This window comes from Chiloscyllium plagiosum, chromosome 37, assembly GCF_004010195.1.
Source record: "Chiloscyllium plagiosum isolate BGI_BamShark_2017 chromosome 37, ASM401019v2, whole genome shotgun sequence".
NCBI classification, from domain to species: Eukaryota; Metazoa; Chordata; class Chondrichthyes; order Orectolobiformes; family Hemiscylliidae; genus Chiloscyllium; species Chiloscyllium plagiosum.
The window spans coordinates 15332913-15405001 of NC_057746.1; the positions used below are offsets into that span (position 1 = coordinate 15332913).

General features: G+C 41.1%; 1 protein-coding gene across 1 annotated transcript; it reads left to right on the top strand.

The window, feature by feature from the left end:
• Positions 1-5823: 5823 nt before the first annotated feature.
• LOC122541229 (muscarinic acetylcholine receptor M2-like) lies at positions 5824-44234 on the top strand. Its single transcript, XM_043677848.1, has 3 exons — positions 5824-5910; positions 6069-6162; positions 42823-44234. The coding sequence occupies exons 1-3, from the start codon at positions 5824-5826 to the stop codon at positions 44232-44234; spliced, it is 1593 nt and encodes a 530-aa protein (XP_043533783.1).
• Positions 44235-72089: the final 27855 nt, after the last annotated feature.

Genomic DNA, 72089 nt, shown 5'->3' on the forward strand with positions numbered 1-72089 from the left:
AATGATGAGGCTCTGAATTATACAGCCACAAGGTTTTCTGTCCAGTTCACCATCACTTTCATAACTATCGCCCAGAGAAAATATTCAAGAATATACAACATCGAAAAGCAGAGCACAAGGCAGGCCTATATGCTTTGCCAAACTTTCAGCTAAGTGGAAAGTCAAACCAACATACATACCAAATATTTTAAGATCATCCATGTGCCTTCAAAAATTCTAATATGTCTGTCTCTACTACCCCTGCTTGTAGTCCATTCCACGCATCCAACACTCTCTGCATAATGAATCTACGGGTTACATGTCTGCTAAATCTTCCCTCAATCACTTTAAATCATTCCCCATATAATAGCCATTTCCATGCTGGGTAATGTTTTCTGGCTATCCACTCTATCCATGCCTCTCACCATCTCGAACATGTCCATGAAATCAGCTCTAATCCTTTTTTACTCCGATAAGAAAAGCTCCTGTTTGCTAACATTTCTTCATAAGACATGGGCTTCAAATCAGGCAGCAGCCTGGTAAATCTCCTGTGTACCCTCCTTAAATCTTCCACATCCTCCTTATAATAAGTGACCAGAACTGAACAAAATTTTCCAAAAATAATCCAACCTCCATTCCTAATGAAGGGCTTTTGCCCGAAACGTCGATTTTCCTTCTCCTCGGGTGCTGCCTAAGCTGCTGTGCTTTTCCAGCACCACTCTAATCAAATGTTTATAAGGTTGCAGCATAACCTCGCTGCTCTGAAACCCAAGCGCCTGCTAATGAAAGCAAACACACCACGCACCTTCTTAACAACCCCGTCAACATGGGTGGCAACTTTGAGTGTTTTGTGGACGTGCACCCCAAGATCATTCTGTTCCTCCACACTGCCAAGAATCCTGTCTTTAACCGTGCAATCTGCATTCAAATGCGAACTTCCAAAATGAATCACTTCATTCTTTTCAGTGTTTGAACTCCATCTGCCACATCTCAACCCAGGGCTGCATCCTGTCAATGTCTCGTTTCAACATGAAAAAGCCATCCAGACTATCCACAACTCCAAAATTCTTCGTGTCATTGGCAAACTTACAAAACCACTCTCCAACTTCCTCATTCATGTCATTTGCAAAAATAAAAAAAAATCCAAGATCCCAGAACAGATCTCGACAGGCAACAATAGTCACGGAAATCCAGGCTGAATGCTTTCCATTTACTGATAAATGCTGTTTCCCTTGGGCAAACGGATTCTGCATTCAGACAGCCAAATTTCCCAGTATCCCATGTCTCCTCCCTTTCTGAATGAGTCTACCATGAGGAACCTTATCAACAATCTTGCTAAAATCCATATACATCACATCCAGTCCTCTATGTTCATCAATGCGTTTTGTCACATCTTCAAAGAACTCAGTAAGACTTTTGAAGCATGAAATGACCCTCACAAAGCCAAGCTAACTTTCTCTAATCAACCAATGTTCTTCCAAATAATCATAATGCCTCTCTCTCAGAATTCTTCCAATAATTTGTCCACCACCGACATAAGACTGACTCACCTGTCATTTCCAATGCTTATTCCCTTGGCTGAACAAGTCAATAAGATTTGCCATGCTCCAATCACCTGGAACTAATCCAGTGGACAGTGAGAAAGCAAAGATTATCACCAAAGGCGTAGTAACGCATTTCCTCGCTTCCCATTGTAAATGTGTGTACGTCTCTTCTGTCGCCGGGGTTTTATCTGTACTCAGGCTTTTCAAAATTGGCACCACATCTTCTTTCTTAAAATCAATGGTTTTGAGTGTATCAGTCTCTTTCACCTTGTTCTCACAAACGACAAGGTCACTCTCACCAGTGAATACTGAAACAAATATTCATTAAGGACGTCCCCGAAGTCCTCAGACTCCAGGCACAGTATCCTCCATTATTCATGAAGCACTCTCCTCGCTCTCTGGTCATACTCATTTTCCTCACGTAAGTGTAGACCGCCTCCGGGATTTTCTTAATCCTACAAGCTAAGCCTTTTTTTACATACCCCCTTCTAACTCCACTTAGCACATTCTTCAGTCCTTTCCTAGCTGCGTTGTAAACTTCTAGAGCCCTAACTCATCCCTGCCCCCAATCTGTGCTGCACAGTTCCTGCCTAATAATATGGTAATTCACGCTCCATTAACTAAATATTCTCCCACTTCATCTGCTGCTGTCCCTCTCTAATAGGATACATGGCCAATGGGTTGTGATCACTATCACCAAAATGCTCGCTTACAGAGAGATCTGACACCTGACAAGTTTTGTTGCAAAGCACCAAACCCAATATGGACTGCCCTCTTGTCGACCTGTCTTCAAATTTTCTCCATTCAAATTACTTGCAGTAAGGATGTTCCGGTCAATATTCGGGAAGTTGAACTCACCCATGACAACGACAATGTATTTTTTCTGCCCCTTTCTGAAATCTGTCTCCCAGTCTGCTCCTCCGTGTCTCTGTTGCTTTTGGGCTGTCTGTAGCAAACTCCCAATAAATTAGCTTACCTTTTCCTGTTTCTGACTTCCAAACATAATTACCGAGTTAAGGAGGAATCAAGATTAGAATTAAAATTATGATGGAGTAGGACTCTTGAGCGAAGCTCGTTTCTTTTCTTTTTCTCTGTCTGTACAATTTCTTTCTTCTTACTTGTGGTCATCAGCTGATATTGGCGATATCCAGTGTAAAGCCTACATCGTCTCTGGGCCTCGTCAAGGGCAGGGAAGATCAGCAGACTCGCTTGCTCTGTCTTCGCTGATGGGACAGATATTATTTCTGAAATTTGCATTTCTTTGTTCTTCTAATCTATTCCTTTTTATTGTACCAAGATGCCCTTCATACCGACGATGGCTCGAACGTCTTTAATGTTGGATCTTTTTTTAATTTCTAATCCTGATTCCTCCTTAAATGTCACGAAATTTCTCCTGTTCGGTTGCAGCAGCTGTGAACCATCCTTTGGTTCCAACAATCTCTCGCATCCTGGAAACTGAACTGGGGCATTCCTGGCATAATGTGGTACCTCTGAGCTAAGTTTCCTGTATTTTGCGCCACTGCTATACAGAAACGCCTATGAACAGTTTGATGAGAAAATATCAGAATCAAAAACAGAAACTGCATGAAAAGCTCAGCCAGTCAGGCAGCATACGTTGGGAACAACGGTGATATTAGCTCTACTTTCTGTACCTGCTGTTTCGGCCAGACCTGCTGAGTTTTTTCAGCATTTTCTGCTCTTGTTTCTGATTTCCAGCATCCGCAGTTTTATTCTGTTTTGTTGAGAAATTATCTCCAGAAGGCTGAAGTCTGGAAGCAGTTCAATTTGTTGTTAACTGTTAATTTACCATAGACATATGAGGCAGAGAACATTGCTTGACCATATTTACTGTGGCAGTTTATACAATTTATTTCCCTTGGAATTGACTTCGGTACTTCTAGACCTAAAATGGTTCTGCAAGAGAAGACTATGTAATATTTTAACTGCACCGATATGAGTACATGTGACAATGAACTTAATTCTAGTATAAAATTAGAATTCTAGTTGAAGGTAAATGAGGGTTGTCAGAGAACGGAACATATGCGACACCAGAGGGAAGTTAAAAGTTAGGACAGTTTAGAAGACGAATCGCAGAGATGTGTAGCATGGAAACAGACCATTCGGTCCAACTAGTCCATGCTGAACAGATATCCCAACCCAATCACCGACCTGCCAGCACCCAGCCACATATTCCTCCAAACCGTTCATATTCATACACCTCTCCAGAAGGCTTTTAAATGTTGCAAACGTACTAGCCTCCACCACTCTTCTGGCAGGTCCTTCCATGCACGTACCACGCTCTGCGTGAAAAAGTTGCACCTTTATAGATCTCTTTATATCTTTCCCCTCAGACCCATAACCCAATCCCTCCAGTTCTGGATGCCCCCACCTCAGGGAAGAGACTTTTACTATTTATCCTATCTATGCCTCTCATGATTGTATAAACTTCTAGAAGGTTTCAATCAAATTTGTCAAATTGGGTAATAGGTATAAAATTAACTATTAGAAATATGAATCTCCGTAATGAGGCATATAGGTTTCATTTTGAAGCATGAACTTCAGTGTAATTTTAAATCTTGCAATATATTTTCAACTTGAGTTTCATGGTAAGCAAAACGGTTCCTGTATTAGCGTTTTGCACAGAATTCATAGATCATACAAGCTACTCAATGACATAACGTGCGTTGAATGTGACTGAATGCCCCTATTCGTATCAGCCCACCCATCCCGGGGGATTTGATTTTAAAATACTATCAACAACGTTAAATGATGCCAGCTCTGATTATATTGTCTCTTTCAAGGATAAAACTGCATCCTGCGTCACAAATGTTACTGGCTAATGGATTGATTTTCTTTTCAAAGGAGGGCTAACTCTGGTGTCTTGCAGCACTTCGCTCGGTGTTTTTGATTTTCAGGAGTTGCATGAGTTTCTCATCTCAGTACATGAACTGAAAGGAAAAAAAAGAGAATCAAAAACGTTTCTTTCTTTTAACAGTTAATTATTTGAAAAACATAAAAGTTAACTACATTCCAAGAATAAGAGCAAAAGCCTCCATGACTTATTTGCAAGGCAACTCGTTAAAATATTTATTCACATCAACAACAAAAAATCAACTATTGTCTTCCACTTAAATGTACCATAGTAACCTTTAAGATCTTTCAAAAATTACTGAACCCGTAAAACGTTGGCTAGACCACAGCTAGATTATTGTGTGCAGTTCTGGAATCCATATTATAAGAGGTGTGTAATACCACTGAAAATGGTCTAGACGAGATTTACCAGGAAGTTGCCTGAGCTAGAAAGTCTTAGTTTTGAAGAACGATTTGATAGGTTGGAGTTGTTTTCCTTGCAGCCGATGAGACTGAGTGGTACATGATTCTGTTAAGACATGATTACCTTGTGCAAAATTATAAGGATCATTGATAAAGTCATAGATTTATAGACCATAGAAGCAGACCATTCGGACCAAATTGCACATACTGACTAAATTACCGATTTGGCTGCATTTTGTCCATACCCTTCTAAACGTTTCCTATTCAGATGTGTTTCCACATGTCTCTTACATTGTTGTAATTTTATCTCCAACGGCTGCTACCACTGGCAATTCATTCCAGCTGCCGACCCCATCAGTGTGAAACAGTTGCCATTCTCTTCTCAACTTTAAATTATGTCCTCTAGTTTTGAGATCTTAGAAATTCGAGAACAGACCTTTGTTATTCAAAGAATCACTGCCTCTCATGATTTTATACACTTCAACCTTCTATGCTCCAGTCAAAAAATGTTCCACCATATTCAACCTCTCACTTCAACTTCTTCCCCTCAGCAGAGAGGAAGAAAAAGTCCAGAACGTTGATGGCAAGCAGCAGGAGGCTTAGAAGGAAGTTGTGGAACATTGACTTTCAGCAAGAGAATGGTATGAGTCTGCAACTCACTGGCTGTATGGCGGTAAATGCTGAAGTGTTCCTGTATTAAAATGTTTAAAACTGTACTTACGATACCAAGACGTAAAAGGCTCTGCATCAGTACTGGAAAATTTGATTAGAATAGTGAGGTGCTAGGTTTTGAATAGCACAGACACAATGGACTGAAGTGCTGTTCTTTTCTCTGCTGTAGACTTCTATGACTGTGATTTTAAGATCTCTCTCAAACGTTTTGATGTTTGTGCAGTGCCTTCTTTCCTTTAAGTATTGGTTGGCAACATCTCAGTGAGTCACGAGCTGCCTTTGACTCTAGCACATCTAGAGTTTTACTCCTCAACAAAATTCATTAGGAACTGAAAATTTCCCAGAAAAGCGCATAATGTTGGTGATATTCGACAATTCAGACAGAATCTGTGGCTATGATTTCAATAAGGACCTACTTTGGATACTGATAGCAAATGTGATAGTAAATAGCATTCAATTAAATTTAGTAAATTTGATACACAGTTGACTAAGAGACAGAAAGCATACTTTTCCAAGATGGTGTTGAAGTAGGTCTCTGCAGTCGGAGCTCGTCTGCTCCATTTGTTTATTTTTATTTTCCTTTTCAGTTTCATTTTCTAGTCTTATGAAGAATTGACAAACAAGATTCATGAAGGCCGAGTAGTGGATGCTGTCTCTATCAACTTCAGCAAGCCACGGAAGACCAATCAGCAAGGTTAGATCACATAGAATCCAGAGACAACGAGAATTTGTATACAAAAATGGTTTGATGATAGGAGACAATGAGGAGAAATGTAACATTTGGGTTGGACTGAAGCCATGTAACCAGCTGTGTGATGCTAGGTTTGATGTTGGGTTAACTGTTACTTGTCATTTATATAAATTATTTGGTTGTGAATGTAGGACCCTGTCCAGTTAAATAACATCGTTGCGAAAGCAGGATAATCAGAATTTCAAATGTGACCTCACCAATGTTCTGTTCAGCTGCAACATGCTGTCCCAACTCCTGTAGTCAATACGCTGACCAGTGAAGGCAAGCATGCCAAATGCCTACTTCACCACGCTATTTATCAGCGATGATACATTCAAGGAACGGTGTCCCATCGGTTTCTCTGTTAGAATATGGAGATCGCACCTCATCAAGTCTCACAACGGAATGCCTGCCACTGGAATTACTGTTCTTTCAAATTCTGCATTCTTTCGGACTGAATCGTTCCCCACTGGAATCTCCTTTGTGGATACCCGCCGTTGAACATCTTGTTCCAGCCTTCTTCACGCTTGAAATGTGCACTTCAGAGTGTTTACCCTCAGCTTATGTCCACTGGCATGTCAGCGCTTGCACTGCTGTCTCTCAGCGTCTCTTCATATATCTGCCCTCAAAAAGAGTCGCCTCAAACCTTTTCCCATTTGATTCACTATACAAGCAGCATCTTACATATGTGTGTGGAGTAAAACACCCAGGCTGACAACAAATCGAGTAATTCACGTTGGAGTGTCACGACTTGGAGTGATTCACGGCAGAGTGATTCACCTCGGAATGTCCCAACATAAATGATTTCAGTCGTCATGTTTGCACATGGAGCGACTTCCTCAGATTGTCTCCATTGAATGATTCACCTCAAAGTAATTGTGCATGGAGTGATTCACCTCAGGCAACTCCTGACATAAATATATTCAAATCCGTGTGGATTGGTTCACTTCAGTGTATCTCGAAATTGAATGATTTACCTCAGAGTAACTCCACATAGCATGATTCACGTCAGAGTATTGATTTATTTCAGAGTATCTCCAAAGTTGAGTGATTCATATCAGGAAGTCGACAAATGAAGTGTCACAGCTTAGAATGTCTGCACATAAAGTGATTCAGAATACAATATCATCACAGGAAGAATACTTGGAGTGCTTCACCTTAGAGTGTCTCAACATGGAATGACTCACCTCAGCGTTTCTTACTTTGGAACTACTTACCTCCGTATTTCTCTACATACTCCTTTTAGAATGTCGCCACGTGTAGTGATGCATCTCAGAGTGTCTTGACATGGAGATGTTCACCTCAGAGACCAGGTCAGCGAGCAAACCTACATCAAGTGTCCCTTCACATTTCGTATTTCATCTTGGAACGAATTACTAAATAACCTCTGAGTGATTGCAGGTGCCTTGACTTAAGGCAGTGTCTGCACGTTGAATGTTTCATCTCAGAGGAAGTCCACATGAAGTGAATCAATTCAGAGTGTCTCCGCATGGAGTCGTTCACATCAGAGTGTCTCCAGATGCAGTGAGACATCTGAAAGCAGCTCCAGATCACTGATTTATGTCAGAATATCTGCATAAAAGTGATTCACCTCAGACGATCTCCACATGGCTGAGTCACCTAAGAATGACTCAACCTGGATTGATTTGTGTCGACTTCACATGGAGTGATTCAGTTCAGTCGATATTGGATTGTCTTCACATGTAGTGGTTCACATCTGATTACCTGCATGTGGAAAGATTCACATCAGAGTAACTCCACATAGACGATTCACCCCAGAGTGTCTCCAACATAGACTTACTCACATCAGATAGACACCGGATGGAGTGACCCAACTCATAGCTAATTGACATGTACTGGTTCACCTCACATTCAATTCACATTGAGAGATTCTCTGCAGAGTGACTTCACATGGAGTATTTACCACGAACTGTCTCCACATGGAATGATTCTGAACAGGTTTCTCAACAGATTCAGTCTGGGTGGATGTCAGAAGCAGGAAAGGTTCTGTTTCTTTACTGGGAGTTTTCTACAGGCCCCCCAATTACAACAGAGACAGGGAGGAGCAGATTGGGAAGCAGATTTTGGAAAGGAGCAGAAGTAACAGGGTTGTTGTCATGGGTGGTATTGATTGGAACCTCCAAAGATTAAATAGTTTGCATGGAGCAGTTGTTGTCAGGCGTGTACTGGAATGGTTCCTGATGTAATATGTAGATAGGCCGAGTAGTTAGGAGGCCATTTTGAATTTGGTGCTTGTCAACAAACCATGCCAAGTGTCAGATATCTCGGTGGGAGAACATTTCCCTGATAGTGATTGCAATTCCATAACCTTTACTACACTCATTGAGAGCGAAAGGATCAGATTGTTTGGGAAGGTATTTAATTGGGGGAGGAGAATTGCAATACTCTTCGGCATGAACTGGGGCACCGAAATTGGAAACAGATATTTTCAGGGAAATGTACGATGGAAATATGGAGGTTATTCAGGAAAAAACTTGCTGACAGTGGTAGACAGGTTTGCCTCACACAGACAAATAATGGATGGTATTTAGAAACAGCGTTGTGTGACAAGCGATGTGGAACAACTCGTCACTAGGAAGAAGGAAGTTTTCTTCTGGCTGAGGAGGCAAACACAGACAGGGATTTAGAAGGTTTCAAGTTAGCCAAGAAGGAACAGAAGAATTGAATTAGTGGAGCTAGAAGGAGGCATGAAATAGTTTAACGGGTTGTATTAAGGAAAATCTAAGAACGTTGACACTTATGTGAGGAACATGAGTATGGCCAAAGTGAGGAAAGGACCGATAAACAAAATGGAGAGAACATGTGCCTGGACTCGGAGGTAGTAGAGGAAACCCTTAATGAATTATTTTGCTGCAGAATTCACTGCAGGAAGGGTGCTTAATGTTTTTGTGGACAGCCTAAAACTGGTTGATATGGGAGAACACATTGATTTTAGGAAGAAGAATATGCTGAAAATTTCGAAAAAGGGAAAAAATAGATAAATATCTTGGGCCAGATGGTTACTGCACAAAGCGATAGAAGAGACTGCTAAGCCTTTGGTGATGATCTTCGTGTCCTCAATGGAGTAGTGCCAGATGACTGGAGAGTGGTAAATCTTATTCTCTTGTTCAAGAAGTGAATCAGGATAATCAGAGGTATTTCAGATCCGTAAGTCTTACTTCAGTGTTGAGAAAAATATTGGAGAGGATTCTGAGAGACAATATTTGTAATGACTTGGGAAATCATTGTTTGATTAAACATATTCAGCATAGCTTCGTGAGGGGCAGGTCATGCCTCAGATACCCTATTCAGTTATTTGCGGTTGCAACAAAACATGTTGATTAAAGTAGAACAGTGGTGTGGTGCACATGGACTTTTGCAAAGTTTTTGATAAGATTTCCCATGGTAGCTAAATCAGAAAGTATGGAGAAATGGGATACAAGGAACTCTCGCTGTTTGGATACGGAATTGACTGGCCAATAGATGATAGAGGGAAATGGGAGATGTAAAGCATTCAGCCTGGATCACGGTGACCAGTGGTGTTCTGCAAAGATCGTATTTGGAACCTCTGCACTTTGTAATTTTCATAAATGACATGGGTGGCTTGGAAGGGTGGATCAGTACGTTTGCAAATGTCAAGGAAGTTGCTGGATAGTGGCAAGGGCTGTTGTAGGTTGCAATGGGACATTGACAGGATGTAGAACTCGTTAGATGCAACAGTTGGAGTTCAACCTCGATAAGTGTGAAGTGAGTCACTTTGTAAGGTCGAATTTGAATGCAGAATAAAGAGTTAAAAGCAGGAGTCTTGGCAGTGTGGAGCAACGGGGCATGTTCAGATCCATGTCCATTGATTACTCAAATTTGCCATCCAAGTTGATAAGGTTGTTTAGAAGGTATATGGTCTGTTGACTTTCTTTAACAGTGGATTGGGTTTAAGAAAAGCAAAGTCATGCTAGAGGTCAATCGAACTATGGTTAGACTACACTTGGAATATTGTATTCAGTTCCTGTCATCACATTAAATAATGATGTGGAAGATTTAAAGACAGTACAGAGGAGATGTAACAGAATGTTACCTGGACTGGAGGGTATGCCTTATCAAGAAAGTTTCAGTGAGCTCGGGATTTTTTTTTATTGGTGTGAAGAAGGATGAGAGTATATTTAGTAGAGGTGCACAAGATGCTGAGACGCAGAACTTGTAGGATTGGGGTGGACAAAGGTTACACAGCATCTTGTTATAGTCCTATAGGTCTATTTGGAAGCACGAGCTTTCAGAGTGCTGCCTGGTAACAGATGGAGTGGATAGACAGAAAATTTCCCATGGCGGAAATATCTATCACAATTTCAACTTATTTGGAAGAATATTTGAGGCGATCTGAGAGGTTGTTTCTTCACAAAAAGACTGCGTGGAATGCACTATCTGTAGGAATAGTAGAGTCATATACATTAGGAATATTTAAGCAACTCTTGCATAGGCAGGTGGAAGATAGTGCAGTGAAGGATATATGGGTTGGTCTGATCTTGGAGTATCTACTGTGCTGTACTGCTCTCTATTCTGTGGGGGTTTTTTAGATTACTTACAGTCTGGAAACAGGCCTTCTGGCCCAAGTCCACACTGACCCTCCGAAGAGCAACCCACTCAGACCCATTCTCCTACATTTATCTCAGAGACGGGGAGAATGTGCAACCTCCACACGTACAATTGTCTGAGGCGGGAATTGAGCCCTGGTCTACGGCGCTGTGAGATAGCAGTGCTAATAACTGTGCCACTGTGCCACGCATATGATCTGAGTTCTATATTCTATATTATTTGATTCAACTCCACATAGAGTGTTTCACAAGCAACACCCAGCTTTAAAGAGACTGAAATCTAGTATATAGCTTGATCTGAGCTTGGTAAAATTAAGGGTAATGGCTGTTAATGATAGAAGTTTGTGAGTCAATTATTGCGAGTGAATGATTTCTGACACACTCCAACATCGATAGTGTTATCCAGTGATTAACCAAGACCAATGGAAGGAATTGGTGGGGGTGTTTTGGGGGCGACTACATGAGAGACATCTGATCCCATTGATGCCATGGAAGTGGGGGCAGTATTGGAGTGTTGGGTTGGTTGTGTACTACTTACCTGAGCATCCAATACACTCCACAATAAACCAAGCTCCTAAAAACGTTTGGATAATGCCACAATGCCTGTGAAATAATGTTGAATGAGGTCACAACTTTTGTATAAAACAGTAGCAATGGAAGGTTTACAATTACTGTGAGCTCCTACTTTGTACCTGTCCTGGCGGTCACGGCTACGGAACACAGGCAGTTTCATTCTAAAAGTCACACTGGGGTTCCCTTTATCAGCTCCAAAACCTGAATTGCTCGGATCTCTGGCTCTGGAATTGATCACTTCCATCTGCTGCACGAACTTTGTGTCGTCCTGAGGAAGCACATCACAGACATTTTTCTAGACAGTGCAAGATGGCGAATCCAGTTGTCCCATTCCACTGTCTTAATGTTTTGAAGCCCCAATGTGCGATTGACCAGTGACTGTATTCCTTTCAGAATGTGAATTTCGAGGCTTTGAGAGATGCATTGGTGAGCCGTGCAGTGATGGATCCTCTCCACAAATAGGCTTTGGCATTCACATTAGAGCTTTTCGTTGTTAATATCGAACTCATCAGAGTCAATGAAAGTCTGAATCTTGCATCTCCTCACATGGCCTGGTAATTACAGCTTGTCAATGAGCATCTTATTGTTTCATTTTTTAAAAATTATGTAAACACTCAATCATGCGTGTCCTCTTCCCAATGTAACTAATTGAGTATGGAAATAATTGTCTCCTCCCAACCATCAATTTTCTTCTCCAAATTCAGTACCAATTTCCTTAAATCTGTGTGTTTAAAACGTGGAAATCTAGAAGGCTGCAATTCTCTGTACACCATACAGCAACAATGGTGGCCATTTGTGTGTGGTGTTGTTGAACAGAGGGACGAATGGGGTGAGGAACCTAACTCTTTGAAGATTTCATCACATCCAGGCGAGCTGGTTCAAAAGACGTTTTGTCGCCTGTCTTTGTCTCTGTCTTTTCAGTATAAGTATTGGGAAGTAAAGTACAGGCTGCACGAAACATAGTTGAGGTCTCTTCGGGAATATTGTGTCCAGTTCTGGTCGCCCAGTTTTTGGAGGGATATTATTAAGTTGCAGAGGGTTCAAATGAGAGTTGCCAGGATGTAGCCAGGGATGGACGTTTGAGTTATATAAACGGTTGGATAGGCTTGTACTTGAATCACCGAAATTTAGGAGTATGTGACACGATCTTATAGAAGTTTATAAAATAATGAGGGTTGTAGATTGATTTAATCATAGTTGTCTTTTTCTTAACATGGGAGATTTCAAGACCGGGCCATGTTTTCTTTAGTAAGTGGGGACAGATTAAAAATAAAAGGGGCCCTTTGTACACAAAGGGTGGTTCACGTGTGGAATGAACTTACAGAGGAAGTGGTGGATGTGGGTACAATTACAACACTTAAATATATGGATCGGAAAGGTTAGGAGGGATATGAGCCAGGAAGAGACTGTTGAGATACATTTAGTTCTGAATCATGTTCGGCATGCTCTGTTTGGAACAAAATCTTGTTTCCGTGCTGTATGACTCCATGACTCTGTTTTAATCTATTCATTCAAAACATTTGGGAAACCTATAAAAAATGCATTCCTCACAGCTGTCATCAACATGGGTTTGATTCCAGCCTTAAGTCACTGTGTGCGATTACGCACATACTCCCCGTGATTGCATGGTCTTCCTCCGCCTACCCTAGTGTCCTTTTACAGTACAAAAATGTGCAGTTTGCGTGGATTGGTTGTGCAATATATTTCCTGCCATGCCCAGGGATCTGCAGGTAAGCTGTGCTCGCTACATTAAAACAATAGAATCCATAAGGGTTTGCACAAATTGGGAGGGTGCATTGGTCCAGTTGAGATGCTTTGTTGAAGGTCAGTGCAAGCTCTAAGTTTCTAATGCCCTCTACACTGTAGGAATTATGTGATGCTATGATTCGTGAATAAACTCCTTCTTACTCCATCTTTGTCTCAATGATGTCAGCACCACCATGCACTTATATTTTCTTATGCAGATTAATCATTCCCTTGTGTGCTTCATTTACATTCTGACTTCTAATTTCAGATTATTAGTATTCTTCTTACGTTTAATTGCAGACTGTCATGTCCCAAAGTTTCAACCCTCTGCTGTTTCTGGAGATTACGGAGAGAATAGAACACATATCAAGCTTTTACAGACTCAAACGCCGATTTATTGATTTTATTTTCGTTTGCATAAAAATTTAACGGCTATTACTACTCAAGTAACTGACTGATATAGTGTGATCAGTCAAAGAAAGAAAATGCAATTAGATTTTTTTTCCATGTTGTTTTATTCAAGCAGTGCATGATTCAAAATAAACCTCACAAAGCTGGAAAGAAAACACCCGACAACTGCACAATTCCTATGATTAACTGAGATCTCCCATCCATGGCAGCACTCCAGTCAATATCTTCTGCCTAGAATTGGATGCCATATTTCATCTTGGGCCCAAACGACAATTCACAGGTTGGTTTTGTTGTTACAAAATCGTTTCTCTTTATGAAGCCAGAGGCTCTATTCAATTATTTAACAAATTACCAACCTACATTTCCTCCTTCAAAGAATTTTGAACTCAGACCCTTATGCCTTGGCATTCTCACATTTCATTTTTTCATTGTACCAATGCATCGTTCTATTACGTTATTACTGTTTAATCTAACTTTCCACACGTTTTCATTCAGTGTGCTACTATTTTTGTACAATTATTTTATCTTGTGATTTCATCTATCTAACATCTTTATGTCGAGGATTTGAATTTGCAAAACGGAAGACATGAAATTTCAATCGCACAGAGGTTCAGGCAAACCCCATCTGGTGTGATTGTGCAACTCTGTGGAAATTACCTCACAGGAAGGGTAGATTGGCCTTGACTCAGGCACAGCACAATTAAGCAGACAGAGGATGGAGGTTGCATAAACTTAAAGTTTAATTCCCTGATGTCTTTGTTGGAGATTGAAGGATGATATGATTGAGCTGCTTGTAATGCCAGATACTCTTTTCAATGCAAATGCAGAGATTATTAGCACTCTAGTGGTGAAAATAAAAGCAACAGACAAAGAAAATTAATATTCGATGTAAAGTACTTGGCTGTTAAACACTAAAATGCATTTTTATACATTTGGATGTCAGCGCCAACACCGCCAATACTGCTTTGCTGCCACCTCGCACCCCCCTCCTCCAAACACCGTAAAGCAATCTGTCAATGTTGAGAAAATCGAACTTTTTAATACGATCACCAACTGTTATTGGCTTCTAACAAATAGATAGAGCATAATATGGAAAATAGACTTCAGCTCCATTTCAGTGATGATCGTATTAAATGTTGCAGTGAACTTGGGAGGATAAGTCAATTCTTCTTGTTCCTAATTTTCTTCATTCAGTCACACTCTATATCAAATTCTTTCTCAGCTCAACTCATTCCCCAGCAGCTGATGATATGACGTGTGGTATGTACCTGAGATGACAGTTCACAAGATGATTGTCGCTGAACCTGACCTCACTTACGACAGTCCTGTTAATTTAGCTCAACAAGTACAAGTGGTGCATGCAGATCCCATTATTTCACTCTTGTTTGTACCAGGATTGACTTTCCTAACAATAGTGGTTGTGACCAATATTGTGTCCTCTCAATAGCAGTCACTTCATGAAACATCTGAAATTAACAAAGCCTCAAGCATCGGAATGTTTATGTCATTTGTTCTTTATTGGTTCATTTACAATGCCTAATACAGGTAATTATGACAGATGTCATTTGTCCAGAACAGTAATGAACCAGATGTAATTTTTGACCAATTTTTGATGGTTATCCTGCTGAGTTTCTACAGCAACTTTTGATTGCAGTCCTGATTTCTAGCATCCATAGATTATTCTTTTATTTTTTGTTCAGTATTAGAATTTGAATGGAAAGTCTATCAGGTGCTTTGGTGAGATTTTGAAACATCCCATCAGTGTTAAAATATACGCATGGAAAATAGGAACAGGAGGAAGCCATTTAGATCTTCGAGCCTGGTAAGCCATTCAATATGATCTTGGCAGATGATCCTACTCAGTAACCTCGTCCGGTTTCAAAGATTTCTCACTTTGATACATTTAGCTTTTGAATGAGAGAATTATCGAATCGAATCCCTACAGTGTAAAAAAAAATCATTCTGGCCCATAAGGTCCGCACCGACCTCCAGTAAGCATCCCAACCTATCCATGCACATTCCTGGATAATTGTGCAATTTAGCACAGCAAATCTCACCTAACCTGCACATCCTTTTAGGAAAACCATAGCACCCAAAATAAATTTATGCACGCACAGAAGACTATGCAAGTTCCACACAAATAGTCTCCTATAGCTATCAGGAAAAATATTATATTTCACCAGAAGTGATGTGACACTGGGATACTTCGAAAATTAAGGACAAATTTGACAGAATCAATGGGGACTTTTGAAAGGGAAATTATATTTGACACACCTGTGATACTTTGACCGAATGTAGTTGGCAGAATCTTTAAAGGGCGTTGAATTGACGTGTTGCATTTGAATATTCAACAGGTTTTTGATATGCTTGCACATAAGAGCTGCAAGAAAAATTAAGGTAAATGAAACAGTAATCCATATACTATTTTGGATTGAGAACATATTCACAGAAAGTAGAATACAAAAAAAGTGTCTTTCTTAAATTGTATCTAGTAATGTGTCATAAAGAGCTATAGCTACATAGTAACTGCATGAATGATTTTGATGTCGGATCGCAACGTGATATTTGAAATTTGAAAATCATGGAAACACCATGAAATTATGCTTTCTTAACGATGACAATTATACTTCTTAGGAACTGATAGACATTGTACAAATCCACCTCAGCATAATAACTGTATTCAAACTCTCTATGGGATATACATGTGCAATCACAGGATATGTCACAGCCACGTGTCATGTTACTCTATCGAAATGCCAAACTGGAAGATAACAAAGGTGTATCCCTGCCCTTTATCTGTGGTAGTGTTTAAGCAGGGCAGGCGAATGACTTTCGACGTAACATTGAATAACTAGCTGATCTGACGCTGTGATATCACAGTTGATAACCATCTTGTCATCATACATACCTGTCCTGTAAACAGAGAGATGGGTGCTCAGAAAAGGATGATTATCAACGTGCATATCATTAAAACTGAGAAATAAAGTGTGTTAACAAGTATTCGGATTTCAATGAGATAAATGTCTCAGTTGAGATCCTTGTCGGGCAGCTGCCTTCTTCCAATCGAAGATACGATAAGGAAGAATGGCTTATTGCGTAACATTGAGAGCAAGATGGTGTCATTTGTCATTGGGATCAACATACAGCTTCAATTATCTTGCTTCTACACATTTCCTGTCTTTTTACTTAGTGTATTTTACCTAAATGCTGCTTTTTATAAATGTTAATTGTGTTGAAATTCACGATAAATAATTGACTACCTAACTTTGGTATCTATGACCTTGTGGCACCCACATGCAAACGTTTGCCAATTGGTTTCAGTGTTGGAATCCAGGAAAATAAATATGTTGTGGTTTGTGGCGGTGGCCCGGTAGCTCGATGGTTAGTAGTTATGACTCACAGTGCCAGAGACCTGGGTTGGACTCCAGCCCTGAACAAATGCCTGTCTCGAATTTGCATTTTCTGCCTGTTTCTGTGCGGGTTTCTCCCAGGTGAGTGAGTTTCCTCAAAGAAAAGATTAGGTTGATTCTCAATGTTAAAACGAATCGTATTGTCCAGGTATGTGCAGGCGTGTGAGCTAGCCATAGTAAAAGCAGAATTGCGTTGTGCGGTGCTCTTTTTAGAATTAATGCATACTGATGGTTAATATAGCCTCGATCTGCACTGTATGCTTTCTATGAATCAAAGCAGCCGCATTCTTAGACTGCAGTTAAACACGTGGAGTAGCTTTAATGCGAAGTTAGGATACATAATGTCTCTGGGAAAATTTGGATCAATGTGTCAAATCAGTTTCAATGAGATAAATGAAATGATCAAAGCTTTGAAAGGGCGTGATGAGTCAATAGCCCAAAACAGACCCATAGTGGTCAACACTGTGCGTGCCCTTTAGGCACTTATTTGTTTTTTCTTGTTTCTGTGTTCCCAACAATTCTCAGACAATCAGGATGCGATGCATTCCAGTTCACTTTGTAGGACATCTTCAACAATATTATATGCACTGAGTTCCAATCAGTTGGATCCGAAATTTTCCTTCTCAAAGGTATTTCAGGATGTTTCGATATCCTGGCCATGCTGAAAAATTTTAAATACCACAAAAGTATTTTATTTTAAAAGCATCCTGCAGTTCGTTTGAGGGATTGTGTTGCTTTACAATAATGCATTATATACTCAATGGAAAGCTGTGTGAATTTGATCAACCGGGGACTGAAGATCCACAATCACAAATAAACTGCTTGTGTCATTCAACTAAGAACCACAGCTCAGAAAGTGGTATAACATCAAGATGAATTTCAGATTGAATTGCCAAATGAACACAGCAGAATTAAATTATCGCTGGCATACTATGGTATCATGCCCTATTCTCAGTACATATCTAGTGAGCACGAAGTTGTTTCATCCTTAAAGTTGCCTAATTCTCTCAGAGGACTAAATATATTTACACTATAAAATTAACACTATTGGCCTGCAACGATAACTTTCTCCTTTTCAAAAAACAATCTATGTCTAAGCATGCTGACATGACTGTCCCTGTGGAGATCACACACATATAAATTTAAGGCTGCAAATCAGTCTCTCTTCAGAGTTTCATTCAAGAAGTGAATCTGTAGCTTAATGGGTCAGCTTAATTAGCACAGCGTAATATGGAATCATTTCTCAGTATCAGGAAAATATATTGCATGACTCTTGCTATCGTTGGTATCCCTGGTAAGTGACAAAGACTTGAAAGCCTTAGAAATCCGTATATGAGCTGCTGTCTGTTTTGACTTTGTTACTATCCCAGTTACTTATTGCTCTAGAGAAAAGATCAGTGATATATACTGTACAGTCCAATGTCCAGAATTACCACTGCCGTTTTAATTTCATTACAGCAATTCAAACTGATTTTTTTTGTTAATCAGAGGTTTTTTAGTGTATTAAGTCACTGCTGTTAGTATAATATATTGTGAATCTTTCATCAGAATATTGAGGGCATCAACCATGAGGGCTTTCTGTGGTGCAGAATGACTGATGTTGTGTTTATACATATGTTCCCGCTTTTGAGCCATGAGACCTGAGTTCAAGTTCCATTCATTCCAGATTTCCTTTATTGCATCCATGAACAGATAACTTAAAAACAAATATATTTATTGAGGAACGTTTATACTTAGTGAATGTTACTGTGGAGTTGTACTGAATGTGAATCACTAATTGTTTAGTGAATCAACCACAGCGATTATGTCCGACTGGCTATATCGACCAATGTAAGACTGCATTAAATCTGGCTCACTAACTGAAATAATATTCATTAGATTTTTTTTTGCCTTAATGCTCAAGGAAACTGATTTATCCATTCACAGTTTTATCACTGTCTGAACGTAATTCATAAGGAAGGGAGAATTTTTTTTGCTGTTTGAATAAATTTGTTACTTCATTGTAAGTATAAAACTTAACAACCTTGCTATCCTTCGCCAGTAAAATGGACTAACAGAAGCAAATTTCAATTAGTTACGGACAGCTGAATAGGAGGCCAACAATTTCGAACATTTTCAAATCCGTTGGATAATGAATCTTATTTACACAAAGCAGGTGGTTAGTGTGGATAAGATTAGTTTCAACAATAATCACATGCAGTGGCATCGTAGTGATTTTGCTGGACAACCTTTGATTCACAGTTTCAGGCAGCTTTCTCGAAATGCTGGTTCAATTTTGAACAAAATGCCTGGTGTTACTCCAGAATAAAAATATCGTTGTGTGAACGGTGATTATGAAACTAGAATTGATTGTAGGTAAAGTAACATCTAATTAAATGCTTTTCTCGAATTGGGGAGATCTGCTACCCTAAACTCCTCTTCGCTAAGTGTAATTGCCAACCAACACTGATGTAGTTGACTCTGAAGTGGCCCCATAGATCACTGCGAGGGTAATCAGAAGCAGGTTAAAAAAATACTGATCTTGCCGCACGATCCCAAAAATCAACTCCACCAACATTATTCTCGCAACCTAAAGCTTAGAATGTTGCATTATTATATTACGGCAGATTTTGTGGTTGCATGCTTGTTCGAAGAAATTGTTTTTGATCTTGTTACAAACTTTGTTACAGCGTTTAGAACAAAGGAATTAAGTGACTGCCAGCAGGATGATTCACAGGTAGAATGTGAGGTACTGATTTTTATGAACGAAATGGCTGCAAAGCTGCAGGAAATATTGGCTTTAAGCATCTGTGCCTGCTTTCGAATGTGAAATCATCTATTTTGTTAGGTGTATGGGTGAAAAGGATTATTACTTGAATGGTAAAAAGTTGCAGCATGCTGCGACAGACAGGGACCTGGGTGTCCTTATGCATGAATCACAGAGAATTGGTCTACAAGTATAACAAGTAATTCGGACGGCAAATGCAATTTTGTCCTTTATTGCTGAAGGGATTGACCTTAAAAGCAGGGATGTTACATTGCAAATGAACAATTAGCTGTTGAGGCTGTGGAGTTTTTGTCTCCTTCCTTGAGAAAGGATATACTGGCTCTCGAGGACATGTGCAGGAGGTGTATTGAGTTGATTCTGGAGATGAAGGTTTGGATTTATGAGGATAGACTAAGTCGACTGGAATTATATTAATTGGAATTCAGAAGAATGAGGGGGGGATCTAATGGAAAATTTAATTTTATGAAGCGAATAGATATGATAGAAATAGAGAGGATTTTTCCATTGACAGATGAAACGAGAACAACACAAGTTAGCCTCAAGGTTAAAGGAGCAGATTTATGACCGGATTGAGAAGAAACTGCTTCACTCAGAGGGTTGCAAATCTATAGAATTCCTTACCTAGGGAATTGCTTAACGCTAATTCAGTAAATTTAAACCTAAGATAGATATTCTTTGAAGAACAAAGAAATTAAGGGATACTGTAGGGCGCTGGTAAATGGAACTGAGTCCACGAAAAGATCCACATGATCTTGTTGAATGGCTTTGCAGGCTCGAAGGTTCAGATGGCCTACTCCTACTTCTTATGTTTTATTGTTATGTTCACTACCCACGCACAACTCAAAACGTCTTTGTCAGGTTGACGAATATGATCAGAATCTCAGTGGCGATAATGCAGACATTCAAATTAGCTGTAGGTTTTCCAACTGCCTCGATTGGTTAACTATACTCGTCCATATTTATAAGTTAAGCAGATTATTTTCTGGGCTCCTGTTGGAAACATTTTACTCTCATTTACTTTAATATCAGTGCATATAACTTTAAAGGCTTCATGTGAATTTTCAAGTAGATTGCACTATTAAACTGGTCTCTTGAAATACAGGCGGTGTCCAATAAATGACGTGTTCCCAATGGAAGATAAACATTGGCACTCCAATGAAATTAACGATAGGCCTTTGTCTGAGCAAATAATGAATCTATTCGGATGGCAACAGATGAATCTATCACACTTACCAATGAAACCGGCTTTTCCAGATTATTTGCTAATTCAGAAAAAAATCCAAATTAGTTATGTAAATTGAAAACTCAGACCTTTTGTTCTGAGCATTCGCCATGGCTCCTCACATCGTTTTTCTTTTGCTTCAGAGTTCCACTTCAGAGCCAGAAGAGGGAAGATATAGTGTGTGCTGGTAATATACAAAAACGTTTGGAATATTGATGCACAAGAAACATTCACATTGTTTTCATCCCTTTCTGTTAAATATGTATAATTCATTTGTTGAAAACAATTATCAAACATTTCATCTTGCATTCATGAGGACGTTTCACAAGAAACAAAGTGAAGAAATTCTACTTGATTCATATTACATGTTGAGTGTACCTTGTAGGTTATGCATAATTGATCATCCCAGTGTTATATATTGACAAATACATTCGAAGTAAATGGTTGTATACATCAATTACACTGGAAAACTCCAATAACTTCTATATTTTTAACTTTCTGTCTATTCAAAAAATTGAATTTTGCACTGCTGTTATTGAATTGCAGACTTTGTGACTGATTAATATTTGCTTCACTGATAATTAACATTTATTCAGATGTAACCTGTCCACATTTCTGCCATATTCTGGGAGATGCACCTACCCTCAAAAAGAACATGAGTTTCAAGAAACGGGGGTCAGTCCAGGCCATTAAATAATAATTTTATTAAAATATGCATAACAAAACAGATCTTTTCTTCAGGAAACCAAAAATCAAAATATGGACTATTGAACAACTGGTAATCAAGGCCATTTAATATTGCTGTTCTTCAGAATGATATTGACTTTTATTCATTGGAAATAACATTAAGGCAATTTCTGCACGAGACTGCGTCACATGAACATTTTGTTTTCTCTATTATTCCAAACCAGTCATTACAACAATCGACTTATTTATAAATCACGTCCTTACCTATGTTCACCATACGTTATTTTTAAAAATTGTTTCTTCTGAGCCAGTTCACAGCAAGTACGTGTTACTGGCGAGACCACCATCTATTCCACACTCTCAATCGTCCTCAGGAATAAGGTGGCGAGCTGCCAGGTTTGAACTGTTATAAAGTACGGTGCTTTTGAAAAGAAAGATTCTGGATTTTGTCCGAGTGACAATGAAGGAAAATGAGACAGACTCCATTACCCTAAATGGTGTTGAATTCTTCAGTGGAGAAAGTGAGGTCTGCAGATGCTGGAGATCAGAGCTGAAAATGTGTTGCTGGAAAAGCGCAGCAGGTCAGGCAGCATCCAGGGAACAGGAGAATCGACGTTTCGGGCATAAGCCCTTCTTCAGGAATGGGGAAAGCTGCTGGACCAACTTTCCCCATTCCTGAAGAAGGGCTTATGCCCGAAATGTCCATTCTCCTGTTCCCTGGATGCTGCCTGACCTGCTGCGCTTTTCCAGCAACACATTTCCAGCTTTGAATTCTTCAGTGCCATCGTAGGACCAAATATCCAGGAAATTGTAAAATATTTCATCAGTTGTAGAGTATGGATAGTTTTTAGGGAATAGGAAGTGTGAAAAATGCCACAGAAATGCTAACTACTGGATTTTATCTACTGTGTTAATACATTTTAAGATTAATGTTGCGGCCTAGCTGACGCAAGTTGTGGAAAGTTCCAACATCTCTTCGCAAAGATGCTGCTTCTGCATGCATTCACAGATGTATCTGTGTTGTTCTCACATGGATTAATTTGATGGAGACGATAGCTTGAAAGATAGTTCTGTGCTGATAATAACAAAAGCACTCATGGATTTTTAAGGAGAAAGTGAGGACTGCAGATGTTGGAGATCAGAGCTTAAAAATGTGTTGCTTGAAAAGCGCAGCGATTTTTCAGGAAGAAGGGCTTATGCCCGAAACGTCAATTCTCCTTCTCCTTTGAAGATGCACTTTTCCTGCAACACATTTTTAAGCTCAAGAATTTATAAACCTGATTAGGTTATCTTTGCTTTCTTGATCTATATGGACCAGACCTTTCTGGTCAGTATATAAATCAGTATTGATCGTGTCGTACATTCGCAGTGCGTTTGAACATTTTCAATACTGCTCAGGTAGAGCAGAGGAGAGAGACGCTAAAACACTGTTGAGGAGCGATTAGCATAGCTACAGATCTCATCCGGCATTGGTCGGAGAGATAGCACTGTCAGAACATTAACATTCAGGGAGTATTGTCATGGAAATGTATTAAGGGAGTGGCATTCTGTCCAAGCGTCAGTACTGAAGGAGCTCTGCATTTCAGAGGTCAGTGTGGAGAGATTTTTGCCCTCTCAGAGGATGAGTGCTGTCAGAAATGCTGCACCATCAGAGGATCAGCACTGAGGGCACTAATGGCAATCTATTACTGAGAAAGAGCATTTTTCATTGTTAAAGTGCTGCTGGACTATCAATGGATCAGAATTGAAGGCCAGTGTAACTGCCAGTCGGCCAGTACTGATGGAGCGCTGCACTGCCAACTTGTCAGTACTGAGGAACTTTGTAATAAAAAAATGTATTCATACTGTGGGTATGCTGCACTGCCAGTCAGCAAGTGACTAGAAATTCCTGCACTCTCAGAGGTTCGGTGGTAAACGACTCTCACGCTGTCATAGGATGTGGATTGAGGGGCTGCTGCACTCATATGTGCGTTTTTACAGAGGTCATGGAGTCATAGAGATGGATATCACGGAAACAACCCCTTCATCCAACCCGTCCATGCCGACCAGGTATCCTAACTCAATCTCGTCCCGCCTGCCAGCACCAGGTCCATATCTCTCCAAACCCTTTCCATTCATATACCCATCCAAAATGCAATTGTACCAACCGCTACCACTTCCTGTGGCAGCTCATTCCATATACATAACACAGTCTGTGAGAAAAAGTTGCCCCTTAGGTCTCTTTTATAACTTTCCCCTCTCACCTTAAATGTATGCCCTCTAGTTCTGGACTCCCCCACTCCAGGGAAATGCTTTGTCTATTTACCCTATCCATGCCCCAATATAATTTTATAAACTTCTATTAGGTCACCCGTCAGTCTCCGGTGCTCCAGGGAAAACAGCCCCAGCCTGTTCAGCCTCTCATTATAGCTCAAATCCTCCAACCCTGGCAACATCCTTGTAAATATTTTGTGAACCCCTTCAAGTTTCACAACATCTTTCCGATCGGAAGAAAACCAAAATCTCATGCAATATTCCATCAGCAACCTAACCAACGTCCTGTATAGCCACAACGTGACTTTCCCACTCCTGTACTCAATATTGTGACCAATAAAAGAAAACATACAAAAGGCCTAATTCACAGTCCTATCTATCAGCGACGTCACTTTCAAGAAGTAATGAACCTGTAATCCAAGGTCTCTTTGTTCAGCAACATCCACTTGGACCTAACATTTTACATGTATAAGTCCTGCCAAGATTTGCTTTCCCAAAATGCAGCACCTCGCATTTATCTGAATTAAACTCCATCTGCCACTTCTCAGCCCATTTGCCCATCTGGCCAAGATCCCATTGCAATCTGAGGTAACCCTCTTCGCTCTTCACAACATCTCGACTTTTGGTGCAGTCTGCAAACTTACTAACTGTACCTCTTATGCTCGCATCCCAATCATTTATGTAAATAACAAAAAGTGGAGGACCCAGCACCGATCCTTGTGGCACTCTACTGGCCATAGGCCTCCGGTCTGAAAAACAAACCTCTAGCACTATACTCTGTTTTCTACCTTTCAGCCAGTTCTGTATCCAAATGGCTAGTTTGCCCTGTATTCCGTGAGATCTAACCTTGCTAACCTCCTCTCATTTACCTCTCCACCCTTCAGACACTCTGCCTGTATTCCAGATGAAGGGGTTCTGCCCGAAACGTCGATTTTACTGCTCATCGAATGCTGCCTGAACTGCTGTGCTTTTCCAGCACCACTAATCCAGAATCCGGTATCCAGCTTCTGCAGTCATTGTCTTTACCCCGACCTAACCTTGCTAACCAGTCTCCCATAGGGAACCTTATCAAACGCCTTACTGAAGTCCATATAGATCACATCTACCGCTCTGCCCTCATCAATCCTCTTTGTTACTTCTTCAAAAAATTCAATCAAGATGGTGAGACATGATTTCCCACGGAAAAAGCCATGTTGACTATCCCTAATCAGTCCTTGCCTTTCCAAATACATGTACATCTTGTCCCTCAGGATTCTCTCCAACAACATGCCCAGCACCGACGTCAGGCTCACTGGTCTATAGTTTCCTGGCTTGTCTTTAAACAGTGGCACCACATCAGCCATCGTCCAGTCTTCTGGCACCACACCTGTGACTATCAATGATAAAAATACCGCAGCAAGAGGCCCAGCAGTCACTTCTCTAGCTTCCCACAGAGTGCTCGGATACAACTGATCAGGTCCTGGGGAGTTATCCACCTTTATGCGTCTCAAGACATCGAGCACTTACTGCTCTGTAATTTGGATATTTTGCAAAGTGTCACCATTTATTTCGCTACTTTGTATTTCTTCCATCTCTTTTCCACAGTAAATTTTGATGCAAAATACTCGTTTAATATCGCACCCATTTTCTGTGGCTCCATACAAAGGCCGCCTTGCTGATCTTTGAGGGGACCTATTCTCTCCCTAGTTACCCTAATGGCCGTAATGTATTAGTAAAAACCTTTTTGTATTCTCCTGAAATCTATTTGCCAAAGCTATCACATGTCTCCTTTTTGCCTTCCTGATTTCCCTCTCAAGTAAACACCTACAGCCTTTATACTCTACCAAGTGTTCACTCGATCTATCCTATCTATACCTTACATTTGCTTTCTTCTTTTTCTTAACTATACCCTCAATTTCTTTCGTCATCCAGCATTTCCTACACCTACCAGACTTTCCTTTCACCGAAATAGGAATATACTGTTTCTAGGTTCTCATTACCTCATTTCTGAAGGCTTCACGTCTCCCAGCCGTCCCTTTACCTGCGAAAAGCTGCCCCAATCACCAATCGAAAGTTCTTGCCTAATACCGTCAAAACTGACCTTTCTCCAAGTCAGAACTTCAACTTTTAGATTTGGTCTATCAGTTTCCAACACTCTTTTAAAGCTAATATAATTATGGTCGCTGGCCCCAAAGTGCTCCCCCACTGACACATCAGTCACTTGCCCTGAGTTATTTTCCAACAATAAGTCAAGTTTTGCACCTTCTCGGGTAAGTGCATCCAAATACTAAATCAGAAAATGTTCTTCTACACTCTTAGCTAATTCCTCTCCATCGAAACGCTTAACACTATGGGAGTCTCACTCTATGTCTGGAAAGTTAAAATGCCCTGCCATAACCACCCTATTATTCGTACACATCGCTGAGATCTCCTTACAAGTCTGTTTCTCAATTTCCCTCTGACTATCAGGGGGTCTATAATACAATCCCAATAAGGTGATCATCCCTTTCTTATTTCTCAGTTCCACCCAAATTACTTCCCTTGATGTTTTTTCCAGGAACATCCCCCTTCAGCAAAACTGTAATGCTATTCTTTATCAAAAACGCCACTCCACCTTCTCGCTTGCCCCCATTTCTAACCTTTCTGTAACATTTGTATCCTGGAACATTAAGCTGCCATTCCTGCCCATCCCTGAGCCATGTTTCTTCAACTGCTATGATATCCTAGTCCCACGTTCTTACCCATTCCCTGAGTTCATCTACCTTCCCTGTTAGGCCCCCTGCATTTAAATAAATGCAGTTTAATTTATTAGTCCTACCTTTCCCTGCCTGTCCTGACTCTTTGACTCGCTTCTACACTCAAATGTACCACTCTCAGATTGACCTCATTCCTCAATATCTCACTGGGTCACACCTCCCCCCACCCACCCCCACCTTGCTAGTTTAAATCCTCCAGAGCAGCTGCACCAAATTTTCCTGCCAGTATAATAGTCCTCTTCCAATTTAGATGCAAACCATCCTTCTTGCACAGGACACCTCTACCCCAAAAGAGATTCCAATGATCCAACAACGTGAATCCTTCTCCCATACACAAACATCTCAGCCATGCATTCATCTGCTCTATCATCCTATTCCTGCCCTCACTAGCTCTTAGTACCTGGACTAATCCAGATATTACTACTCTCAAGGACTTCCTTTTTTTGTACTAGGGGAATGTTGCACTGCCAGAGAACCACTATGAAGGAATGGTGCACATCTAGAGGGTCAGTACTGAGCTCCTGATGAATTGTGAGAGATTCAAAACTGAATGAGTCAGATACTGTTTCAAAGACACTGTACTATCAGAGGATCAAGACAGAGATCGCCTGACAGACAGAGACTTATTAATCAGGGAGTGACGCATTGTAGAGGGTCGCCAGAGTGCGTGAGTTGTACTCAGAGTGTTTGTAATCAGAGTTCGCCAATCTATCTGATTGTCAGTAGTGGTGAAGTGCTGCAACGCCACAGGGCTAGTACTAAGGCAACACTGCACTGTCAGAAAGTCAATAACAAGTGCTTCTCTGTTAGGGGAATACATTAAAGCCATTTTACTGTGTCGAATTATCATTACTAAAGGAGTGTTGTTCTATCAGAGTGGTAGGAGACAGAGAATGCACTGTTGGTGAGTCACCATTGAAACAGTGATGCTTTTTCAGAGTGTCAGGACAGAGGAAACACGACCCTATTAGACAGGCAGTATAGTGTGAGAGTAATATCATTACTCTGGGACGATCATTATTGAGGGAGTGTCACTTTGTCAGAAGGTCAGTCGCGAGGGAGCATAGCACTGTCAGAGGTTCCGTACTGCGGCAGACTGTTCCATGAAAGAGTCAGTAGTTAGCGAGAGGTGTGTTAACATTTTCATTTCTATGGGAGTCAGAGAGGTTCTCATGGTCAGAACGGCGGTAACAAGGGAACGCCGCAATATCAGAGAGTTAGGAGAGAGTGTTAGTTGCCGGAGCGTGCATGTGCCAATGATGCACATTCCTATGTTATTCTCAGTGTTAGAGACTGCTGAAACGGCAGAGTGCCAGTACTATGGTAACACGACACTGTCAGAGAGTCTGTCCTGAGTGCTGCACTGTTGGAATGTATTAAAGTCGCGCCGTTCTGTCGGAGGACCAGTACTGAGGGAGTGCCAGTCTCTGAAACAGACAGGAGAGAGGGAGTGGTGCACGGTTGATGAGTCAACACTGAGGCAGTGCTGCATTTCGACTGTCAGTACAGAGGGAATTCTGCTTGCCAGAGGACAGTATAATGTGAAGATACTGTAATTACTCAGAAGGTGCTGTTTTGTCAAACGTCAGCACTGAGGGATTGCCACCCTGTCATGTGCTCAGCAGTGTGAGTGTTCTTCACTATCAGATGGTCAGTACCCAAGGAGGGCTGCATTGCCAGAGAGTCAATATTGAGAGAGGGCCACACAATCAGAGGGTCAGCATTGAGGGAGTGCCGTACAAAGTGTCAGCACAGGGATAGTGCACACACAATAAGAGGGTCAGCAGAGATTATTTGCTTCACATTTTGTGAGTCAGCACTGAGGCTGTGCTGTACTCTCATAACATAAGTATTAGAGGAACACTGCACTGTTAGAGGGTCGGTACTGAGGGAGTGTTACACAGTAAGATGATACTTATTAAAAGAGTGACAGAGGATCCCGTTCTCAGACGGTCAGTGCTAAGGATGTGCTAGACTTTCAGAGGGACAGCTGAAACGCTGTGTTACACAGTCACAGACTCAGTACCGAGGGATAGCAGAACTGAACAGGATTAGTGCTGGAGGAGGGGTACACGATCAACACTTTAATACAAATAGAATGAGTGACTGTCTGACATTTCGTCAGTTCGAAGGAAGTGCCATACTGTCAGTGTCTTTAGAGAAAGTATGCTGCTCTGTCAGTGAGTCAGGAGATATTGCACAGTCAGTGGGAAAGTGCAAAGGGAGTGCTGCAATGCCAGAAGTGTACGACTGAGGTAAAGGTGCACACCTACACTGGCAGCAAAAGCGAATGATAAATTACCAGAGTTTCAATTGAAAGAACGCATGCCTGCCACAGCATCCTTCATGAGAGAGTGCCGCACTGTTAGTGGGTCAGAGAAGAGTCAGTACTGCACTGTCGGTGAGTCAGCAGTGAGACAGAGATCCGTAGCACTGACTGAATGCTGCGTTGGTAATGGTTCCATATTGACAGTGCTGTACTCTCAGAATGTCAGTAGGTCCTATATTTTTTGTCAATATTAGAGTGTATCTAATAAGAATGCACGACTCTATCTCCTACTCAGTACTGCAGAATACCTGCAATGAGAGAGTGCTGCACTGTCAGGGTGCCAGTACTAGGATTAGCCTCCATCACTAATTACTGAAGGAATTATGCACTGTCAGAGGAAAAGCATGAAGTTTGCACTGCTGTGTCAGAGGATAAGTAGTAATGGAGTGCCGCGTTTTCAGATGATCAGTAAAGAGTGTGTGCTGCACTGGAAGAGATTCATAGCAGAGAGAGTAATGTGAAAAGGCTACACTGTCAAAGGGATAGAAGAGAGCATGTGCCAGACTGTTGGCGGTGTCAGTGCTGAGGGAGTGCTACATTGTCAGAGGACAAGAGTTAAGGGTGCCCCTCTGAGTCAGAGGCAGAGTATTATGGGAGTGCTGCTTGGTCAGACGTTTTTTTAAAAACTGAGGGGTCTCACTTTTAGCGTGTCAGTAGTGAAGCAGTGCTGCATTAGAAAAACGAAAGTCCTGAGGAAATAGTGCATTGTCAGAATGTGTTTACCAGAGGAGCGCCACTCGATCAGAGGATCAGTCTTGAGGTAGTGCTGCAGGCAGAGATCGTTAATTCTGGGAATGACAGATGGTCTCACTTTCAGAAAGTCGGTGTATTGGAATTATAAAATTTAAGAGGATTAGAAAATAATGTGTGCTGTACTGTCAGACTTTTAGTACTAAAGGAATCTGCACTGTCAGACGGCCAGTACTGAGTGGCTTCTGCTGAAAGAGTGCTGCTCTGTCAGGGGGTAATTGGTGAGGAAGTTCCGCACTGTCAGAGAGTTAGCACTGAGGTAGAGTTGCTTGGCCAGATGGTCAGTATTGTCTGAGTGCCACACAATCAGAGGGTGAGTACTGAGCGATTACCACAAAATGAGTGGGCCAACACTGAGGGTGTGCCTCACAATCAGAGGGTTAGTCGCGGGTATATGCTTCACAATGAGAGAGTCAGTATTGAGGCCTCAGACGCTCTCAGAACGTAAGGACTGAAGGAATGCTACAAGGTCATATATCAGTACTGAGGCAATGTTTCACGATCAGATGACACTTACAAAAAGAGTGGCAGAGGGTCTCACTCTCAGAGGGTCAGTACGAAGGATGTGCCGCACTTTCAGAGCTAGAGTTGAATCAGTGTTTTGCACAGCCAGATGCACAGTATCGAGACATGGATGCACTGCAGAGGATCAATGATGAAGGAGTGGTGCATGATTGGATGTTTAGTACAAAGAGAGTGAGTGACAGTTTGGCTGTCGGCGAATTTAGGTTCTAAAGAAGTAACGTACTGTAAGAAGATATTAGCGATGTTCTGCTGCCCTGTCAGTACATCAGAATGGGACGAATAGCGCACTGTCAGCTGGAAAGTATGGAGAAAGTGCTGCATTGCCAGATGGACAGTACTGATGTACTGGTGCACATCTGTACTGGCATGACTAAGAGAGTGATGCATTATTTGAGTTTCAGTCGGAAAAGAAGGTTTGACCTCCAGTAGATCAGTAATTAGGGAGATGCACACTGTCAGAGTGTCGGGGAGAATGGTAACTGACCTTGTTGTTGAGTCAGCAGTGAGGCAGAGACACTGAAGGATCTGCAGCACTGATGGAATGCTACACTAGCAATGGATCCGTACTGACTTTTCCATACTGAGTAGATCGTGTAATTCTGCAATAAGAGAGTTTATGCAATAAGGGTGCGCCACTCAATCTCGTACTGCAGGATAGCGGCAATGCCAGGGAGCCGGCAATGAGAGAGTGCTGTACTGTTGGATAGTCAATACTAACGGAATGGTGCAGTGTCTGAGGATAATATGAAGTTATCACAGCTCTGTCGGATGATAAATAGTAACGGAGTGCCACATTTTCAAAGGTTCAGTAGGGATTGTGTTGTGCACTTTTAGAGAATCAGCACGAAGGCAGTACTTCACTATCAGAGATTCATAACTGAGACAGTGCTGCACTATCAAAGGATCAGTGACGTGGAAAGACTGCACTGCCAGAGGGACAGGAGAGAACGTGTGCCAGTCTGTCGGGGGAGTGCTGATGGTGTGTCAGTACTGAAATAATTCAGCACCTCAGAGGGTAAATACCGAGACAGTACTGCAAAGCCAGAAAGTCAATGTCAGATCGTCACAGCTGAGGGAGTGCTTCACTATCAGAGGACTTGAGTTAAGGATGCACCTCTGTATTGGTGGCTCAGTGCGAAGAGAGTGTTGCAGGATCAATTGTTCTAGCACTGAGAGTTTCTCACTGTCAGTGCGTCAGCAGTGAAGCAGCACTGCACTTACCGAGGATCAGTACTAACGGGCTTGCTGAAAGAGTGCTACACAAAGGATCAGTGGTGAAGTTACAAAGAGAACAAAGAACAAAGAAAATTTACAGCCCATCAACAGGGCTTTCGACCCTCCAAGCTTGTACCGATCCAAATCTACTGTCTAAACCTCTCGCTCAATTCCTAAGCATCTGCATCCCTCTGCTCCCCACCTCCTCATGCACCTCTCGCATCTTAAGTTAATCTATCGTGCCTACATCTAACACCTCTGCTGGCAACGATTTCCAGACACCCACCACTCACTGTGCAAAGCATTTGCTAAATGTATCCGCCTTAAACTTTTCACCTCCCACCTTGAAAGCGTGACCTCTCTTTACTGAATCCTTCACACTGGGAAAAAGGCTTATCTCTATATACCCTGTCTATACCCTTCATGATTTTGTAAACCTCAATCAGGTCCCTCCTCAATCTCTTTTTTTCCTAATGAAAAAAAACCGAACCGGATGCACCTCTGTATTGGTGGCTCAGTGCGAAGAGAGTGTTGCAGGATCAATTGTTCTAGCACTGAGAGTTTCTCACTGTCAGTGCGTCAGCAGTGAAACAGCACTGCACTTACCGAGGGTCAGTACTAACGGGCTTGCTGAAAGAGTGCTACACAAAGGATCAGTGGTGAAGTTACAAAGAGAACAAAGAACAAAGAAAATTTACAGCCCATCAACAGGGCTTTCGACCCTCCAAGCTTGTACCGATCCAAATCTACTGTCTAAACCTCTCGCTCAATTCCTAAGCATCTGCATCCCTCTGCTCCCCACCTCCTCATGCACCTGTCGCATCTTAAGTTAATCTACCGTGCCTACATCTAACACCTCTGCTGGCAACGATTTCCAGACACCCACCATTCACTGTGCAAAGCATTTGCTGCATGTATCCCCCTTAAACTTTTCACCTCCCACCTTGAAAACGTGACCCTCTTTACTGAATCCTTCACACTGGGAAAAAGGTTAATCTCTATATACCCTGTCTATACCCTTCATGATTTTGTAAACCTCAATCAGGTCCCTCCTCAATCTCTTTTTTTCCTAATGAAAGCAAACCGAACCTACTCAACCTCTCTTCATAGCAACAGATTCCATATCAGGTAAATTCGTCATAAACCTTCTCTGCACCCTCTCCAAAGTGGCCACACCCTTTTGGTAATGGGGCGACCAGAACGGTACACAGTATGCTAAATGCTGCCGAACCAACATTGTGCACAATTTTAACATGAACAGCCAGGACTAATACTCAATATCTGTCCGATGAAGGCAAACATACCAGATGCTTTCTTGACCACTCTAACGACCTGTGCAGCAAACTTCAGGGTACAATGGACCTGCATTCCCTGATCTCTCTGCTCATCAACTTTTCCCAAGGCTCTTATATTCACTGTATAATTCGCTCTAGAAATAGACTTGCCTAAATGCATCACCTCACATTTGCCTAGATTGAACTCCATCTGCCACTTCTCCACCCAAATATCCAGTGTATCCATATCCTTCTGTATTCTTTGACATTCCCTTATGATTTCTGCGACTCCACCAATCTTTGTGCCATCTGCAAACATGGTGATCATACCAACAGTGCCCTCTTCCAGATCATTTATGCTTATCACAAAAAACAACAATGGCCCCAGCACTGATCCGTGTGGAACACCACTGGTCACCTTTCTCCATTTCGAGAAACTCCCTTCAAATACTACTCTCTGTCTCCAGTTATTCAACCAGTTCTTTATCCACCTAGCTAGAACACCCTGCATACCTTGTGACTTCACTTGCTCTATTAGTTTACTTTGGGGAACCTTATCAAACGCCTTACTAAAATCCATGTATATGACATCTCCAGCCCTTCCTTCATATATTAGCTTGGTCACTTCCTCGAATAACTCTATTAAGTTGGTAAGGCACAATATCCCCCGCACAAAACTGATAATCCCATTTTTTTTGCTAAACATAAATAGATCCTATCCCTCAGTACCTTTTCCTTAATTCTGCTCGCTAAAGCTATTTCGTGGCCCATTTTAGCCCGCTAGATTCCATGTTTAAACAGGTCCTACTTTTCAGATATTCCCCCACGGTCTATTCTGTCCTTAGCTGTCTGGAGCTTATGTACGCTTCCCTTTTCCTTTTGGTTGGTCGTACTATTTCTCCTGTCATCCACGGTTCACAAATCTTACCTTTCCTATCCTCTGCCTTCAACGGGATACATCGACAGGTATCTGACACAATCAGGTGTTTCTTAAAAACAGAGTGAGTAACGATGCAACTGTCAATGGATCAATTGTAAGGAAGGGCTCTCCTGTCAGAGGGACTTTAGAGAAATTGTGCTGCTCTGTTAGTGAATCAGAGCCAGGGAGTATGCTGCACTCATAGAGGGCAGTACAGAGGGTCACTTCTGATGGAGTGCTACACTGCCAGCTGATCACGAAGGAGGAAATTGTGCACATCTAAAGTGTCAGTTCTGAGCGAATGATGAGCTGTCAGAGTTTAAGAACTGAGTGAGTCATAGACTTTTTCATGGCCACAATACTGATGGAAATTACCTACTATCAGGGAATGTTGCACTGTAGAGAATCAGTAGAGAATGTCAATTGCACTCATTTTGTATGTTATCAAGGTTCGCCATTCTATCTAATCTTCAGTCCTTTTGGCATGCTGCAAGGCTAGAGAGCTAGTACTAAGGTAAAACTGCACTGTCAGAGAGTCAGTGCTAAGAGCTGTGTTGTTCGGGGAATGTACTAAAGCATCATCACTGTTCGAATGATCAGTATTGATGCTGTGCCAGTGGTGAATCACCACAGAGGCAGTGCTGCATTTTCAGAGTGTGAGGACAGAGGGGATGCTGGCCTGCCAAAATAACAGTACAGTGTGATGGCAATGGCATTACTGAGGGACCATCATTATTGAGAGAATGCCACTCTGTCCGCAGATCAGTAGAGATGGGTTACTGCATTGTCAGAGGGTCAGTACTGAGACAGTCTATTTATGAAAGAGTCAGTGCTGAGCGAGTTCTATTACTCAAGAAGTCAGATTTTCATAACAGTGCAATAGGCAGTGTCTTATGGTCAGAGTTAATTTACTGGTGAGTCGCACTGTCAGAGGTTTAGGAGGGAAAGTGCCTCACTGTCAGATGTGGAGTAATGAGGGAATATTGCACCGTCAGAGGATCAGTAGAAAGTTTGAGTTGCCACAATGTTTATGTGTTAAGGGTTCACCACACTACTTGATTCTCAGTACTGGCAGAGTGCTCCAATGTCAGAGAACCAGTACAAAGGAAACACTGCATGTCACAGTCAAAAATCCCACAACACCAGGTTATAGTCCAACAGGTTTAATTGGAAGCACACTAGCTTTCGGAGCGACGCTCCTTCATCAAGTGATAGTCATCATCACTATCACCTGATGAAGGAGCGTTGCTCCGAAAACTAGTGTGCTTCCAATTAAACCTGTTGGACTATAACCTGGTGTTGTGTGATTTTTAACTTTGTACACCCCAGTCCAACACCGGCATCTCCGAATCATGTTCACAGAGTCAGTACTGAGTGCTGCATTGTTCGGGGATGTACTAAACCAGCGTCACTGTATTGAATGATTAGTACTGATGGAGTGCCAGTATTGAGTCAGCACTGAGGCAGTGCTGCATTTTCAGAGTTTGATTACAGAGGGGATACTGGACACCCAAAATGTCAGTACAGTTTGAGTACACCGTGGGAATAACCAGTACTGAGGCAGTGTCAGTATTTCAAAACGTCAGGAGTGAGGAGTGATGCACTGTTGTTGAGGCCACACTGAGGGAGTGCTGCATTTTCTAAATGTCAGCACAGAGGTAATACTTCCTCGCCAAAAGCACAGGATCGTGTGAGGGCGCTGTCATAACTCAAAGGATTCTGTATTGATAGAAGGTAAGTCCAGAGGAATTGCCATTCTGTCAGCTGGTCAGGAGTGAGGGAGTGCTGCCCTGTCAGGGAATCAGTATTTCAGGAGGGCTCCATTGCCTTACGGGTCATTGCTGAGGACGTACTACGCAATCAGTGGATTACTATAGAGTATGTGCTTCGCAATTATAGAGTCAGTACTGAGACTGTGTGGCAGTCTCATAACGTAAGTAGTGAAGAAACGCTGTGCGGTAGGTGGATCAGAACTGAAGAAGTGTTAAACGGACAGATGACACTTAACAACTGAGAAAAAGAGCTTCATACTCTGTCAGCACTAAGGCTGTGCCACATTTTCAGAGCAACAGATAAAACGGTGTGCTGCACAGTCAAAGGCTCAGGAACGAGGGATAAATTTATTGGGGAGTATGAGTGTTGAAGGATTGATGCACGGTCAGTTGATTAGTACAAAGAACGTGAGTGACAATCTAGCTGCCAATGGTTGATCTCTAAGATAGTGCCAGTGGGTCTTTCGAGAGGTTCTTCGGCTCTGTCAGTGAACTATCAGATGGAAAGTATAAATGCATTGCACTACTGACAGAATGGTACACAACTACACCTGCAACAATAAGCGTGTCATGCAATATCAGAGTTTCAGTCTAGTGAGGATCAGTAATGAGGCAATTCCACATCATCACAAGGTCAGTAGAGAGGGGTATTGCACTGTCTCCGTACTGACAGTACTGCACTTTGAGAAAGTCTTTGAGAAAATATTTCTGTGAAGTCAGTGTGTCTTTCTCTCTCTGAATCAATACTGTGAGACAGCTGTAATGCCAGAAGTTTTTTTCAGTGTCAGAGAGTCCGTCGTGAAGCACTACTGCACTGACAGAGAGTTAGCACTAGGGGAATGAAGCATTGACAATCGAAAAATATGTAATTAGAACTGGTCTATCAGATAACAAGTAGTCACAGCATGTCGCCTTTTCAGCGATCCAGTAGAGATTGTGTGCAGCACTATCAGAGGATCAACACTAAGGTAGTGGTTCAGTATGAGAGGTTCATATCTGAGAAAGTGCTGTACTATCAAAGGATCACTGATGAGGCATAGGAGAGAGGGTGCGCTGCACTCTCAGCATGTTAGCACTGTGGAGTCCTGCACTCTCAGAGGAGTACTGCACGGCCAGAAGGTCAGTGTTGAATGAGTTAAGTCCTGTGAGGTGGTCAGTGCTGCAGTGTCAGAGGAAAACAGTTGGTGGTGCCCTTTTGTATCGGAGGCTCAGTAATATGGGAGGACTTAGAGAGTGCAGCACTGACAGAAGGTCGGCACTGAGGAAAAAGTGCATTGTCAGTATTGTGTGAGTGCTGCAGTGTTAGAAGCTCAGTAATGAGGGACTGCTCGGTCAGATGATTCGTACAGACAGGATGACTTGGGTTCCCTACTCTCAGAGAGTCAGCACTGGAGGCTTGTCGGAATGGGAGAGGGACAGCTGAAAGGGTTTGCAACACAACCTGAGTCTCAGTACCGAGGGAAGGCTAAACTGCAGATTATCAGTGCAGACGTAGTGCTGCACGATAATACGTTTGCCACGAAGAGCATAAAGTGACGGTATAACTGACAGCAAGCTTTGTTTTTGTTTCTAATTCACAGCAACTGCAATTCTTTCAATGTTTAAGAAGGAAGTTCTGTTAAAGTATCAGAACTGAGGGAGATTCTCACTTTCAGAAGGTCAGGAGAATCTATGCTGCACTGTTAGCGAGTCAGCATGGAGGCAAAGCTGCACTGGCATTACTGAGGGTATGTTGCACATCAAATGGTTAATACTGAGAGCAGATGTGTGTCTCAGTGCCAGAGGATAGGACAAGAAGATCTGCTGCACTGTCAGAGCTCAGCAGTGTGTATCCACTGCACTGCATATGGGTTGGCTACACGATCTGATGCTCATTCTTTGGATGGTATTGAAAGCCAATACTGACAGAACACTGCACTGTCACACGGTCAGTACAGGGGAAGTGCTTCAATATCTGAAGGAAAGTATTCAGTGATCGCTGATCAGTTAGAAGGATTAGTTCCCATGGAGTGTCCCACGTTGAGAGGGTCACGAGAGAGCACTGCACTAATGTGAGTCTGCACTGAGACAGTGGCACTGACAGATCGTCAGCACTAATGGAATGCTGCACTGTCAATATATCAGGACTTAGATTGTTGCACTGTCAGATGGACAGTATATCTTCTCTGCCGTACTGTCACCGAATCAGCACTGATGGAATGCAGCACTCTCAGAGAAGTTGAACTGAGGGACTGCTGCAGTGTCCAACGGTCAGTAATGAGGGAGTCTCTGCAATGTCAGCCAGTAGAGAAGCTGTGCTGTACTGGGACAGAGTTGTCCATGAGGAAGTGCAGCACTGTCAGTTTATTAATATTGAAGGTTGCTCCAATGCTAGAAAGCCAGTATTGAGGGAACGCTAGGCTATCACATGGTCAGCACTGAGGGATTGTTACACTGTCAGAGAGTCAGTACAGAAGGAATGGTGCACTCCATCTGAAGCTCAGTACTGCGGGAATGTTGCAATGCCAGAAAGCCAGTATTGACAGAATGCTACACTGTCGGACAGTAAGTATGGAGGAATGTTTTTTCACATCCTGAACGTAAGTACTACAGGAGTGATATATTATAGAATGTCAGAACTGAATGAGTCAGAGACTGTCATTTGATCACCATCCTGAGGGAAGTGCACATTATCAGAGGACCATGAGAGAGTCGACCTGACTGTCAGAGTTATTAATCAGGGATTGGCGCACTGTGGAGTGTCAGTAAATAGTGTGAGATTTACTCTGAGTGTACATAATCATGGTTCACCAATCTATCGGATTCTCAGTACTGGGGGACTGCTGCAATTCCAGAAACCCAGTACTGAGTAATGCACTCTTCGTGGGAATGAAATAAAGTGCTACTCTGTCGAACGATCAGTGCTGAGGGAATGCCAGTCTGTCAGAAAGTCGGGAAGCAGGGAGTATTTCACTGTTGGTTAATCAGCACTGGGGCAGTCCGGCATTTTCAGAATGTCAGATGAGATCGAATACTGCCTGCCAGAAGGACAGTACAATGTGAGGACACTATCTTTAGTCAGCTAGGGTCATTATTAAGGGAGTGAGATGCTGTTACTGGTGCAGTAGTGAGGGAGTAATTCACTGTCAGAGGGTGAGTAATGAGGGTGTGGTGTACTGTCATAATGTCAGCACTGAGGGACTGCTGCACTCTACGATAATTGGCACTAACAATGAACGACTATCTCACTGTCAGACTGATAACGGCACTGTTAGAAAGTTCATACTGCATGAGCACTGCACTGTCAGTGATACATTCTGAGGGATTGTCAACGCTTCTTAGTACCAATAGTAATTGAATACTGTCAGATGCTCTTTACGAATGGAATGCTGCACTGTTCGACCGACAACACTGAGAGAGTGCTGCAATTTTAGTATTGACAGACAGCAGAGGGCGTGCAAAACTGCAAGCATACCAAATGACAGTCTCTGACTCATTATTTTCTGACACTCTATAATATATCACTTCCATAGTACTGACGTTCAGGATGTGAAAATCATTCCTCCATACTTACTGTCCGACAGTGTAGCATTCCATCAGTACTGACAATGTGACAGTGCAGCGTTCCCTCAGTACTGGCTTTCTGGCATTGCCACATTCCCGCAGTACAGAGGGCGTGCAAAACTGCAGTGCTGATACGTCGGAGCATCAGTAGTGAGTGAGAGGTGTATTTTCAGAGTTTCATCTTTGAGGAAGTCCAATTTTCAGAACTGAGTAGGTCAATGAATGTCTGATGGTCATGGGCATGTCTCGGGGCGTGGTGGGTGTGATATCGTGTGGGGTGGTGTTCGCTGCAATGCCAGAGAGCCAGGACTATAGAACCACTGCACTGTCAGAGAGTTAATAGCAGCACACACCATCTGCTGAAATTCCGATTGTGAAATGCACACTGCAGCATTGTCAGTGCAGCATTCTGGCAGTACTAACAATTTTTCAGTGCCTCTGTCTCAGTGCCTACTATCTCGTATTTCCAGACCCTCTTCCAGTACAGCACTTCCTCAGTTCTAATGCTCATCATAGAGCATAATTGTCCTGTTACAGTGCAGCACACCGTCAGTACTGACCATCTGACAATGTACCGGTATCTCAATACTGGCTTTCTGCCATTGCAGCATTCCCACAGTACTGGTTCAGATGGAGTGATTCTCCCTTCTTACATACACTGTGACAATGCAGCACTTCCTCATGACTGATACACTGACAGTGCTGCAATTCAAACTCTGTACAACTGCAGTACAATTCTCTACTGACTTTCTGGAAGTGTAGGGATCCATTCAGTACTGACCCACGATCAGTGTAACAACGTCTCCATTAAGAATCTCTGACAGTGCAGCATTGCCTCAGTGCTGATTTGTTAGATGTCCAGCATGCACTGTCCATCTGCCAGTGTGACACACAGTCATGAAACATTGACAGTGGAGCGTTCCGTCAATGCTGATGGCCTTTTGCTTTAAATATCAAAGAAATGTGCCCTTTGAATGATAAGGTCAATATTAACGTTCTTATGACAGTACTTCAATGATGCCACAAAGATATCTATCTGGTGAACTGGTGCATAATTGCCTTTTAATCAACATCAAGCTGCATTCATCGGGTCTTCGGACATTTCTCTCAAATGGTGCGCTTGCTCACTGAGGAATTGTGCACGTCTACAGACTTTGGAGAAAATCACAGAAGAAAATGCATCATCCTTTTTGTAGAATGAGGTGTGAGGCACTATTTCATGTAAGAACACCGAAAACAGTAACAGAATACAGTTAATCGCGAGCAAGAACAAAATATGAACTTAACAGGCAATAATGTGGACTAGGGGCCGAGATTATGGTGCTGGAAAGGTGCAGCAGGTCCGGCAGCATCCGAGGAGCAGGAGAATCGACGTTTCGGGCATAAGCCTTTCATCAACCCTCCTGACGAACGGCTTATGCCTGAAACGCCAATTCTCCTGTTTCTCAGATTTTGTGTTAAGTTCTGTAAGCATCTAAGATCTGATAAAGAAGTTTAGGCAGCGAGCTTCACTTAACCTTGTAACATCAACAGCCAGATTGATTTCTAAAATGAAGGTAGAACAAAAATACAATTTAAACTCTGCCAGCCCTCCCCGCCAGAATGACCATCACCCACAAGAGTTCTTGCCACTTAATAACTTTCATATGCTTGAACACAGAGTTCCTTGTAGAGTGGCTGGAACCAAATCACATATGTCAACCTCATTATCTGCCGATTTTGTTTTGGCATTTAACCACAATGCTCCTCAAAATTGTTGAAACATCTGCAGCACTTTTGGATTAATAATCAACCTACAATTAATTTCCAAGGCTGGCTTCAAAAAGAAACAAAGGCTCACTTGGTCTGTTTTCTTTTTAATACAAGTTGTTACCCATAGTCCAAAGTCATCTTTGGTTCCAATTCAGTTGCAATTTCACAGTTCTGATCCAAATTTGATTAAAAAGGAAAATCAAAACAATGACAACCACAGAGGGCAGGGATGACAGAGTGATAATTGGTGGTAAGTTTTACATGAGGCTCAATATGACTCAGTACTGAGGTGAGGTTGAGCAGGCAGGCATATACAACATTGCCATTTCGAATACATCAATAATCCCATTATTTTAAATGTGAAATTGATTTAAAGGTGCATATTTTAGGTGCCATTATTGTCACGTGGCTTTTAGTAGAAAATGGTCAGCTCCTGAACGTATTCAAGAAGGATATAAAAACATTGATAGAATATACATTAATGTTAACCTATTGTTTTTACAATGACTGTTTATGTCTTTCTGCATTCACAACATTTTTTGATCATTTTATTCACTTTCGAATGATAATGAGAATTCGGTGACATAAATTTCAATCAACGTTCTCATAACTTTACAAACTATTCTGAGGAAACCAGTGAACACATCATAGTAGTAAGGAGAAAGTGAGGACTGCAGATGCTGGAGATCAGAGTCTAGATGGTGGTGCTGGAAAAAACACAGCAGGTCAGGCAGCATCCTAGGAGAAAGAGGATCGAAGTTTCGGGGAAAATTCCTAATGAAGGGTTTTTCCTGCCCCTCGGATGCTGCTTGACTTGCTGTGCATTTCCAGCACCACAATTTCAACAACATCGTAGTCAGCCTGTTGTCAATTATCCCTGATCAGAGAGTTTAACATACTCAACCATCCATAATACACTCCCCAATGATTATAGATATTTGCAAAATGTGCTTGCCAGAGTTGACCAAAGACGCAGGGTTGTCATCCAATTTACACACATGATTGAAAAATTAAAAATAAAAATTCTTACTTTTTCGCCTTGAAATGTCACAGGACCTGTGTATCCAATGCGGATTCTTTCTAAAACAAAAATAACACTGATTTTGCAGCATTTAAACCCATCGATACAGTTTTGAAAGAGAATGCTTAATGAGTAAGGACGGGGTTTTTCGGTCCACTAAAATTATACTGACGAAGAGACATCCTCGTGACGATCAAAGCACAATATATTTCTTCACAGTTTAAAAAATGACTTTTTTTCATACATGCCTTAACATCTACGTCTCTGGGCACCTCTAATTTACTTGTCTCCCATCGTTAAATTAATTTCAAAGCGCTAGCAGTTGGCGTTTTTCACTTCCTGGATTGCTGCCCGTGAGACTACTAAATGTAACTGACTGACCATACTTTATAACAACATCCCCCCCATCCCCCCCCCCAACATGGTGAAAAGCTCCGCTAATTTAATGTTTGGACATGGGAAATCCATGCCACGGTGGATCACCACGCACTTCTGAGCTGTGTTCTTCTATGACATTCTTTGTTGGACCTGCATCATGACATCCCTTTAAATCTAGTGTGACAGATGAGTTGGGGAACATCTTTGGGGGGGAAGTAACATCCAGGAACCGTTTTCAATCCTGCTGACTTGACAGGACACAAGCTGACCTTGTTCTCACACTTTCGGATGTGAAACGGTTGATCATTGACCCACATCTGCTTTAGAATGAAATTTGTTGATATTGGATTATTCTTTTTTTTAAAGTGAAGGAATACACTGACACAAACATTATTTTTCAACACTGCCCTCAGAAGTCTGTGTATTCAGTGTTCACATGAGATCGTAGAATCAAACCAATGAAAGTTTTCTTTAATCATTACCCTTTGCACGGAAATTAATAGCTAATTAAATTATTAACGATTAATTAATTACTAACTAACAGCTAATTGGCCAAAGAGACCGATGAGATCATTCTTAATTTAAACCAAATCCTTCCGGTAAAGATGTTGAAGTTTGTGAGAGCAATTGGAATTGCATGCACTTTCTATTCGAAGATCCATAAGTGGTCAGGTAGCTTTAAGTTCAACATGTGTGAAGCCTAGCTCCTAATCAATATTCCTTTTCTTTTGTGTTTCATTTGGGCTTCATCAGTGGTAACTCTACATCAGAGTGAACTGATAGAAAAAACAACAGAAACGAGTGAATCTCTCAGAAACGGGACAACATTGCTTGATACTCAAAATCGGAGTTCTTACAAAACAGGCGAAGTAATCTTCATTGCGATTGTGACAGGATCTCTGAGTGTGGTAACCCTCGTTGGGAACGTTCTCGTCATTATCTCCATCAAAATAAACAGGCAATTGCAAACTGTTAACAACTACTTCATTTTCAGCTTAGCCTGCGCTGATGTCACTGTTGGTGTAACGATGAATTTATTCACCATTTACAGTCTCCTTGGCTACTGGCCTCTGGGTCCAGTAGTGTGTGATTTATGGCTTGCAGTCGATTACGTTGTCACCAACGCATCTTCCATGAATCTCCTTATCATCAGCTTTGACCGCTACTTCTGTGTGACCAAACCGCTTAGCTACCCCGTGAGGAGGACACCAAAGGTTGCAGGCATGATGATCGCAGCCGCCTGGGTGTTGTCATTTTTTGTGTGGGCTCCTGCCATTCTCTTCTGGCAGTTCATCGTAGGGCAGCGGACAGTCAGTGAAGGAGAGTGTTATATACAGTTCCTCTCTAATCCTGCTGTCACTTTCGGCACTTCAATAGCTTGCTTCTATCTCCCCGTCACTATCATGGTGATTTTATATGTGTTCATATCACGTGCGAGCAAAAGTCGAATAAAGATGGATACAAAAGAGTCTGAATCTAAGAAGGAACCAGTTTCTCCCAGCCCAGAGGTGGGTAACATACTGAAATCAAATCAGAGCAATATATCAGATTCATCTGATGGGCTGCCACAATTGAAAATGCCAAATGGCACAATTCATGGAATAATATTCGATCACTGTGGTGAAAGAGAGGAGGAGTTCTTGAGTGCCTCAACTCCTTTCAGCATGATTTCATTAAACAGGAAGTTGGAAGGGTCTATCCGTGAGAACGGAAATGTCTGTAATACGATGGACTACAACAGACTCTTTCATATAAAGATGGTTAATCAATCACAAAACAGTAATTACCATGAAACCATTGCAGATCTTAGCAGCAATGACGGGAAGGATCGAGGGATCACAAAAACAAATACAACGAGTAAAAGAATCCATACCACTGCTCAGAAGAGAAAGGTCACAGTAAGCAGAGAAAAGAAAGTAACTAGGACCATTTTGGCAATTCTCCTAGTATTTATTATCACGTGGTGTCCATACAATGTCATGGTACTCATTCGTACTTTCTGTTCCATCTGTGTTCCAAAGACTGTTTGGGACATCGGATATTGGATATTTTACATCAACAGCACAATCAATCCAGCCTGTTACGCACTTTGTAATGCTACTTTCAAGAAAACCTTCAAACATATTATCTTGTGCCAGCACAAGAAAATTGGTGCCAAAAGTTAAAAAAAGCAGAAACCATCAGCAAAATGTCATGAGCAGTCCTTGTAAAGTGATTATTATGACTTCCAAATATGTATTTAAATCTATGTGCATGTGATTGTGTTTATTCTGTCAGAAAAGACTCAAGTAGACATTTACACTTGTCGTTTTGGAAGCACACTTTAGTAAGATCAAATTAATTCATAATGTCTGTTATAAATATATTTTTGCTGACGATTTGTGACTCGGCTGGGAGATTGACTTGCTCAATATCCAAATTGCATAATGATTTCGTGTGGCTTGTCAGTTTGTTTAGTATTAATGGAAAACAATTAATCATTGCGGTGAAGGAAATGAGAAGAATTTTACCATTTCCAACATTATCCAGTAAAAATACACAAGTTTACAAATAGCTGAATTCTTTTAAAAAATGATTAGGGTAGGGTGGACAACAGTTGGCACAGTTAGACAAGTGTGTTTGAATGGAGTTATGGCCAAATGCACTCGACTAGAATCTCTTTATGTTGGATGAGACTCGATATCGGTCTTCATGTTGGCCCAGTGATTAAAAATAAAGAACATGCCTCCCCGCTGAATGAGTAACAACCAAGGAGATGTTTTTAAAGGAGGAACTAAATGTTGAATACTTTAATATATTTCTTTACTTGGTGCAATGTCTATCGGACTTCCAGCGCATGTAGCCTCTGTTACGGTGTCTCACCAGGTCCACTTCAGTTGATTAGATTCTACCTTATTCACCGTTATGAAAATAAAAGTTTGCAGCAAAAAATAAAAACGATCCCTGTCATAAGGCACAGATATTTCACCTGAAGATCTTGGAACACCCAGTCATGTATCTCAGGCTGATAGCAAATCAGCAACCATATGCATCTCATGCGTTTATGATGTTTTTAAGCATTAAACCAGAATTAGTAAGAATATAGCCTTGACTTCAGTGCTCATAGAACAAGTGGAGGTCACTGAATTTGGGGATTTGAGGCAGGTTGAATCTGACTACTTCGATTTTTTTCCACCACACTTCTGGTCTGTTGGAGAGCTTGCCATATTCACCCACTATCACCCGTTCATTGTCTGTGTGTCTCGGTTCAGTGTCATCCCTCAGATCTGCAACAGGAGCACCAGGTCAGAGCCTATTCTTTAAGGCTTTCCCAGATACACTTCCCATTCCAGCGGGTTTCTGCAAACTAAAAGGATTAAATTGACACAATGCAGACTGAGCCCTGTACAATACACTGAATAGCTTTTAATCTAAAAACGCCTTTCTCAAGCAGAATGGACACATCATTCCACGCACAATTTCAAGTTGGTCAGCTGTAGCCAGAACCTCTGGGAAGGACTAGAAGCCAGGACCTAAATCAGTGATTTGGAGCCAAGATCCAGAAAATAAACCCTACGTTGTAGCATATAAAAGGGATGAGCTTTCCACAGCTATAGTTTACTGAATTTGCATGTGAACTCGTTAACTTCTCAACTGATGCGAAATTTCTAAATGTTGGTGTGCATATTTCAAGTTAAGATGACACAGTCTCACCGCTGAGCTCAGCCCCTGCTTCACTCGAGGAAGCGCACGTCTGCATCAAAAAGACACCGATGCGTCAACTCTTGTTACATACTCTGTATTTTATTCCTCATTGCCTCCTAGGAGAGAAACTCACGAACAAAATCTTGCATCTGTCTTTTGCATTTTGGTGTAGTTCTAAAGCCCTATGCAGGAGCAATCACTTAAAGATTGCTCAGCAACATTGGACGATCGGAAAAATTAGGGCAAGTGGGTTGCGAGAGGGAGAGTGCACTTGCAGGTACTGCAAGCTGGACTCTGTTGGGTTGGGGAGAGGTGGAGAAATTTCACAAAGAAGTACAATCTGGGTTGAAAACATAAGGAATTGTCTTGTATTCATCGAACAGCGAAGAACATCGTCAGCAAAGGATAGAAAGACCAGCAATATCAGGGCATTTATATTTGTCCAAACTACAAGAAATAATTTGAGCCTGCAAAGGACACCGCAGTCACTTTGGCACACACACCGAGCTAACTCTTCACACATAGGATAAGCCAAATTTAGAACCCTATAAAGGGAGGTGGCGGTCGCAGCAATTTTCAGGGTAAGTATTTCGGGCCCAATATTGAAAAAAAAAACATAGAAAAGGCAATATCAGTCTGATTTAATATTTCATATTCTGGAATACATGTCGAGTTTCGGCCAGTACCATCATTTCACATGTTACTGAATTTTCTTATTTCCATTCCTGCTTCTCTACTTTGTTCTCACCAGGTGCATTAATATATATCCCGCTGCTCTTTCCGCTAATGAAGACCCAATAGCACCAATATACCCATTTGTCTTGCTTATCCCAGATGTGCCCCTCACAATCTGACTCCCTTGCTTTCCCCTGTTTTCCCCACCTCTTCCATCATTTCCAATAACCACTCACTATACAGCTGTACAAACAATCACGGCGCAACCCTGGACTTTCAACTCCTTCCTTCTCACGACCCATGGTCCCATAGGTATCAATACATTTGAAGCTCTGACTATTTTTTTCTCCCATTTAAGCAACTATATTCCCTACCGCCAATAATGTCTCCTCTCCATTGAAGACATCAAATACAGATTGAAAGATTTTTTGAGCACTTCTTTCCAGTCGTCGGTCTCTATTCTCAGCTTCCTGTTGCTCTGACGTTTTCCTTCTTACCCTCCGCTTCTTAGTACCCTCTGTCTCTGTCATCATACCTTTCAGATCAAATGAAGTTTTCCATTTTGTATTGTGTTGATTTTATAACTTTAAAACTTACAAGGCTCGTTTTGCAAACTTCAGGTCATAATTACTGCTTTCCTTCTCCTGGCAGTGCATTCAGGCATTGACTGAACCGCTGAGAGTGGAGGGGATGTGCTTCTTTTCTTGGCGAGGTACATTGTCTCATGAGGTATCTGCGTGTGAGCTAGTCCACACTCTTTGGCGTCCACTTTTGTTATGAATCTGGGAGTAGAGGGCATGATTTCTGAGGTGCTACCCAGGAACAGGTGACAATTGTGAATAGTAAGACCTCAAGTATTGAAGATTTAGTCATCCTAATAATCACAGCTTTCCTGAAGTTAGCACAGTTGACTGGATGGCTGGTTAGATAATGCAGAAAAATACGAATAATACAGTTTCAATTTCTGGAGATCACAATGAGGATTATTAAATTGGAAGCACATTGCTATTGGTCTGGTATCACGTGATGGCCATAACAGATGATGACCATAGTTCATTTTCCTAAAGGACATGCATGAACCAGATGGGCTTTTCCAGTAACTAACAACAGTTTCATGGTCGCCATTACATTATTGATTCCATTTCATTTTGTGAATGAATTCAAATTCATCATGTGCTATGGGAGGGTTCAAACGTAAATCTTCAGAGCATTGCTTTAAAATATGGATTAATAGCTTTAAAAAAATGGTACTAATGTTTTAGATTTTCTTATTTAAACTAGACCGAGATGCTGAAGTATTTTTGGACGTGATTGAGTGCTTTCCACCATTAAGGTAGACACAAATTATTTGAGTGGTTTATTAACTATTTTCTTGCACCCCATTATAAATGCTTCTGACTCTGCTTACAATTCAAACTCGTGAGTTTTTTTTTAAATAGAGAATTAGGATTAAAATCTTTACAATATGGAAGCAGGGACTTGGGCTCAAAACGTCCACACCAACCCTCAAAGGAGTAAAGCACTCAAGCATTATGTATTTCCCCGACTATTAAATCGAACATACGCATCCCTTCACACTATTGGCAATTTAACAGGACCAGTTCATCTAACCTGCACATCTTTGAACTGTGGGAGGAAATCAGAGCAATGGTTGGAAACCCATGCAAACACGGGGAGGATGTGAAAGCTCTGCACAGACAATCGCCTGAAGTTGGAACCGAACCCAGGTCCCTGATGCTGTGAGGCAGCAGTGCTAGTTACTCCACCACTGTTCTGCCAATTTTCGCTAATCATTTCCAATGTAAATGTTTATAGCAGAATTTACAGGTTATATTATGTAATTTGCTAGTTTTTCCATTGTTATTTTCTACTATTATTTCAGAAAATCACAAACTATATCCTCATCAGGCAACCTTAGTTAAATTTGATTATTCTTTTAAGTTGATACAATCCTCATCAGTCACAGATAGATCATTTTCCTTGCTGGGTTTTTGTACATGGTGGAAATATATTTTTATATTTGGATGTGCATTAGTTCCTGAGATGGTCATGAAAGCCAGCCTTCCATCAGGCATTCCATTACATTTTCCTCATCCACCATGGCCAATTTCCCTCTATGATCTTCACAGTTTAATTTGTTTAGAGTTAAAGCCATGCATTTTTAAATGAAATTTAAACTTAATAATTTTTTTCTCATGTTATAGTCCCTCTTTCCTATCTTATCCTTTGCAAGACCACTTCATAAGATACAATCTAAAGCAGTCCACTGCCTCCTTGTTTCTCTAACGTACAGTTCTTGAAAATATTTCACAAACATTTGAAGAATTTGTCAGGCACAAATAGGATTAGTATTAATTAGTTTTACCTGGTTCATATATCAGTTGAAATCTTCCAGAATTATTGAGTCATCCTGTCACGAGCACCTCTGATTTCCGAAGTACAATTTAACTTTTAGATATTGTATTCAGTCGTAATTAACAGAGATATCCCATAACTATTTTCCAGCGTACTGTCATTCCTGAACATCACTAATACAGATATTAAAGTCAAATCTTTCATTTTCTTTTTGCCACACCTCTATAATAACTATTCGATCATGCTAATGAATTTCTATCTAAGTTGACAATTTAAGCCTGTATTGCAAGTGTAAGAAACAATTGCCTTCATTCAGTTTTGTTTTACTGTTGCCCTATCTTTGACATATTTATTAACATACATTTCAGTTTTCATTCATTGTATTTCCTCCTATGCTCTGAATGTTATTTTCCCTTTTCCTTGGTCTATGACTGTTTCCTTTCCGTTTAACTTACTGAACCATACTTGTATGTTCACTTATTCCCCTATTCAGTTAAAGCTGTTCTATCTCTAATTTAGATGCCTTAGCCAGAGGACTGACTGCAAGATCTTTTTATTTGAAATCCATGTCAGAAATGCAGCCCCATTTGTTTCCAGTAGTAGCATTCATTCATCACTAACAAGAAATCAGAATTCCCACAGTAGCACTTAAGTCACACATCACAATTATTAGCTTAATTATCAAATGTTAATTGTTGCAAATTTCAGGCATTGCACAAGGGATTGCCTCGTTGAGATTTCCTTTTTTAGGTCAGTGACAGTTCATAATACTTCTAATGTAAAATCTCTTAACTAGATCACCCATATCATGGTTGCTGCATGGAGAAATACATTCAGGTCCCCGTACAACTGTATTGTGTTATCTAGCCATGGAACTGCTTTAAAGTAACAGAATGCATTGTTGCCTGCATGAGCTGTTGTGTTGACTGAGGGCTAAGAATGAATAAAAAAGGTGAAATCAGACTGTCAACCTCACTCGCATACTGAAGCAGATTGACAATTCACTCCTTGCTTTAATATATCCAAAGGAAGCATTTTTACGTTGATTTTAGTATTGCAAAAAAAAGTGTAAAAATTTAACTGCTGATCAAACCCTATAAAACAAAGCATAGGAAATGTTTAATCAGTAATTCCGAGTTCTTTTTCTCATCTCTGTCTTGCAGTCAATTTCGTGGCAATTGTTATCTTATCATCGAGGAAGTGTGGCCTCTCCACTTGCACAACTTACTACCTGATGGCTCTGGCAACAGCAGATCTACTGGTCATCTTCTCTTCTATACTGTTGCATCAGCTTATGATTTATTTTTTCCCAGTATCTTTTCTAGAGATTACTCCGGTGTGTAATATCATAACTATCCTTCTTTATGTAGGCACTGAATGTTCTGTGTGGTTTGTTGTCATTTTCTCATTTGATCGATTTGTAGCCATTTCTTGCAAGAAGTTGAAAACAAAGTTTTGCACTGGCAAAACTGCAGTTATCGTAATATCAGTCACATCCATTCTGATCTGTTTTAAAAATGTCCCATTCTATTTCATAATTGAACCTCAAAAAATCATTAATGGTATTCCTTGGTTTTGTAAGGAAAAGACAAGCTATGACACAAATCCTGCATGGGTGGCATTTGATTGGTTTGATAAGACTTTCACACCATTGATCCCATTTGCTTTAATTCTGTTCATCAATGTGCTCACAATCAGACACGTTTTATTGATCAGTGGGCTCCGTAAGCACCTCAGGAGTCAGAGTACTGGAGAAAACTGCAGTGATTCAGAGATTGACAGCAGAAGAAATTCAGCAATTTTATTTTTCACCATATCTGGCTGCTTCATTTTCCTTTGGCTTTTCATTATTATAGACGTCTTACGTTGTACCATTGCAGGAAATATTCCTGTAAATAATGATGGTTCCTTCAGCGTCTTTGCTGACATTGACGACATGTTGGTGGAGTTAAGTTGCTGCACACATGCATTTACTTATGGTGCCACTCAGTCCAAGTTCAGGGAGCAGCTCAAGAGTGCTGTGAAATATCCATGTACATCAATTTTTCATTTTCTTAACAAGAACCGGGTGCCCCAATTTCCAGTAACATTCATCCGCACATAACCTGAAGATTCCTTTGTTAGAACATGATCAGTGGTAGTAGAGTGGGGACTGCGAGAGAGGATTCTCAGAAGGTAACAGGAGTAATGATGTTGGAGAGGAAAATCTAAACTCCCATTGATGAAGACGGCGTAAAGGAGTCACTGCAGTCTCTCCTTTTTCCTTTTATTTCTATTCCTTGGAAAGGAAAATATTTTCTTAAAAATAAAGAAAATATATCGAGGTATAAAATCAATTGCGTCAATTACTTGTTGTTGTTTCACGTCATTTCTGTCGATACTTGATTGATGGTACCTCTATTTTATTCTCTCGTCTGATTTTGGAAGCATTGGCCTCAAGCTTAATTTCATTTTCCTAAACAGGGTATACAGTTGTGCTGGTCACAACTCTTCAATGCTAGATTTTATGCAACATGAATGAAAGGTTTTGTCTCTATGAAGCACTGGTTTCCAGGTTCTTACTGACTTCTAGGAAAGGAAAAGATATCATTATCTCACTTCTCCTCTCGTTAATATATCAATTACTTTAAAGTTCATGTCCACAGCACGTTGATCCCTTCATTAATTGCAAAAAGCGCTCCTTCATTTTTTTTTTTCGATGTTTTTGTCTTCTTTGTCATTTAATACACCTTAATTAATTCACTTCTCAACCTGCTCGCTCTCTTGAAATATAATGCTCCGTTGATCATGCGCTAAGATCTCCGAGTTATAGCGACAATCAGCAGCCCCCCGCTCTAGTGCATTGGTGGAACTCCATTTTTTAAGTAAATCGTTGTGGTTCTGTTCGCCGAGCTGGAAATTTTTGTTGCAAATGTTTCATCCCCTGTCTAGGTGACATCCTCAGTGCTTGGGAGCCTCCTGTGAAGCGCTTTTGTGGTGTTTATAGTGGGTATGCATCAAGACACTATTCAAAAGGGACACAACACACTGCAGCACACCAGAACTGCAAAAAGAGGAAGAGGAACACCTGTAAAAGGTATTCGCCAAAAACGGATACCCGCGCAATTTCATCAACAGATGGCTAAGAGAAAGACAACGGAACAAAGACATGCCGCAACCCAAATAACTAGCCACACTACCATACATCAGGAGCATTACAGAACTGACAGCCAGATTACTGCGACCACTAGGACTTATAACAGCACACAAACCAACAGCCACCCTACCATTATAGGGCAAGCGAAACAAAGAACAGCCAGGGAATTCCTAGAAGCATGGCACTCATCCACAAACTCCATCAACAAATACATCGACCTGGACCCAAATACCGGCCACTACAGCAGACACCTGAAACTGACAACCGGAAGCGGCAGGGACAGGCCACAATAAATGCCGGAGGAAACACCGCAGAAGCGCTTCACAGGAGGCTCCCAAGCACTGAGGATGTCACCTAGACAGGAGACGAAACGTTTGCAACAAACATTTCCAGCTTGGCGAACAGAACCACAACAACGAGAACCCGAGCTAAAAATCTTCACCCAAACTTTTAAGTAAATCGCCAGGCGATGATTTAATTATTGTTTCCATCTCTGAAGCACAAAAGATAATTGCAATATAGTCATAAGAATGAAGATTACCATATCCTCTTCCTCCTCCCAGTCGGCCTTATTCTTCTCTTTGGAGGCAAAATAAAAACGGCCGATGGTGGAAAACAAGGTCGACAAGGAGAGGGCTGGAAGAACACAGCAAGCCAGGCATCATCAGGAGGGAGGGAAGTCAAAGTTTCATGTGCAATTCTTCTTCAGATCTGCTTGTCTCCCTTATTCTTCTCTTTCTCAGCTTCTTTCACTTTGTGTGCCTGGTTATATTTGGACATTTCCGATACATGTACGCATGCACAATTGTATCCATTAGGAAACAGTATAGATATTTTAATTCTTCTGCCATTCAGGCAGAGTTCAGCTTCGTGAATTGCAAGCTCTGAATTCCTTCCGCCAACTTCTCCTCTTCTATTTCCTTTTACATGATGTTGCTTTAAAAAAAACTCTTATTCAAAAACCTGTCATTTGCTGATTCTATTATCTCCATCTGGCATTTTGTTTCAACATTTGTTTGACATTCACTGTTGTGCAGCATCTGGAAATATGGCCTTACATTATTTAACTTTGTGCTTATGCCAAGCCACAGAGCATTTTTCATGATGAAACTTGAAGTATATTCTGTCTGGTTTCTCAAATAGACATGCAGAATAATGTTATGGACGAGTCCAGACCGTTCAAAACACTTTTAAGCAGGTATCCAAGACTGTAAATTTGTTATTTGTTTAGCTAGGTTTAAAATGAATGTTCCCGAAGTATGGTTGCTGGGTCGTCTGCCAAGTTTGAAACAGACAAAATGAATTTACATAATTATGGAATGAAAATAAAGAACAGAAAATAGAATACCGGATAACTTATCCCATCCAAACCCGACTTAATGTTGTTGTTCCGAAAATAACTGCAACAGTCCCAGTACACACGTCCTTGAGCAGAAACAGTAATAAAAAACAATCAATCAAACTAGAGATTATAGGCTTGAAGTTAGAGAGAGAGAAATCAGCAGCCTGTTTCAAGCATCTACTGCTGCAACTGAACTGACTAAAGTTCTGAACTGAGAAAAAAAACTCTACTCTAAACGAAGGCTAGCAATGCAGTTAGCTAGCCACTGCCCTTTGACTATACAAGTTTTTAAAACATTTTTTAAAGACTCGTGTGTTAAGCTGGAGGTATTATCTGTTATGGTAAACAGAAAACCCTAATGAACTATGCAAACTTCAGACACGGTGGAGCCTGGCCAATTACCCTTTTCTGAAGACACCTCAAGGACATAGTAACTTTGTAACAGAACCAGTATTGTGACATCTTCCCCCCAAAAATAAAATGAACTACCAACAACCACAGATGATTTCAATGTTTTTCCAAAACACCAAAACAACAAAAAAGTTAGTCCTTTAAACACACATATACATACACTAACTCAAACCATGAAAACACGCACAACTACTTTCGAATTTAGTCTGTGGTTTTCTCACAAATAACCACATTTGTATCTCAGTCGAGTCTTGACAATGCATCAGCGATCACATTTTCTCGACCTGCCACATGCACAATGTTCAAATTGAATGGCTGCAATAACATGCTCCATCTAAACAATATGGCTTTTTTGCCTTTAAATTTATCCACTTCAACGAGTTATGATAAGCGTATTTGATTGTCTCAAATGCGTTGCTGGTCACATAAACACTGAAATATTTAAATGTCAACACCAAGCTTAAACTCTCTTTCTCAACCATCGAATATTTCTGCGAATGTACTGGAAATTTCCTGGAGAAATACCCAGTAGTTCTGTCAATGTTCTCGTCGTTTTCATGCAGGAAACCAGCACTGACACCCACACCATTGGCATCGATAGACATCTTGAAAGGCTTTGTGTCATCAGGTGTAGCTAACACCGGCGCAGTGGTTAACACAGTTTTCAGGATGGCAAATGCTTTCCGACAATCGCTATCCATTTAAGAGCCTTGCCTTTCGTAAGTAATTCAGTGAGGGGAGCTGCCTCAGTGCTAAAGTTCGGCACAAACATTCGATAAAATCCAGTCAACCCCAGGAAATATACCACAGCTCTTGTTGTCCATGGTGTGGGAAATTCCCCAATTACTTTTGTTTTCACATCCCATGGAGCCATTTGCGCATTTCCAACAACGTGGCCCAGAAAGGTGACTAAGGCTTTGGCAAATTCACTTTTAGCTTAGTTTTCCATCAAGCTTACCTTCCGAAGTCAATCAAACAAGTCCGAAAAATGTTGAAAATGTTCCTTCCATGGGTGTCTAAAAATCAACCGGTCATCAATGTACACAACACAGTTAGGTAATCCGGTAATGATCTTATTATTTAGTCTCTGAAATGTTGGCAGAACGTTTTTCGTACCAAATCGCATCACTTTAAAATGATACTAAGGATTTAGCGTTACAAAAGCCGAAAATGCATTTGCTCTTTATGACAGAGGAACCTGCCAGTAGTCTCTGAGCATGTCCAACTGAGAAAAGTAAATTTCTTGACCTACCTTTTCAATACAGTTTTCCAAATGATGAATCGGATATGCATCAATCTTTGTAACTGGACTGACTTTTCGATAGTCCACACATAACCGTTGGGCACCATCGGGCTTTGACAGTATGACTATTTTTGAGCTCCATTCACTATAACTCACTTCGATTATGCCATCTTGAAGCATACACTCTATCTCCTTCTGAACCTGTGCCAACATTAGAAGGTTATGCCTATACGGATGTTGCTTAATCAGAACAGTATCTCTTATCTCTACCTCAACCACGATTATATTAATGCTTCCCAGCTTATTTCTGCATATCTCCCCATGTGATAGCAATAACTCTTTCATGTCAATTCTATTTTTCTCAGGAATGTAACCCAATAATTTATCTCATTTTTGAGAATTGCGTCATTGTCCAATTTAATTTGAGAAATATCCAATTAAAAAACCTCTGAGCTGGGTTCTTCTTATATGCTGTAATCATTAATAACTTCTCCTTTTGCTTCCCTTCCCTGTCAAAATACCTTTTCGGCATATGCACATGCCATGATTTGTGAAATTTCTTCCTGTCTGGAGTCCTCATCAAGTAGCTCAAGTCACTCAATTTCCTTTCAATTGAATAAGACAGCTAAAGATGTTTGCACGATCATTGATTTGCTCCTGTTTTATCTCAGCTAACTGGTCGAACTCAGACTCTGCTAATGCCACTCCAGCTTCCTTATCTTTACTTTTTTATCTGCCCGCCTTCAACTGGTGACTCTGTTACCTGCTTACTACACAATCATGGAAGATTCCGAAATAAGACTCGTGCAATGCTTCTGCTGCAAGCGTCTACATTGTTTGTTTGTTTTTTTTCAATTACAGTTAGCAGCATATCTACTGTGAATCAGCTATATCATTCGCAAGACTAAATTGTATTCCTGGAGCCGACAGTTTGTCCAGTACGCCTACCATAGATTCTCCATACTTCCGGTTCTGATTAGATCAGTTCGGTACAGAGATTAAACAGTATTGGAGGCATTTTTGTTTTTAGGTAAACAAGTGAAACTTGAGGCCAAAGTGGTCATGTTTTAGAAGTGACATGCATAATGAAAGGGGAGTGGTCAGCTCCCTAGCTGAGCAGTTCAGTCCAGTTCAGCTGAGTGGAAACCAGCTGCGAAACTCCTTCCCTCCTTCTGCCCTTCTAACTTGAACCTGTAAGCAATTGTTCTTTTTTTAAACTTTTTAAAACTGGGTTTGTTTATTTGAACTCTTGTGTCTATTCGGACAATATGTTTGAGTCTAGTTTGGACAGACTGAGTTCTGTAGGGGTTCTTTATTCTGTTCTTTATGTTTCATTGTGTAATTTTGTGAATAAATATTTGCCTATTTTAAAACCTGGTCGTCAACATAGGTAACTTGCATCGGGTAATTTTCACTGTACATTAGGGAAACAAATTGTAGAGTGATGGTCTGGATTGCCTGCTTTAGAATGTTTTGAGTGGTCTGGCCTCGTCCATAACATATTGGGGGCTCTTTGCAGAAATTTAAACAGCGAGCGGTAGGTGCTAGTGTCTTTACATCTGGTGTTGGTTTGGTTGGGTAAACAAATCTTGGGATAGTAATGGCTCTTTCAGTTACGAAGTTTTCTGGACGGGGAAGTGGTGAATTTGGAAGTCTTACAAAAGGTAAATAAGACTAAGCTGCAGGGATTAGCAGACCAGTTGAGTTTGGATATGCTTGCTTCTTTGAGAAAATGAGATATCAGAGCAGTAGCTCAGCAGTTAAAGTTGCTGGAGAAAACATCAGAATCTGCAGAGATGGCACGAATTCCATTGCAAATAAAGCAGCTTGAGTTAGAGGTGAGAAATAAGGAAAGAGCAGAATAAATGAAACAGTTTGAGTTACGATTAAAAGCAGAGGAAAGGCGAAGAGAGCGTAACAGAAGAGAAAGAAAAAGAGAGAGCTGCAGAACAGAGAGAAAAAAGAGACAACGGTTGCACTTCAGAAACAGACACTTCAAAAGGAAATTCAGCTTAAAAAGCTGGCGATAAAGTTGAAGGTAAGCTTAGTGAGGAAGGGAGTAAGGAGGACCAAGCCCCTCGTAGTGAGAGGCCGAGTGAGAAACTGTATGTTCAAGCATTTGATGAGAACGATGTGGAAGCCTATTTCAGTTCATTTGCAAACGTAGCTAAACAAATGCAGTGGCCAGTGGAAGGTATGTTTTGTTGATTCAAATGAAACTTGTCGCTGGGCTAGTGAGGTATTCACATCACTATCAAAGGAGGTGTCTGGGAGTATGCAGAGGTGAAAAATAATCCATTTTAAGTGTGTATGAGTTTGTACCAGAATCCTATAGTTAACTTTTCAGGAATCGTTGGAGGAACCCTGGTCAAACGTACCATGAGTTTGAAAGGATAAAGCAGAGTCCTTTCGATAGATGGATAAGAGCTTTAAGAATCCAGCAAAACTATGATGACCTTAGAGAGGTAGTTATTTTGGTGGAATGCAAAAATTCACTGCCTGTTGTCGTGCAAACTCACGTGCAAGAGCAGACAGTTAAACCGTCAAGGTTAGCAGCTGAACTGCTTGATGATTATGAGCTGGTCCATAAAACACGGTTTGGCTTCCAGAATCACTTTCAGTCCATGAGGAATAGAAATTATGGAAAATAGAAATCATCACGTGGAAAGGAAAGGGTAGATTTAAGTGAAGATCATAAGGAAAGTTTACCGCAGGCGAAAAGAAAACCTAGTGGGAGTCAAAGAAGGTATGAAGCTCCGGTGTTTTCATTTTAATCAAGTGGGACACAAGAAATCAGTGTTTGCGGGCTAGGAGAAAGCCAGATGTAAGAAAACCGGCCAAGCCTGGGCGTTTCGTTGGACTAGAAACAAAAAGCACAAGGGAATTAGACAACTGCCTCCGAGTGTACAAGATGATCCGAGGTTTATTAAGGAGGAAGTGCTAGATCTTCTTAAAAATATACATGCAAAAGTAATGTGTATTCACATCGGCCAGGAGTAGCAGGTAAAGATTTTACAATATTAATGGACAGATGATCGTCTCAGTCGGTAGTGCTGATGGATAAGGAGCTTTGCACCTCTGATGGACTTATACCAGGAAAGGTACTAGTAACAGGAATTCATGGTGAGACAAACATGCTCAATTATGCGAAGTGAGTCTAGAGAGACCAGAGGAGATTGGAGAATTTGTGATCGGATTACTGGACAAACTCTCAGCTCCAGGAATTCAATTTGTCCTTGCAAATGATATAGCTGATTCACCGGAAGGCATGCTGCCTACTCCCGTTGAAAAGCCAATGGAGACGCAGCTGAAAATGTTTTGCTGGAAAAGCGCAGCCGGTCAGGCAGCATCCAGGGAACAGGAGAATCGACGTTTCGGGCATAAGCCCTTCTTCAGGAATGAGGGAAGTTTGTCCAGCAGGCTAAGATAAAAGGTAGGGCTGCTGGACAAACTTTCCTCATTCCTGAAGAAGGGCTTATGCCCGAAACGTCGATTCTCCTGTTCCCTGGATGCTGCCTGACCTGCTGCGCTTTTCCAGCAACACATTTTCAGCTCTGATCTCCAGCATCTGCAGACCTCACTTTCTCCTCAATGGAGACGCAGGCAACTAAAGAAATGAAGAATGTTTATCCAGGAATTTTCCTAGGTTGTCTGATCACAAGGTCACAGAGGCACCAAGCTGAAGCAGGAGAGACCAAAAGGCACAGATAAGAAAGCTGACATGGCTTTATCAAGGTTTGTTTTGGTCAGATAAGTGGGACGGATCAGGAGCAAAAATGTAAACATGCAATTATCTTTTGTTCTGCAAAGCTGATTGAGTTAAAGCAGAAAGATGAGAATTTAAAACTGTTATATCAAAAGACATATCCAGAGAACCAGTGTGAATGCATTCCTGTGTGTTATTACTTAAGAAACGATGTCTTAAAGAGGAAGTGGAGACCATCATACATTCAAGCAGATGAAAAATGAGCAGAGATTCATTAAATTGTTTTGCCAGTAAGGTAAAGAAAGGACATGCTGCGAGTGGCGCATGAGCTTCCATTTGGATGTCATTTAGGGGTGAGAAAAACACATGTCAAAATACAAAGACATTTCCACTGCCGTGAATGACACAAGGATGTAGTTGAATTATGCCCAGGTATGTCAGACATGTCAGCTAATCAGAAAACCACAGGCAGTAATAAACTTGCACTACTACCTATTTTTGTTTTTGAGGGACCTTTCTCAAGAGTCTTTATTGATTGTGTAGATCCCCTACCTCAAACACAAAGTGTAAATAAGTATTTATTAATAATAATGGATGTGTTGACGAGATTTCCATAGGAAATCCCATTATGTAACATCATAGCAAAAAGGGTTGTTGAAGAATTTCTTTTTTTAGCCAGATAAGGACTATTAATAGAGATCCAGTCAGATTAAGGATCAAAATTCACACCGAAACTATTCAAGGAGGCTTTGGATAACTTGGGAAGAAAGCAATTCCAATCGACTGCATACCACCCAGAATCGCAGGGAGCGCTAGACAGATGGCAGCAAAGAATAAAGACTATGTTGAGGACTTATGGTCAGGATTATCCAGATGATTGGGAAAATGAAGTTCCGTTTTTCCTTTTTTCGATCAGAGATACACCGAATGAATTGAACGAATTCAGTCCATTTGAATTAATTGTTTTAGGCATGAAGTGAGAGGAACATTAAAATTGATTACGGAGGAATGAATAAGTCAGAATTCAGAGGCCACCCATTTGAACTTTGTGTCAAATTTTACAGAATGGTTGAACGGAGCTGGAGAGTTGGATGGACGGCACTTAGAAGTGTCACAGCATACAATAAAACAGGAAGCGGATAAGAAATCAAAAATTCCCAATTTTGTAATTGTGGGATAAGGTATTTGTGTTACTTCCACGAACAGGTGATCCTTCAAAAGCAAGGTTTAGTGGACTGTTCCTTCAAATCGAAAGGAACTCTGTAGGGTGAACTATGTACTAAGGACTCCACACAGGAAGAAATCTCACAGAGTGTGTCATGTGCATATACTCAAAAAGTATTTTGACAGGGAAGCAAAGCAAGACAAGAAGGTGTTAACAATTACAATATAGAAGACAGAACCAAGCTCATACCATTCTGAATTGGACATTTCTCAAATCAAATTGGACAATGACTGTCAGAAAGAGCAAGGCAATTTTCAGCTGCTGTAACAACAAATGGACTATATAAGTTCAAAGTCTCGCCATTTGATATGATAAATGCATCAGCCACATTTCAGAAACTGACTAATAAGGTCATTGCCTGGTTACCCAAATGTGTGATGTATAATGATGACCTGGTGATGTTTAGTCACTCATGGAAGGAACATTTGCAACATTTATCAGAGTTGTTCGATTGAATGTGGAAGGCAGGCTTGCTGGTAAACCTAGCAAAAGTGAATTTGCTAAATCCCAAGTCACCATCCTGGAACATATTATCAGATATGGACAAAATCGGAACGAATTGGGGAATTTCCCTTACCATCAATGAAAAAAAAGAACAGTACTACGATTCCTGGGATTGAGTGGATTTTACCGAAAGTTTGTGCCTAACTTTAGGATTATGTCTGCTCCACTCACTAACTTGTCAAAAAAGGGCAAGATGTTTCAGTGGACAGCGGACTCTGGAAAGGGACTTGACATCCTAAAAGCTGTATTAACAACTGCTCCAGTATAAGCCATACCGGATTACATGAAGCCTTTGAAGGTGGCTATCGATGTCAGTGATGTGGGTGTCGCTGTGATGCTCCTGCAGGAGGATGACAAGGGAATAGAATGACCCAAAGAGTATTTGTCCAGGAATTTTAACGTTCACCAACAGAAATATTCAACGGTGGAAAAGCAGACTTAAAGTTTGCTGTTGGCATTACAATATTCCAGTGCTTGTATTACCAGCATTGTATCTGAGACAAACGTACACACTGATCATAATACATTGCCATTTTTGGAAAAAATTAAAGACAAAATTGCCAGACTGTTTCGATGGAGCTTGTTGTTGCAGTCATTCAATTTGATAATTTTGCATGTGACAGGTCGAGAAAACGTGTTTTCCGGTGTGTTATGCGTTCGAATGAGATACAGGGGCGTTTGGTGGCTGGTGTGTCATGGCCTGAATTCGCATGTAGTTGTGAAGGTTTGCATGTGTATAGTTAGTATAGTGTATATATTTGTTTTAGAGGACCAACCAGTTTGCTTTTGAAGGTTTTTTTTTAAACGGACCTGTCGTTTGGTATTGGTCTTTTGGAGGGGGGATGTGTCACAAAGCTGGTCCCTCTTTTCTAAAACCTGCTCCTTTTCTGAAGGATACTGTGTCCTTTGTTTTTGCTTTCAGTGGGTCGTAAACCACACCCAATTCCTATTAGACTGGTTAGGTACAGAGATTAAAGGATTTTGAGAGGCCTTTCTGATTATATATAAACAGATTCGACTTCTGTCCAAAGTGGTCATGGTTTAGAAGTAACCTGTATAATGAACGGGAGTGTTCAGCTCTCTAACTGGTCAGTTCAGAACAGGAATAGTTAGCAATTCATCTATGTGGAAACCGGCTCTGAAACTCTGTCTCTCCTTCTACCCTTCTAAATTCAACCTTTAAGCATTTGTTCCATTTTTAACTGTTCTTTTTATTTGAAAGGGCGTTTGCTTATTGGGACTGCTGTGTGTATTCAGAGCAGCATAATTAAGTCGAATTTGGATAGATTGAGTTCTGTTGGGTTATTTATTGTGTTCTTTGTGTTTTATTGTGTACTTTTGTGATCAAATGTCTGTCTGTTTTCAAACCTGGTAGCCAACCGAGTTGACTTACTACGGGGACTTTTCACTGTACACATACCGATACAAATTGCAAAACTATCGCCTGGGTTACCTGCTTAAAAATGTTATGAGAGGTCTGGCCAAGTCCATAATAGGCAGTCAGTGATTTTTTTTTTAATAACTCCTCCAAAATAATTGTATGAGCGCATCGTAGGTGTGCTCTATTTTTAAGGTCTTATCCATGTATCAAAATTATATTGTTTTATCCTTTCGAACGCAGTATAGGGATGACCAGGCTCCCTCCTTAGATTCCTGGACGTTGACTATAGCTTCTCCTACAAGCTCATATGCACTTAAGATAGATTTTTTCACCTCCTCAATCTCCTTAGATACCTCCTCTGATAGTGATGCAAACACTTCAGTAGTTAGAACTATAAGTTTCGCTTTGATCTACAAAGCCTGCATTGTCATCGGCCACTACATTTGTTTCGCCACTTTTTTTTTTGAAGAAGGCTTCCACAAATTCTCATCAAATTGAGGCATTACTTGAATATACTGTAACAGTTTCTCATCAAGATTTTGACTACCAAGTGCTTACCCATCCTAAATCCCATTCTCACTAAGTCTACTTTCAGTCTTTATCTCCATCCATTTATGCTGACTTCCCTTTTACATTGTCAATTTCTGAAGTTCAAAGTCTCTTCGTCTTCTTTCCCTTCTGCTAGAGCCTTTTGTTCTCTTTCTTTCTGTTCTGTTAAAGCCCTTGGTTCGTTTTCTTCTGATATTACTCGAAATTCAACCTGTTTCCTTTCTGCTACCCTTTCTTTCTCTCTCGCCTCTAACTCAAGCTGCTCAATTTGCAATTGAATTCTTGCGATGTCTACAGGTCCTGACCGTGTTTCCATCAAATTTAAATGCTGAGCCACTGATGATGTTCTTCTCGTCTTTCCTCACATTAGGAGATAAATTCAAATCCAGCTTGTCTATTAAACCCTGCAGCTTGGTCTTATTTGACATTTTTTAAACTCCCAAGGTCACCTTTTCCACATCAGGAACCTCCTTTGGGACTGAAAGAACCATTGCCATCTGAGCGCTGCTTCAACCAACCAAATCAACACCGGAAATATAAGACTCCATCACCTACCACTGGTTGTTTAATTCTCGCAAAGAGCTCACAGTCTGTTATGGACTCGGCCAGAACCCGCAAAACATTTTTTAAGCATGGAGACCAACTGTAACTTTGTTATTTGTTTAGCTAGTTGTAAAATCGATATTCCAGGAGTAAGTTAGCTGCGTCGGTTGCCAAGTTTTAAGCAAACAAAAGTTATTTACAGAATTACGGAATGAAACACAAAGAGCAGAAAACAGAATACCGGATAAACGTATCCTATCCAAACCCGAATTAATGATATTGTTCCGAAAGTACTTGCAACGGTCCCAATACACACATCTTGTGCTGCAACTGAACTGATTAAAGCTCTGACCTGAAAAAAAAAACTCCGATCTAAACGAAGGATGCCTATGCAGCTAGCTGGCCACTCCACTTTGATTATGTTGGGCTTGTTTTTAAGACATGAAAGCATTATTATGGAGTTATTATCTGTTCGGGTAATCAGAAAGCCCCAATGAACCATTCAAACTTCAGCCACGCTTGAGTCTGGCCAATTACCCCTACTCTGAAAAAATAACTCAAGGACATCGTAACCTTGTAACAGAACCATAGTTGTGACAATACCGTGGCAGTTACTGGGAGAAATGAGAAGAAAAAAATAATCTGATGCCATCACTGATACTAATCACCTAACTGGTACCAGCAAAAAAAATCACATACACAGCTTTCCAGGTCAGTGGCACATTGTTTTTATAAATTGAATCCTGCTGTGTGCATGAGAATTTGAAAACCCCACGAAGCATTCCAGTTGTCTATTGTGTATCCATACTTGTCAGAAAATGAAGAAATAGATTATGGAAAACTAATGGAAGGATTTCTGATGGTTGAGAAAGGAGGCACTTGTCGAGCATTCGGTGAGCAGGCCTCTGTGTGGACTATTGCTCTCTCTGGGTAACTTGTATGTGAAGTGCTTTACAACATCTTTCAGTCATGGAAACATCTGAATGCTGAAAATCGATTCCCTCAGTCATAACCTTTATTCTTCCCCTTTTAAACCTCTTCATCCTCTCTCCTAGTAACTCTGCTCATGTAAGGCTCACATTGAAACCAATTTCTCCAACGAATTTTCAGATCACCTGTCGTCAGTTCTCCTTTAGCGTCTTGTAAATGTCTTAAACCTATCACTGTTGTGATGGATCGCGAAATGTTCCAGATGCATTGGATAATTGAAAATTAAAACTTTTAAGTGGGAGGTTGAGGTATCCGTTTGGCTACTTGGACGTGCACCATATTGATATTATGATTCAATTTCTAGCCTCAGCTTTATTTTACGTTTAAATCCCCATACTTCTCGACCTTTTTACTTTATGTCTCGAAGTTATGAGATCAGAAGTGTCATGATTTCTTTTTCTTCGTGCCAAATAGTGATGTCGCCAGATTTAAAGGAGAGAGTAGATCAGAAATTGAGGAGAGAAAGAGCATAAGCATGAACCAAAGCAAATGATATGTTGACGAGGATTTATCTCTGACACTTTAATCCGAGCAGTCGCTATGCCGAAGCACTAGTCTTATTATCTGCTGTTCAATACTAATATAACGATTCCCTGTATGGACACAAACACAAAACTAAGACCAAAACTGCTCTACTTGTTACACTTTGATCTGCGTGATGGTTTGGAAGGCAGGTTTTTCAAAACACCGGAACTGAATATACTTGGGTTTAGAGACCACAGGATGATTTAAAAGCTGAGAGCTAAAACAAGCAGAGTTGTTATATCTGGATTGTTACCCGTGCCACGTGATAGCGAGGCAAGGAATGGGAAGAGATATCAGCTAAACACGTGGCTACAAGAATGGTGCAGGAGGGACGGTTTAAGGTTTGGATAACTGGGGCTCATTCTGGGGAAGGTGAGACTTGAACAAACAGGACGGTCTTCACTTGAACCGGAGGGGTACAAACATCCTGGGTGGTAAATTTGCTGGTGCTATTCGGGTGGGTTTAAATTAGCTGGGTGGGAACCGGAGATGTAGTTGCAGTGCATAGGAGGATGAGAATAGGAAGGACAGGGACAATTTTCAGGGTCACAGGAATGTGCTGGCAGACAGCAAACTGGCTTGAAATGTGCCTACTTCAACGCCAGTAGTATCCGAAATAAGGCGGTGAGGTTGCAGCATGGATAGGTACCTGGGACTTCGATGTTGTGGCCATTTCGGAGACATGGATGGAGTAGGGTGATGAATGGATGTTGCAGGTTCCAGGGTATAGATTTTTCATTAAAAACAGGCAAGGTGGTAAAAGAGGGAGAGGCGTGGCCTTATTAGTCAAAGATAGTATAACGGTGGCAGAGAGAATTTTTGATGAGGACTCGTCTACTGAGGTAGTGTGGGCTGAGTATAGAAAAAGGAAGAATAGGTCACACTGCTTCGAGTTTTTTATAGGCCTCCGCAGAGTTCCAGGGAGGTGGAAGAGAGGATTAGCAAAATTATTCTAAGTAGGAGTGAAAGGAACAGGATGGTCATTAAGGGGGATTTTAACTTCCCCAACATTGACTGGAAATGATATAGCTCTAGTACGTTGGAGATATCAGTTTTTGTCCAATGTGTACAGGAGGGTTTCCTGACACAGTATGTCGCAGGGCCGCCAAGACGGGAGGCCACACTGGGTCTGTTGCTTGTAATGAACCAGGCCAAATGTTGATTTAGTTATAGGTGAGCACTCTGGAAAGAATGGCCATAATTCAGTAATGTTTAATTTCGCACTGGAAAGGGATAGGTACATGTCACAGATCAAGAGTTATCGATGGGGCAAGGGCAATTATAATGCGATTGGGAAAGAATTAGGATGCATAGAATGGAGTAGCAAAATGCAGGGGATGCAGACAATTGAAATATGAAGATGGCTGAAGGAACCGATATTGCATGCCCTTGATAGGTATGCCTCTGTCAGGCAGGAAGTGATAAGATAAGGGAACAGTGGTTTACTACAGAAATTGCATCTCTTGTTAAGACGAAGAAGGAGGCTTATGTGTTAATGAGGCAAGATGGTACAGATGAGGCGATGGAAAGTTACAGATCAGCTAGGAAGGATTTAAAGAGAGAGTTAAGAAGAGCAAAGAGAGGAGTCTTTAGCAAATACAATAAAGGAGAACCCGAAAGCTTTCTATGTGAGGAATAAAAGGGTGATTAATGTAAGAATAAGGCCAGTCAAAGACAGAAGTGGAAAGTTTTGTATGGACCCTGTAGAGATTGGCGAAGTGCTAAATGAACATTTCTCATCGGTGTTCACTTAGGAAAAGGAGAGTACTGTGGAGGAGAAGAATGAGGTACGAGATATTAGACTAGAAAGGATCGAAGTTAGTTACACACAGGTGCTATCAATTCCAGAAGGAGTGAAAGTAGTCAAGTCCCCTGGGCTGGATGGTATTTATCTGGATGAGGATTCTCTGGGAAATTAGGGAGGAAATAGCAGAGCCGTTGGCTTTGATATTTGAGTCGTCATTATCTACAGATTTAGTATCTGAGGACTGGAGGATTGCAATTGTTGTGCCACTGTTCAAGAATGGCATCAGAGATGACCCAGGTAATTATAGACCAGTGAGCTTTACTTCTATTGTAGAAAAGGTTTTGGGAAGGATTATAAGAGATAAGATTTATAATCATCGAGCAAGCAACAGTTTGATTTCAGATAGTCAACATGGTTTCGTCAAGGGCAGGTCGTGTCTCACAAACCCATCACTGAATTTTTTGAGATGGTGACCAAGCATGTAGATGAGGGTAGGGCAGTTGACGTGGTATACATGGACTTCAGTAAAGCCTTTGATAAGGTTCCACATCGTAGTCTGATGGAGAAAATGCAGATGCATGGAATTGAGGGTGATTTAGCAGTTTGGATTATAATCTGGCTTTCTGGAAGAAGGCAATGAGTGGTGGTTGATGGAAAATATTCAGTCTGGAGTCCAGTTACTAGTGGTGTGCCACAAGGATCTGTTTTGGGACCACTGCTGTTTGTCATTTTTTATGAATGACTTCAACGCAGGCATAGGTGGATGGATTAGTAAATTTGCAGACGACACTAAAGTCGGTGGAGTAGTTGACAGTTTGGTAGAAAGTTACAGGTTGCAGGGGGACTTGGATGAACTGCAGAATTGGGTTGAGAGGTGGCAAATGAAGTTCAATGCAGCTAAATATGAGGTTATGCACATTGGGAAGAATAACAGGATGGCAGAGTACTGGGTCAATGGAAAAATTCTTGGTAGTGTGGATGTGCAGAGGGATCATGGAGTCCATGTGCATAGATCCCTGAAAGTTGCCACCCACGTGGATAGTGCTGTTAAGAAGGCATATGGTCTGTTAGGTTTCATTGGTAAAGGGATTGATTTCCAGAACCGTAATATCATGCTGCAATTATACAAAACGCTGGTGCGGCCGCACTTGGAATATTGTGTACAATTCTGGTCGCCCCATTACAGGAAGAATGTGGAAGCATTGTAAAAGGGTGCAGATAAGACTTACAAGGATGTTGCCTCTTCTGAGGGAAGGTCTTATGAGGAAAGACTGAGAGACTTTGATCTGTTCTCATTGGAAAAAAGAAGGCCAAAGGGGGATTGATAGAAACATACAAGATGAACAGAGTATTAGATAGGTTAGACAGTGAATACTTTTTCCTAGGATGATGACGTCAGCTTTTACGAGACGGCATAATTGAGAGGTGATAGATTTAAGACAGATGTCAGAGGAATGTTCTTTACGCAGAGAGTGGTAAGGGCGTGCCCTATCTGCAAATGTACTCAACTGAGCCACATTAGGGAGATTTAAACAATCCTTAGATAAGCACATGGATGATTTTGGGATAATGTAGGGGGACGAGCTGAGAAGAGTTCGGCGCAACATCGAGGGCCAAAGGGACTGTTCTGCGCTGTATTGTTCTGTGTTCTATGCTCTATGTTTTAATATATTTTGAAGTACATTGGGAACATAACGGTCATATAAGGCTGGCAACTTTTTATGAAATTTATCTGGCAGGAAAAGTAAATCGTTTTCTGTATAGAACAATATAGAGCCAAATATCACAGAGAGAGTACAGTTTAGCTGGATAACAGGCAGGCTAAGAAAGTCCGATTCACACCAACAAACCAAGAGAGAATGTTACAAAAAATGCAAAAGGCCAATAAATATCTACATCTCGATATGTTACTATGTACTCCTCGGTCAGTGCTATTATGGCAGGCATATAGATCGTTCTACATTGGAAAGCACTGTCCTGAGTTTATTGATATCAGTGAAGATTGAGTGTTAGCTCGAGAGCAGGTGTGTTGGGACAAACCCTGAAACTATTACATACAGCTGAGTATTGTTAAATGCAAGAGAAAAAAAATCGCCATTACAAGAATGTTAGATTTGTAATTCCCGTCCACACCGTGAAGTGGCAAGTGATTAAATCTTCGCAAGTTGTTAGAAACATGAACTCTCGGATGAGTACTGTAGAACTGAAGTTTTCTGGTACCATGCAAGAATAGTTTCGGCTACTGTACAAAAAGCAGTTTTCTTTTTAAATTGTCAATGAATATTATGGGATTAATGTGGTTACACTAAGTGGTTAAATGTCTCTGAATTTGTGTTATGGTTTGTTTAGTGTATTCTGATTCACATTTACTTCTTCCCTTATTAAACTTATGTTCAATTATTACAGTGAAATCTGCAGCATTGCCTGTTCATATTGACTGAGAGAACACTGTTAAAACCCAGTCATTTCAAAACACATTAAGCGAATAATATAAATCAGAAAACACTGGCTTAGTATATTCACACCAATGGAACCAATTTCTATTCAAACCCTTTTCCAAACTCAACCTCAATCCTATTCCCAATGACAATTGACAATTGCTGTCATTGGATAAATCAGAAAAACAGCATAACTGTGATGAACAGCGCCCTCAGCGATAATCCTCATATATCTGTGAATGTTCTACTCAGTGTTAAAACATTTGCATATTTTTTAAAAAAAATTGAATTTGTTAGATTTCGAGCATTTTTGAAACTCAAGTTGATTTTTTGCTAATCAGTTGATATTTGACTATGTTATGTTCTAAAGTAACCTACTTAAGAACTCCAGTAAGTTGCCCATTTTAGCAGGAACACCAATAGGTGCAGAATTGCCGAGATGATTATTCCGAAACCATGTTTCATTTGCGTGTGTGTTTGTGTGTGTGTGTATGTACACATCTGGACCTTTTTTGAAAGCAGCACCAAATCACTGACTATTCCAGATGGAAGAAGATTATGTCATTCTTAACATATATTGTTCTTCATTTTCCCCATTTTACCGCTCTAAATGTGTGCGGACCATTCTCTGTCACTTCTGGCCAGATTAGAAAAATGGGATTGTTTCATTTCCTGTTTTCCATGATTCAAGTGGCACTGTCTTCATTTGTGAAGACACAGATGAAGTGAACTGTATTAGGGTAACATTCACCATTGTGTCAATTTGGATTGCAATCCACTAATACAGTCTGACACATTCTTCTCTTTGATGCTTTCATATACTTAGAGTTTATTAACAAAACGTGTCTGTTTCCACAAGAGACAGAAATTGCAGCTCGTCAGTCTTTCCAACCGAGATCTAATATTAAAAGACATCACGTTCCCATAGAGTTCCTCACTGCCATCAATGTTGTACGAGCAAATGGAAGGTGGGACATCTACAAACAGGATGGTCTTCATCTGAACCAGAGGGGTACCAATATCGTGGGAGGGGGCCAGTGGATTTCCTAATGCTGTTTGAGGGTGGCGGGTTTAAACTAATGCAGCAGTAGGGTGAGACCCAGAATTATAGTTCCAGTGTACAGGAGGTTGAGGGTAGTGAGGTCAGGGATAGTTTTGCATGGTCGTGAGAGGTCACTAACAATCAGGATGTTTCTTTGAAATGTGAAAGCTTTAATGTTAGAGCATCTGGAATAAGATGGGTGAACCTGCAGCATTGGTTGGTACCTTGGATTTCGGTGATGTGGTTATTTCAGAGACATGGCGAGAGCATGGACAGGAATGGTTGTTGCAGCTTCCGGGATTTAAATGTTTCAGCAGAAAAGAGAACATGGTAAAGGGGATGGAGTCTGGCATTGTTAATCAAGGCTAGCATTAGAGTAGCTGAGAAAACGTTGCAAGACTCATTAATTGAGATAGTTTGGTCTGAGGTTAGAAACAGGAAAGGAGAGGTCACACAGTTGGGAGATTTCAGCAGGCTTACTAATTGCTCCAGGGATTAGATTAGATTACTGATTACATTACAGTGTGGAAACAGGCCCTTCGGCCCAACAAGTCCACACCCACCCGCCGAAGCGAAACCCACCCATACCCCTACATTTACACCTTACCTAACACTACGGGCAATTTAGCATGGCCAATTCACCTGGCCTGCACATCTTTGGACTGTGGGAGGCAATCGGAGCACCCGAAGGAAACCCACGCAGACACGGGGAGAACGTGCAAACTCCACACAGTCAGTCGCCTCAGGCGGAAATTGAACCCGGGTCTCTGGCGCTGTCAGGCAGCAGTGCTAACCACTGTGCCACCGTGCCGCCCACTAGGATGTAGAGGAAAGGTTTGCAAAGATGATTCTCGATAGGAATGAAAATAACAGGGTAGTTGTATATGGGGAACTTCACCCTCCCCAATATTGACTGGGAATACTATAGTTTAGATGGGTCAGTTTTTGTTCAATGCGTACAGGAGAGTTTTCTGACACAGTGTGTAGATAGGCCAACAAGGGGAAAAGACATTTGGATTTGGTACTGGCGAACAAATCAGGCCACATGTTAAAATTGGAAGCAGGTGAGCACTTTGGCAATAGTGACCACAATTCAGTCATGTTGGCAATAGCAATGGGCAAGGAGAGCTATTAACCGCAGGGAGAAAGAAAGAACAGGGGGAAAGACAATTATATTGCGATTAGGCAAGATTTAGGATGCATAGAATGGGGAAGGAAACTCCAGGGGATAGATATACTTGAAATGTGAGCTTATTCAAGGAACACCTACTGCGGGTCCTTGATAACTATACACCTATCAGACAACGTGATAGTTGTTGATGGAGGGAGCCATGGTTTTCGAAAGAAATTGAAGCTCTTGTCAAGAGGAAAGCGAATGTTTATATGAGAATGAGGCGGTAAGGCTCAGTTCAGCTGCTTGAGAGTTGTACCTTGGCCAGAAAAGATCTAAAGAGAGTGCTAAGAAGAGCCAGGAGCAGTCATGAGAAGTTATTGGCGGATAGGATCAAGGAAAACCCTGAGGCCTTACATAGATATATCAGGAATAAATTAATGCCTATTGTAAGATTAGAGCAAAGCAAAGATAACGACAGAAAGTTGTTTGTGGAATCTGAGTATTCACATTGTAAAAGGGCAATGTTACTGAGAATATGGGGATGCAGGCTAGAAGATTAGATGGGATTGTTGTTGCCAAAGAGGAGGCTTTAGCAATTTTGGAAAATCTGAAAGGAAGTAAGACCCCTGGGCCAGATGGGATGTATCCTCGGATTCTCTGGGAAGCCAGTGAGGAGATTGCAGAGCCTTTGGCTTCTATTTTTACGTCATCATTGTCGACAGGAGTCGTGCCAGAAGACTGGAGGATAGAAAATGTTGTTCCCTTTTGTAAGAAGGTGGTCGGGACAATCCTGGTCATTATAGGCCAATGAGCCTTACTTCGCTTGTGAGTAAGGTGTTCGAAAAGATTATAAGTGATAGGATTTATAATTGTCTGGAAAGGAATAATTTGATTAGGATAGCCAACACGGTTTTGTGAAGGATAGATCGTGCCTTATAAAACTTATTAAGTTCTTTGAGAAGGTGACAAAATAGGTGGATGAGGGTTAAGCGATTGATCTGGTGTATATGATCTTCAGTAAGACGTTTGATAAGATTTAACACGGTAGGCTATTGCACCAAATGTAGAATTTCGGGATTTGAAGGAGTTATCGCGGTTTGGATCAGAAATTGGGTAGCTGAAAGAAGACAGAGGCTGGTGGTTGATGGAAAATGTTCATCCTGGAGCTCAGTTAACAGCAAGGATTTGTTTTGGATCCACTGCTGTTAGTCATTTTTATCAATGACCTGGAGGTGGGCGTAGAAGGATTGCTTTGTAAATTTGCAGATGAAACTAAGGTAAGCCGAGTGGTGGATAGTGCTGAAGATTGTTGTGGGATACAAAGGGACATAGATAAGATGCCGAGCTGGGATGAGGAATGGCAAATGGAATTTAATGCGGAAAATGTGAGGTAGTTCTCTTCAGAAGAAG

Bases quoted from the DNA above. Each gene is read 5' to 3' on its own strand.
- LOC122541229 (XM_043677848.1), top strand. From the start codon at position 5,824: ATGTTGGTGATATTCGACAATTCAGACAGAATCTGTGGCTATGATTTC. The intron at 5,911-6,068 runs GTAAATAGCATT...TTCATTTTCTAG, and splicing joins TACTGATAGCAAATGTGATA to TCTTATGAAGAATTGACAAA. The intron at 6,163-42,822 runs GTTAGATCACAT...GGGCTTCATCAG, and splicing joins ACGGAAGACCAATCAGCAAG to TGGTAACTCTACATCAGAGT.